This window comes from Artemia sp. Qi Xiang Cuo, chromosome 12 (genome assembly GCF_049724085.1).
Source record: "Artemia sp. Qi Xiang Cuo chromosome 12, ASM4972408v1, whole genome shotgun sequence".
Taxonomy (NCBI): domain Eukaryota; kingdom Metazoa; phylum Arthropoda; class Branchiopoda; order Anostraca; family Artemiidae; genus Artemia; species Artemia sp. Qi Xiang Cuo.
Window position 1 is genome coordinate 68026354 of NC_142805.1, and position 72089 is coordinate 68098442.

Here is a 72089-nt window from a genome sequence, read left to right on the forward strand (position 1 = left end):
AACGAAACCTATATGGAAAAGTGTTTTGAAAGATTTGTTGCCTCCCCCTCCTTACGAAAAAACCCTTGCTAGCTCACTTCGTGTGGAGGTGCAAGATCTCTTACTAAAAAAATTACACGGTAAAAAGTAGAGTTGTCAAAAGACTATTGTTCACAGCAATGGTATGAACAGTACTGCAAGTTTGAGTCAGAAATTGGACACATCACAGTGCCACAAACGGACATGGTCAGCGGAGGAACTAGCGTTAGAGTACAGATTAATTTCCCAGAAGCGTATCAAAGCACATCAAAGGTATATAAATTCTTCGTTGCACACACGTTAAGGAGGAGCCAAGGAGAAATACGCGACACGTGATATGCCCTGAACGTCTTCAGTTGAGATGACAGGAACGCAAATTACTGAATATATACCTTAAATGTGCTCTCGATCAAGAATCAAATGATTAAACTTAAAGCAACAGATTGAAAGCGAAAAAAAAACAGACTAAAATCAAAACAAGGATAAATCCTTCCGTTCTTGCAAAGTAAAAGCTAGTTTGTAGTTTCTTTTTAAATTGTGCATATTCCCAGTAATTACTATCACTTACAGTTCTCTAGGCAGGCTGTAACAACACAAAAAGGGAGGTGGGGCTTAATGCTTACAAATTCTGAAGTTGAAACGATTGCAATAAATTTCAACTATTTATGCTGAGTATGGCTAGATTTCGTGAAAAGAATTTTCAATTTAAATCTTTTCAAGATACCCATAAGATTGTTTGAGAAAACTTTAAAAGATTATTTGAAATCCTTCTGCTCTAAAGAAAATCCTGTGAATTTTCTTGAAAATTTTAAAGTAGAGATTATTTTTTAAGGAAAACCTTTTAGGATGCCCCTTGCGTCGGAACTTACCCTTCGCTAAAGAGATAATTAATTTGATGATAATATTCATCAGAGCAAATAAAAATATTGACATAATAGCTACTGAGATCTCGACCTCTCAACCTTTTATAGTCAGTTCGTAAGCGCTGACACTTTTTGGCAAAATCGAAGGGTTAACTATCCGATACCATCCAGGCATCAAGAACCTCCGTAAACTTTTCAAAGCGCACTTGCTAGGTGATCGATTGATTATTCAAATGATTATTACAGTAATTTTTTTTTGTATTACCTAATGTGAAAGAAATCCACATAGTGTTAATTACGTCTATGAAAATGCAAGCAAATTATAAATTTAGCTTTTTCGGTGATTTAGTGATTTTCTTAAACCATTAGTGATTTCACTTTTGATTGCAAATCTTATAGCTCTTTCATTGAAGAAAGGAAATAAAAAAAGTTATCTGATATTTTATTTGGGTGTGTTTTTGAATCAGTTGTTTACAATTACTGTTGAGATGCTTCTCATTTTATAAATGTTTAAGTATAATCTGATAATAGGCCATTCTTTGTTGGTGATAGTGCAACTTATGTCCTTTTCTGAATCTGGTAATGTATAAAAAAATTGTAGCCTAACTCTAGTTAGGCTAAATATTCAGCAATTCACATTAATGACCTACAAATAAAGTGAACATACCACACGATGACTTTTTACTGTATTTACAAATATAATAATGGCTTTACACATAAATTCAATTTTAATCTAACTGTTCTAACTATTCTAACAAATAAAGTAATTTAACTTACAAATAAAGAAAGGCAAATTTTCATCAGTTCATATTATTGACTCACAAATGAATTGAAAATTCTGTTCAAATCCTTTTTTAGGTCAATATATACCAAATCATATAATTTAGTTTCAAATAAAGTGAATACATCCTTCGATGCCTTTTTTTATGCTGATTACAAATATTATAAGCATTTCTATTAGAAATGAATTTCAGCCCCCCCCCCTCTATCGGCTATACCTAACCTAACCCTGAATTGGCATATATATGGGGGGGGCTGAAATTCATTTCTGATAGAAATGCTTATTATATTCATAATGAGCATAAAAAAAGGCATCAAATGGTGTATTCACTTTATTCCTAACTCAATAATATGATTTGGTATATATTGACCCTTTTTTATGCTCTTTACAAATATAATAATCATTTTTGTTGGAAATTAATTTTAGCCCCCACCCCTATATATACCAATCCAGGGTATATAATTACAAATTAGGGGGAGTAGGGGTAAAGGGTAAAATTCTACTTTAGCTGCATTTGGGTATCTTGGAAAGGGGGTTAAGTTAGGTTAAGAAAATGAAGCTTTCAGGAATGTATCTACAGGCTAAAGCATGAGTAAATTTTTACCAAATCATATTATTGATTTACAAATAAAGTGAATATACCACTTGATGCCTTTTTTTATGCTCTTTCCAAATATAGGCTAATAATCCTTTTTGTCAGAAATGAATTTTACCCCCACCCCTATATACCAATTCAGGGTATATATTTGCATATTAGGGGGGTAGAGGTAAAGTTTAAACTTACCTTCCATTTATATCAGAAATAAAATTTGCCCCCAACCCCCCTAATGTGCAAATATATACCCTGAATTGGTATACATAGGGGTGGGGGTAAAATTTATTTCCAACAAAAATGATTATTATATTTGGAAAGAGCATAAAAAAGGCATTGAGTGGTATTGTCACTTTATTTGTAAGTCAATAATATGATTTGGTAAAAATTTTCCAAAGTATGTCCTGGGAAGGTATTTTAAAATAGGCTACTGGTAAATTTGCAGGTGGCACAATACATTAGCTAGGATGAAAGTGTAAACATCACTTGATGCCCTTTTTTAGGCTCTTACACAATACAATAATTGCTTCTGTTGCAAATTGCATCTTGAGCCCTTAAAGGTATTTATTTTTGTAACCATACAAAGAAGTTATCAACAGTAGTTAAGTTATTGAAAAGTTGTTAAAAACATCTCTAGTTTATAAATAAGTTGTTCAAGAGTAATATATTCAGAAAATACTAATTTATTACAATTTAAACCTCATTCATTAGGCAAATCAATTCAAACTGTTTTCCTAATGTTTCAAGTTTTTCAAATGCCATAAACAAAAATTGCACTGAATTTTGTGATTCGAAACTTTGCCGTCGACAATCCAGGGTATATTCCAATTCAGGGTATATATTTGCACATTAGGGGGATGGGGTGGATAAATTTCATGGTAACTTTGCAGTGGACCATATAATTTAGCTAGGATGAAAGTGAAAACATCATTTGATGCTTTTTTATGCTCTTTCATAATCATAGGCAGCATGATAGTACTGCCTAAGTAAAGACCAATGTTGGCACAATGTATTTTTTTTTTTTTTTCTCTTGGTCTTAGACCAGGGCACTATCTATCAAAGGAGTTGTTGTAGAAACTTTGAAAAGGGCTCATTTGATTGGCAATTGGAGTGGCTAGTGCACTTGTCAATAGTCAAAAGTGTTTGGAGGGCAACTAGCCCCCCCCCCCCTCCATGCCCATCATTCCCCCAAACACATTCAATCAAAATTTTGAGATAGCCATTTTGTTCAGCATAGTTGATTTCCTGATAGAAAATATGTTTTTGAGGAGGTCACTCCCCCAAAACCCTCAAGGGCAAGGGTTTCAATTTATGCCCTGGGGACATTTAAGAATGATGTTACAGTAGTGTATAATTTACTATTTTTTCCTTTTGACCAGGGCACTTTGTATCAAAGAAGTTGTTGTAGAAACTTTGAAAAGGGCTCATTCAATTGGAAATTGGAGTGGCTTGTTCTCTTTTTAATAGTTGAAAGCGAACTAACGCCCCTTCCATGCCCACCATTTCCCAAAACACATCTAATCAAAATTTTGAGATAGCCATTTTTTCAGCATAGTTGATTTCCAGACAGAAAATGTGTTTTTGAGGAGGACACTCCCCCACAGCCCTAAGGACAAGGGTTGTAAGTTATGCCCTGGGGGCATAGTTGTTGTAGAAACTAACATCCCTTCCACACCCACCATTTCCCCAAAAAATCCAATCAAAATTTTGAGATAGCCATTTTGTTCAGCATAGTTGATTTTCAAATAGGAAATACGTTTTTGAGGTGGACAACCCCCCCCCCCCCCACACAGCCCTCAGGGCAAGGGTTGTAAGTTATGCTCTGGGGCATGTAAGGTTTTTATAGAATGTGTTGTTGTAGAAACTTCAAAAAGGGCTCATTCAATTGAAAATTGAAATGTCTAGTGCCCTTTTTAATAGCTGGAAGTGATTGGAAGACAGGTAACACTCCTTCCATGCCTACCATTTCCCCAAACTCATCCAATCAAAATTTTGAGATAACCTTTTTGTTCCATGCAGTTTAAAGTTCAGGAAATTGTACCTTTGAGCAGGACACTCCCCCACAGTCTTCAGGGCAAGGGTTATGAGCTATGCCCTGGGGGCATATAAGTTTTTATTAAAATCTTTGTTGTAGAAACTTCTAGAAGGGCTCATTTGATTGGAAGTTCAAAGGTCTAGTGCCCTTTTTAATAGTTTTTATATAGCCATTTTGTTCAGCATGAGGAGGACACTCCCCCACAGCCCTCAGGGCAAGGGTTGCATATAAGGGGCATATAAGGTTTTTATAGAAAGCATTGTCATAGAAACTTCAAAAAGGGTTCATTTGATTGGAAATTGAAATGACTAGTTCCCTTTTTAATAGTCGAAAGTGATTAGAAGGGAACTAACACCCATTCCACGCCCACCATGTCCCCAAACACATCCAATCAAAATTTTGAGATAGGCATTTTGTTCCACGCAGTTTAGAGTTCAGGAAATTTTACTTTTGATTAGAACACTCCCCCCACAGTCTTCAGGGCAAGGGTTAAAAGTTATGCCCTGGGGGCATATAAGGTTTTTTATAGAAAGTGTTGTCATAGAAAGTTCAAAAAAGGCTCATTTGATTGGAAATTCAAAGAGCTTGGGCCCTTTTCAATAGTTAAAAGTGATTGGAGGGCAACTAACCCCCCTTTCACACCCACCTTTTCCCCAAACACATCCAATCAAAATTCCAAGATAGCCATTTTGTTCAACATAGTTGAAAGTTCTGGAAATTAGGTCTGTGAGGATGACAACACCCCCCCCCCCTTAGCCCGCAGGACAAGGGTTGTAAGTTATGCCCGTGGGGTATATAAGGTTTTTATAGAAAGCATTGTCATAGAATCTTCAAAAAGGGTTCATTTGATTGGAAATTGAAATGGCTCGTGCCCTTTTTAATAGTCAAAAGTGATTGGAAGGCAACTAAGCCCCCTTCAACACCCACCATTTCTCCAAAAACATCCAATCAAAATTTTGAGATAGTCATTTTGTTCCACACAGTTTAAATTTCAGGAAATTATGCTTTTGATTAGAACTCTCCCCCCACAGTCTTCAGGGCAAGGGTTAAAAGTTAAGCCCTGGGGGCATATAAGTTTTTAATGAAATCTTTGTTGTAGAAACTTGAAAAAGTGCTCATTTGATTGGAAATTGAAGGGGCTAGTGCCCTTTTTAATAGTCCTGAAAGTGATTTAAGGGTAACTAACCTCCCTCTCACGCCCACCTTTTCCCCAAACACATTCAATCAAAACTTTTAGATAGCCAATTTATTCAACATAGTTGAAAGTTTTGGAATTTAGGTCTTTAAGGATGACAACCCCTCCACCCCTACAGCCCTCTGGGCAAGGGTTGTAAGTTATGACCTTGGGGCATATAAGGTTTTTATAGAATGCATTGTCATAGAAACTTCAAAAAGGCTCATTTGATTGGAAATTGAAATGGCTATTGCCCTTTTTAATAGGCAAAAGTGATTGGAAGGCAACTAACACCCCTTCCACTCCCACCATTTTGCCAAAAACATCCAATCAAAAATTTGAGATAGCCATTTTGTTCCATGCAGTTTAAAGTTCATGATATTATACCTTTGATTAGAACACTCCCCCCACAGTCTTCAGGGCAAGGGTTATAAGTGTTATAATTTGCATAACAGTTATAATATGCACTTTACTGAAAAAATACAAATGAATGTGCATTGTCAGTTTAATATACAAATACTGATAATTAGTAATCAAAATGTTAGTATTATTTGATTTATTAAAGTTATAAAGTAAAAACATTTATATTTTAAATCAGTCAAGTGCAAATTATGTTCTGGCCTTGGGAAGGCATAGGGAATTTGAGCCCAAATTATGTTAATTTCTGCTTGTTTTGAGTTTGACTTGGTTATTTATTGTAATTTCTGTTTGTTTTGGGTTTCATTTATATATTGACGCTGAGTTGTGGTATTTTCATGCTTGGTAGATTATTTGATTTTATTTTTGCTCATTTTTTGTTTACCTTACTTTTCTTTTGTGGAAAAATTTCTTTTGTGGAAAAAAGTTTTTTTTTAATTAATTTATATAAAATACATTTGGGGCCCTTTTAAGGGCTCAAGATGTAATTTGCAATAGAAGCAATTATTGAATTATGAAAGAGCATAAAAAAAGGCATCAAATGATGTATTCACTTTCATCCTAGCTAAAGTATTGTGCACCTGCAAATTTACCAAAGTGCCTACCTCCCCTCCTTCTTCCTCTAGAGGGTCCTGAAATTTGCCTACATGACAGGTTTATTTACCTGGCAAAATTTTGACCAAACAACATTTTACCTTAATTTTCAGTTATCAGTTTCTTTTCCTCAGGCTTTAGTTCTGAAAATGCAATTCCTGTTATTTGAGTAGAATTTTAAGCCATATCAATGTTTTTTTTTCAAAATTTAGGAAATGTATTTACATATCTTTCTTGCATTCTTGTATCAGTTTCCTAATTCAAGTGGTTCAGTTCCCCTGTCCCCTCTTTGCAGGTATTGTATTATGAATAATGAAACAATTGACCACTGCCTATTTGAATGTAATATGCTAACGTCTGCACAGCATACCTTGCATTTTAAACTGTCAAAGTGCTTCAAACACCACAAAATCTCACTATCAGCCAAGAGCCTATCCAACTATACCTACACACAGAGCATAGAAATCGATATCTATCATCTTATATTTGAACTCCTTGAGTTGAAAGATCTACTGAAAGATATCTGAGAATATCTAATAAATAAGAGACAACCAAGCCTGTAGCTCTGTAGCCCACAGAGTGAAGATAAAGGAAAAGGGCTATATAGTATCAACTGAAAAGCCTGCCTGCTGTGAAATAGAAGAAGAAGATATCTTTAAAACCTTATAAATTGGGATTGAGCAACGTTTTGAAGCTGAAAACAATTTTATTGTACTTTATTTAAGCAGAAGATTTATTTTGCCAGGTTTCACTTTTATAACACACAGATTTTAAAGGTCATCAAAGGTCAGGATCCTCTAGATGGAGAACAAGTAGAGGTCTGTAGATCCATCCCTGAAAATTTCATTTTCCTAACCTAGCCCCTTTCCAAGATAGCCAAAAGTAGCTAAAGTAGAATTTTACTGGGGCAAAGTTTAAACTTACCTCTCATTTGGATCAGAAATAAACTTTACCCCCCCCTAATGTGCAAATATGTACACTGAATTGGTATATATAGGGGTGGGGGTAAAATTCATTTCTGACAAAAATGATTGTTTTATTTGGAAAGAACTTAAAAAGAGGCATCAAGTTGTATGTTTACTTTATTTGTAAGTCAATAATATGAAATGCCAAAAATTTACCCTTTTTGGCTATCTCAGAAAGGGGTTAGGTTAGGAAAATGAAATTTTCAGGGATGGGCCTACATGCTAAAGTATGTCCCATCAAGGTATTTTGAAATTCCTAGCCTACCTCCACTCCTTCTCCCTCTAGAGGGTCCTGCAATTTGCCTACATGACAGGTCAACATTTGACAAAACAACATTTTACCTTAATTTTCAGCTATCAGTTTCTTTTTCTCTGGCTCTAGTTCTGAAAATAAAATTCCTGTTATTTAAGTAGAATTTTAAGCTATATCGATGTTTTTTTCAAAATTTATGAAATGTATTTGTATATTTTTAAAGCCTTATAAATTGGGATTGAGTAAAGTTGTAAAGCTGAAAACAATTTTGTTGTACTTCATTTAAACAGAAGATCTATGTTGCAAGGTTTCACTTTTATAACACACAGATTTTTAAAGGTCATCAATGGTCAGGACCTTCAGAGAGAGAAGGGGTGGAAGTAGGTACTTCAAAATACCTTCCTAGGACATACTTTAGCCTGTAGACCCATCTCTGAAAGTTTTATTTTCCCAACCTAACCCCTTTCCAAGATAGCCAAAGTAGCTAAAGTAGAATTTTACCTTATTACCTCCTTTTTACAGACCCTTTAAAGTACCAAGGACACCTAAAATGAAAACTAATTCATTAAATTGGTCAAGTGCAAACTTACAGAGCCATATATGTCTTAAATTAGTGTGAAAAACCGATAATTCATTTTTTTAAGGAGAAAGATCGCCCGTTTACATAATGTATTCCAATACACAAGTTCGTGGCCAATTTCAAAAATAAAGAACGTGTGCTTTTAAACAGTAGAAAATGACCAAAAAATAAATAAATCAGCGTATAGCCTTAGAAAGTGTTGTTTTCTTGTATGTTATGGTAAAACAGAAATCAGAACCTAGTTCAGCAAAGCTCTTTTCTTTGAAAAATACTTTTAAGGAATGCTTCTTGAAAAGAGCTTGGTTAGACTAGGCCTAGTCTTGGATTTTACTAGGATTTTTGGCATTCCAGGATCTTTTAACCATGAAGCAGTGTAAAGGTAAACATTAATGATTTTAAAAGAAAGTATCAATATATAGGCTACCCTATTGGTAGTTTTGCAGACCTAATGACTTCCACTGATAGCCTACCTTATGTAGGCAAAGACACCTAGTAGGCTGTGTGATTTGCTTGAATATTTTGATATAAATCTACCTCATAGTTACTATATAATAGTAGCATATACCATTTATGTTTTTTTTATATTAGAAATACAAATTACTTGGGTGAGCACTGTTTGACTAGGCCTATTAAAGTCATTGGTTCTTTATACTCTAAGCAACAAATATTGTCATTTACTCTTATATACAAAGCACTATAAAATCAAAACAATAGGCAATATTGTGTTTCCTTTAAACATGGAGAATGATATAAAGTCTTCTGTATGACTTTTTAATTATAGAGAAACTTTTTAATTATAATATAAAATAATTATAGAGAAACATGAATAAAGTTCTACAGAATGCTTTTTGGTTTTCTTATTTAATATATGATCCACTAAAATGTCATACAAAAGAAATTACATTACTCCACTGATACATAGAGAAAACAACAAAGTCATACAGATGGCTTTTCATAGTTTCAATTGCAGTTCAGGCAACTTGGTGGTCACATATCAATCCTAAAACTTAGTCAACCTACCTGAGAATTTATGTGGCCAGGAAAATTAGGCTTAGGATGCTTCTTCATCAGCAAGTTCCATAGACATTGTCTGTTGTGAGTCAGCCCAAAAATCTTAGTCATCTCTATTGTAATTCAAGTAGGCCTGTCCGCCTAGAGTCTAAGGCATTTTGACCAAGTTTTAGGATTAACATGACCACTAAGTCACCTGGACTTGCAGTCCTCAGTCAGAAAACCCAATCTATAAGCCAAGACAGTTACACTAAAACAGAATTAATAGAAAATTGGTTGACTGAAAATTTGCCTGGCCTTGTGTGCAAACAAGTGGCATATGGTCTACCTGCCTAAAGTCTTAGACAGGCAACCCAGTTTATAAGCTCAGACAGTTACACTAACACAAAATTCATTCAAAATTGGTTGACCCAACAAGTTGCCTAGATTTGCAGGTGAACAAATGACATAAGGTCTGCCTGCCTATAGTCTCAGGCAAGGGCAGCTGAGTTTTAGGACTAACATATGAACATCAAATTGCCTAGACTCACGGGCAAACCAGCAGCAATAATAATAATTGATTGAATTTTCAGAACATATATCCTCTAGGCCTTCCAAAAATTATAGATATTTATTAGTAAAAAGGATGTCATACTGTTATACTAAAGCAATGCAGGAAAAAGGGTACTGTTCTAATATCTGGGGAACATGCGAGAAGTTAAGTTTGGTTAATGCTAGTGAAATAAAACAAAATAGGATAAAAATATAATAGTTTAGAAACAAATTTTGGCTGTATATTTGCACATTAGGAGGGTGGGGGTAAAACATAGACCATACTAGATACATAAATTACATTCCACGTTGGACCTTTTTTCCTCCTAAACCCCAAAAAACCAAGGTTTAAACATAGTTCATGTACTAAGGAATCCCTTGTTTACAGACAATAATATAGAAAATTGATAGTCTGTGTTGTCTGTTCTCAATTTTCCTCAAGCTAAATTCATGCATGTTGCCCATATATTAGAACAGTACCAAAAAAAATCTAGTTGCACAAAACAGAATTATATTAAGAACAAAATTAGAGAGTCATGTCTTCTCTGAATGACAAAAATAATGTTGATTAAATAAAGCAATACTATTAGATCATTATCTGTCAACGTTATTATGTAATATATATTATTGTATTATGAATCATATACAATATATTATTGTATTGTTTGTACTTGCCATTGTACACTGTTTATTCTAATTCAACATTAGGCCACATAATTTTGGGGTGCCAATTATGTGAGGGGGGAGCAGTTGCCTCAGTTAGACTTTGAATAATACCTTCTTATTTCTATTTTGCTACTTTTTATTTTATCATGGCTTACTGGTTATTTTTGCCCCATTTACATTTTGAGAATTGGAATCACTGACATAATTACCAGATACAAATCATCAGCACAACTGGGTTATATTTTGTTTAGTGATGAGCCTGAATAAAAGACTTACTTAGTTACTTCATAATAAATAAATTATTATGGTTAATAGACTTTGAAGTTGATAGCACGAGCCTATGCTTTACTCCCCCCCCCCCTAATATGGAAATATATAGCCTGAGTCAGCTTCAATCATTAGTCAGCTACATATGACCTATTTTTCTCTTTAGCCAGTTATTTAAAGAAGCAAATTTTTGAGCATAGGGTTACTAGGTTTCTATGGGCTGTTCTGAGCCTTCTAGCCCCTTCAGGGCTCAAAATTAATAGTCCCTGTCAAGTGATAATTTAATTATAAGAGAGCATTAAAAATACTCATTATTTTGAATTGTGCTGAAACGCTAAATTTTATTGAAAAGTGCAGTCTAGGCTATGTACCAAAAATATGGTGTTGATTTATAATTCAGGGTATATTTTTCACCATTAGGGAAGTAGGGATGGGGGGAGTCTTGACAAATTTAGATATATATGGATTTGCCATGGAGTTCAGACTATATGTGTGTCTAATTCTTTGTGCCAGACGATCTTAGTATTCAATTAGGCTAATCATAAAACTTCGAATATAGCTTTGAACTTAGCAGCTTATTTTTTTTATAGTGCCCTTTGCCTATCACATTCAAAACAGTTGAAATGGGTGACTTTGATATTGATTGTTTTTTTTTTTGCTCTTTTGAATTCTTAAAAAGATATATTGTATTAAAAACAGGTTCTATCAAGGTACTATCACTTAAATATAACAGCTCCCTATGCCCCCCCCCCCCTCTGGATACTATCTTGATAGGATACCGTCTGTGCTTTAAATAACAAAAATATTTAAATTATTGGCACCCCTTCTTTAAAAACAAATCGAGGTATTATGATTTAAATATTATAGCTCACTACTCCCCCCCCCCTCTCTCTGGATACCACCTTGATAAAATACCGTCTCTGCTTTAAATTAGAAAAAAAAAACAAATTGGGGGTCCCTGCTTTCAATAAAAAAAAATTCGAGATATTATCATTTAAATGTAATACTTCCCTCCCCCCCCCTCTGGATACCAAATTGATAGGATACTGTCTCAGCTTTCATTAGAAAAATAAGTTACTTAATAATTAACTAGGTCACTATATGGTTCAAATAAACACGCAAAATAACGTTAAAAAGCTTAGTGTTCCTTGAAAAAAATTGAGGGTGTGAGTAAGGGGGTACAAAGACAACAACAAAAATGTCGAAATTACTCAGATATACCTCAAATTATTGGAAAACTGAGTCATAGATTTGCCGTGGCATTCAATAAGATCCAAAGAATACAATTAAAAGGGAGCACACACAAAATGCAAATTAGGCCAGTAGCCTATGAGAAATTGCAAAATACCCAAGACAATGAACAAGTCCTAATGGGGGGCCTTGGGTCTATCAAAATATTTCAATGGTTTCCTAGGGAATTTGATATCATTTTCTTCTGTCTCCATTTTAAATGAAAAAAATAATTAACCTTTTGGCATCCCTGCTTTCAATAAAAAAAAATGAGGTATTATCATTTTAAAATGATAGCCCCCTATCCCCCCTCCTATAGGCAATAATTTACAATTTATTTTTCAATCATATTTTTTAGGTAACTTCCAGTTCAATCTTTAATTCCCAAACCTTGTACAAGCCTATTATATAGCTAAATTTGTCACAATAGAAGGTTTTTTTTTGGGATTCAACTTGAAAATAAAATTCTTGACTACAAACGATGTAAGAAATAGCGATTGGGAAACTGCATTCGAAATGATTTGAACTCATTTCATAAAGACGATCCTGTTTTTTATCAACATATGAAGACCTGTGTATATTGCAATATTTGCAATTGCATCTGTCTCTTTTTTATGCAAAGTAACAAAAGAGACGAAAATTAATGAACAAGAGAGTAGTGAAGAAATATGGCATGCCAAGTAATATTTGGCAGGGAAAGTCACTGGTGATAATTTGCTAGGGGTGGCACCGTGATTGAGTGGTTTTCGGTGATTCGGGGAACCAAATTTTTTTTTCGGGGTGACGCATAGCTTTTCGGGGGAAAACCTGAAAATTCGAGAATGGTACAAGCCCTTCTTGATTTCTAATCCGTAAAATAAATAACACAAGAAGGAAAAGCTCCAAATTTGCGGTTCACGCACTAAGGACTTGCCGCAAAATTAATTTTAAATCGACCAAACGCCACCACCTCTGTTGGCGGCGGCGCGCCGGCGGCGTTACGACACTTCGGTGGCGCCAGGCCTCTCGTCAGCGGCGTTTGGTCGATAAGTCGGTGCGGCGTCGGGGTCTAGCTGGAAAAATATCCTAAAATGGTATCTTGCATACCATCTTGCACTTGGTCATCATCAAAATATTTTCTGACACATCAGAATAGTCACTTTCTTAACTTGAGGTCATATTTTTTCACAAAATGTATTTTCACTAATATATACATAGCAATCAACAGATTTTGTACTTTTGAATTTTCACAAATGAAAAACAGTGTTTTATGCTACTAATTTTATGCTAGTTCTTATGGTTTTGTTTGCGTTTCTGACCCTGACAATTCACCCCCAGCACCCGCCTCAGAAGGTCTCATATAGCTCTAGGCTATATAAAAAAGTAACCGAAAAAATGATGGATTTCTTACTTTATAATAGGCCTATGCAGCGAAGGTAAATATCTACCAAATCATATTATTGACTTGCGCATAAAGTGAATATACCACTCGATACCTTTTTTTTATGCTGATCACAAATATAATAATTATTTCTTTCGGAAATGAATTTCAGCCCCTCCCCTCTATATATGCCAATTCAGGGTATATATTTCTACATTAGGGCGGGGGGAGTAAAGTTTAAACTTACCTCCCATTTACATCGGAAACAAAATTTATGATTTATGATTCTTAGGAAATAGTTTTAGCTAATATTATTCAGCTCCGAAGTTTATCCTTGTTTATTATTGACAACACTGTTTTGCGAATTTATTCAAACTAAAAATGCTAATAGCAGCTAAACAAAAACTTGTAGGAAACCCGGATTTTAGGTATGAATAGACCTAAAATAGATTAAGAGGGCTAAATGTGTTTTCATTTTGGTGTCCTTGGTACTTTAAGTTTTTCTGTAAAAAGCTTAAAATTGAATTTGTAAGTACAGCAATTCTAGGTACTCCTGTATTAAGTGTACTCTTTTAGTATATTTACCTACTGCTAGTTTGGTTAATGCTAATGAAATAAAATAGGATGAATATACAATAGTTTAGAAACAAATTTGGGCTATATATTTGCACATTAGGGGGGGAGCATAGCAGATACTATTAGGTAACCTAACCTAGGTACCTTCCCCCCCTAAACCCCAAAAAACAGCAGTTTAAATATTGTAAATGCAATGAAAACCACACCTTGCATTGCATGACTCCATAGCTGTCTCTTGAATGGGCATGTTTCTTGTGACTGGTTTCCGTTGCAGTATATAAAAGAGTACGTTTAATGCTGGAGTACACAATTCTTCTTATCAGAAGGAACATAAAAAGGGCATCAAGTGGTATGTTCACTATTCATTAGTTTTTTAGCCTATGTGAACTGCTCAATATGTATCCCTCTTTACCCTATAGGCCTAGTTCTTGTGTTGGATAAGTGCAAGCCAGCATTCCAATCTCATCAGAAGTAACTAAAAAATACAAAAGAGTAATTTTTTGTTTAATCTGACATTTCATAGTAGCTGGAACAACAGAAAGGCAACTTCAATTAGTAAGTTTGCAGTTACAACATCAAACAGTTCATGGTAACAAACTGTAACTAAGGAGTAATATGACTCAATAGTAATCAAAAATCTAAAAGAATGGAATTGGAATATCAGTTACAACAAAAGATTTGGCTTATATTGTCTATTCCAAATATAGGCTATAAGATTCATAATGTTTAGTGTTACCCATCAAGGGTTACAAGTCTGAGACAATTTGCCTGGTTTTCTAAAAGGGGAAACACCCCCTAAAAGTAAAAAAAAAATATTAAGGAAAATTACATCATCAGGTTTAGTTTATCAGAGAACTCTCATGAGGTTTCATGCTCCTATCTGCAAAAATGTGAAATTTTGTATTTTTTGCCAGAAGAAAGTGGTATAAGTGCAGAAAACAATTCTTACTTTATAATATCCAGAATAATCCTATTTAACATATTCTGCAGGGTGAGAACCTTTATCTTCACCTCTTTCACCATTGTACAAGTTTTTAAACAAAATTCTGACCAGTTAACATGTATTTGACTGGATTTTCTATTTTCTGATAATCTATATTTGTATTTAAACACTATCAGCCCCATCTACAAAAAATATATTAATAGCCAAATCCTGATAAATTAGGTTATGTTAGATTAGTTAGATGGCACTTGGGTGTTTGTTATGATTTCTAAGACTTAGAGAATAGACACAAATATTTAAAAATGTGAATGAAAAACTGGAAATACAAGGAAAATATTGAAGATAAAGGTTCTCTCCCTGCAGAATATGCTAACTAGGATTATGCTGCATATTATGAAGTAAGAATTAACATGTTTCCTTATATAGTGAACTAACCATGCACTTACACTGAAAGATCATAGATACCTTTTTTTGTTTTATTTTTCCAAGGGTGATCTTATCAAACCAATGGTCCAAAAACATTAGGAGAGTCATTCAAATAGAAATTATATTTTCTAGTGCCCTTTTTAAGTAACCAAAAACATTGGAGGGCAACTAGCCCCCCTTTCATGTCTTCTTTTCCCCCAAAATTGTCCAGTAAAAATTATGACATAGCCATTTTGTTTAGCATAGTTGAGAAGTCCAACAACTATGCTTTCGGAGATAACATGACCCTCCCCCCACAGCCCCTGATGAAAGGTTTAAGATAAAAAATTGCCTATTTTGTGCATGTAGTATTATTTATTAGGAAGTGTGCTTACAGTTTTTGGGTAGAGTGGGTGAATTTTTCAGGGGAAATTTTACACTGTAGGAATTTGCCAGAAATCACATGCAAAATTCTTTTTATTTGTGGTATCATCTCTCTGCTGACTCAATTTTACATGGAGAGATGTTAAATGTAATTGTTCAGGGTAAATTCTCCCTGGAATTGAATTGTCTAGAGGATCTTTCCATGAGGAGGTTTTCTGTTGATGCAAGCTGGATTTTCCTGTATTATCTAAAAGACAAAACAAGTTTTTTAACAGAAAGAAAGGAGCAACATTAAAAATTATATATATATTATATATTATATTATATTATATATAATATAATATATATATTATTATAATATATATATTATAATAATATATATAATATATATATAATAATAATATATATAATAATAATAATATATAATATATATTATATATATAATATATAATAATAATATAATATATATATAATATAATATATTATTATATTATATATATTATATAATATATTATATATTATATATATTATATATTAAAAATTATAATAAACTGACAGAAATCACTATGCATATGATGGGGATTGCCCCTCCTCAATACCTTGCTCTTTATGCTAAAGTCTGAATTTTGTTCTGATTTTTTATAACAACTCCTGAAACAGAAGGGTCATTTATAAAACAATAAGTAGCTTTTTCGAAGGTACAAAAAAACTTAGCATTAAGAGCAAGATGTTGAGGAGGGAGTAACCCCCTTCATATATGTAGTAATTTCTGTCTGTTTGTTTAAGGTTTAAGGTTGCTCCTTCCTTTCTGTTGAAAAATTTGTTTTTTATTATTTATTAGCATAAAGAGTGGGAGGTTGAAGAGATGACAGCAACCCCCCTGGTATATAGAATAATTTCTATTTGTTTAAGGTTTTAATGTGACTCTTTATTTTCATTTGAGAAAACTGTTTTTTATTATTTAATAAATTTACTAGGATGAAAGTGAATACATTGCTTAATGCCTTTTTTTGTGCCATTTCATAGTTCAATAATCATTTCTTGGTCAAAATCCATTTTGAGCCCTTAATGAGACCCCAAAAGTTAAAATAGTCCATAGTCGCCAAAAGTTTAAAAATGTTTCTTAAAAAAACTGTCTAATGAGAAAAATTTCCGTTTGTTGCTGATTCAGAAATTGTAATTATTATTCTCCTTAGTTTTAATAGTAAAACGTTATCAAGAAAACAAATTTGCAGAATTTTTGCTAAAAATAGCCTGAAACTCCCCAAAAATAACAACAAAAGCACAAAGAACAATAGGGAAATCTTTTTGCAAGACAGTGGAGATAATTTGAATGAAAATTTCGGCCCTATGTCCAAGGGCCGTCCTCAGCAAGACAAAAATATGTAAAAGAAAAAAGACTCACAACAAAATGCGACCAATAAAACCAACAAATTAAAATTTTTCAAAGCAGTCCTAGCATCCTTACTTCAGCGATGTTCAACTAGGACTGATTGCTGTGTTGTGAATAACAACAGCAAAACTGACATCATTTTGGGTGGATTTTAGGTTCTTTTTAAAAAATTCTACAAATTTGTTTTCAAAATAACATCTTATTATTAAGACTAAGGAAAATAATAAATACTATTTCTGAATCAGCTACAAATGGCGATTTTTTTCTCACAAGCCAATTTTCTCTTAATAAACATACTTTTAAACTTTTGGGGATTATGGGCAGTTTCAAGTCCTCTTAGCCCTTTAAGAACTCAAAATAGAATTTGCCCTAGAAGCATTTATTGAATTTTGAAAGATCATAAAAAGGCATCAAGTAAAATATTCACTTTCATTCTAGCTAAATTATATTGTAAACTGCAAATTTGCCCTTTAATTTACGCTTTTAGTATCTTTTAATAAAGATAGTTAACAAGCATCTTTAGTGAAGTAACTGTCTATCATTATCATCATTGCTATTAATATCAGTTTGAAACATATTAAAGTATTATTTTTAATGAAAGAGTCGCGACTAAAGTTGAAACTTATTAAGATTATACCCTTACAAACCTTAAAAGCCACTTCACAGCCATTCCCAGTGGATTTTACTTCTGTAGTTAAAGTAAAGTTACTCTGGTTTGACCTAAGATATCTGTACAGCTCATTTCCATATCAAAAGTTAAATCACCCTAAAACCTCTATTATACTACCTAAAATTGGATTTTCAACATTGAATTTATCTAAATATTCTGAGACCTTAGCTAATAAGTAGGGTAAGATACCCAGTAATAGGACCACTTATCAGTTATCACTCAGCAGGTAAATTTTTCCCATTTTCCATTAATTAGTTAGGACAAAAGTGAACACATGTCTCAATGCCTTTTTTGTGTTCTTTCCAAATATAATAATTGCTTCAGGTCTGAATTCCATTTTGAGTCCTTAAAGGTGCCCTAAAAGGTAATTTATTACCTTGTCTAAAATTTCTTTACAATGATTTACAGTTAAAAAATTAGTTTAAAAATAACATACAAAATTATTAAATCAATTCCTTTAAATTAATGTATTCCAAAGGCATCTAATCCAATTCTATAAACATTTGAGTTTATGGTACAAGGGTCATTCAATAAGTAACAAGACAAATCACTGTAGCTCAGAAACAATTTAATTTATAATTTAAAAATTTTGTCTGCTTGTCAACACAGCCCTGAGTAACATTTATAAAGTTGTCCTGCGTTTGTTATAATTTGTGCATGCCTCTGGCATAAAATTCTTTAGATTGATTTGAAAGCCACTTTTGTACCTGATTTTTAATTGCATCCCGAGGTTGAAAATGTTGTGTGTATAGAGCCTCTTTAAGGGTATAACCAAATGAAGGGACAAGGTCAGGGCAGGGATTTAGAAGGATCGCCACCCAAGTTTTGAAATATTTCTGGATTTAGCAGTGACGTGTGTGGGTGCACATTTTCATGGAGAAGTCACGCCTCTTGTCAAGAGTTCACAACGTATCTTTTGAATGTTAAGGCTTACTTTTTTCTGAGCATATCACTGTTATTTATTGCCTTGTCTAAAATTTCTATACAATGATTTACAGTTAAAAAATTAGTTTAACAATAACATACAAAATTATTAAATCAATTCCTTTAAATTAATGTATTCCAAAGGCATCTAATCCAATTCAATAAACATTTGAATTTATGGTACAAGGGTCATTCAATAAGTAACAAGACAAAGCACTATAGCTCAGAAACAATTTAATTAATAATTTCAAAATACTGGCTCATTTATCTTCAGGACAGTCACAATAGGTAGGCTCTTATAAATTCCAGAATACTGCAAGTATGACTTAGAGCTTGCCATTTTAACAAATGTTGTGGACTCTTGACTAAAGGTTTGATTTGTCTTCACAACAATACACATCCACATTTGGCACTGCTAAACCAAGAAACTGTTTCAAACTGGAGTAGGAAAACCCTTTAAATACCTCTACTGCCCTAACCTTGCCTTTCAAACTTTCATTTTTTTTTACCCCTTAAAGAGACCCTTCCACAGAAAATATTTTTTATTGAATCAAGAAGTTAAAAATCAGGTGTAAAATTGGGCAGCCTATATTTATTCAATAAAAAAAAACCGCCAAATTGGCATACTAGTATAGCCCTAATCTCTTGTGTAAACAACTAAAAAGCATTTTAGAAGCAAAAGAATCCGACTGCTTTTCAGAAGATGTCAGGTTGAATACAAGTCAACTTTAGATGGAATTCATATTTTGGTAGACTTATCATTAATCTTGTTTTGACTTTTTCTTCCTCTTCTTGATAATGCTGCATTGTCATTAAGGGTATTAATTTTCTATTCCTGTAAAATTCTTTTACCAAATATTCCTCCTGTCAATTTCCCAAACTCTTTGATCCAACTTTTATTCCACCCTGTTATGGGGTATTTAGTAAAACCATTCTAGTCTTTGTTCATCCTGAGTGTATGTCCAAGGCATAGATGAACTCATATTTCATTCTTAGCAGGGAGACCAGAATATTTATGGTGGTACATAAAAGGTAAAATTAGGGAGATGTGGAGGCTTAAGGGAATTCCCACTGTTTCATCCCTGATTGGAGAATTGGTTCTAGCCACATAAGCCTCTCGTTCATCATGCACACAGTGGGTGCTATTAAACTACTTTGATGTGGTGCAAAATAATTCTTGTGCCGAATTATAAAAACTATGAACAAAGCTTGAGCCAAATCAAGCTCCCAACCCTGAAGGAAAGGAGGCATGAAATGCTGATGAAGTTTGGAGCTGACATCCGGAAGTCCTCAACACACCGAGATATCCTTCCTCCATTTACTTCCGAGATCCACGCACACAAAACAAGGTTGGCAACTCTGAAAGAGGGAAAAAAACTGTTGGAGTACACACTCGACGACAAAAATATCTGAAATCCTTTGTGCCCTACTGCGTCAGATGTTGTGACAATAGTGTCCTGAAGTAGAGGTGATGATTCAACATTTGTGTTTTTCTTGGTGTGTGTCTTTTTGGGATTTTTTTTTTGTGCTTAAATTGACAATACCCATGTTATTGCAGTGTGATAAAGGGAACGAATAAAGATTATTATTATTATGTATCTATAATTATAGGTATTGTCAATATTTCAGGCAAATTGACAATCTCTAATATTTATAATGTCATCAAGGAAAACAGCTGGTAGAAGAGGAACAACAAAAAAGAGGGCTCAAAGGGCAACCTCCAATGTATTTGCTACATTGTATATGATGTATCCATAATTATAGCAATTTTCGATATTTCAGGCAATTGACAATCTCTAGTATTTATAATGTCATCAAGGAAAACAGCTGGTAGAAGAGGAACAACAAAAAAGAGGGCTCAAAGGGCCACCTCCAATGTATTTGCTATGTTTGATCAAGCGCAAATTCAAGAGTTTAAAGAAGCTTTCAACATGATTGACCAAAATAGGGATGGATTTATTGATAAAGAAGATCTTCATGACATGCTTGCCTCCTTGGGTAACACCTTTTCTTTGTAAATTCAGTTGTCATTTTCTATGCAAAAATGGGTGAGGATTAGTATATGAAATAGGTAACATTTTGGGCCAGAATTTTTCTGTCTTTTCTGGAGGGGTATTTTATACCAATCTGAGGGCACAAATCTCTTCCCTCTGTTTATACATGAGTTTTCTTCTGTCTTTCTTTTGTTTTTGTCTAGTTAAACTTGGTAATGAAAACCTTTCAATAATTTTTTTCTCAATGAATTGGGAATTTAAAGCCCACCATGCACCCCAATTTTTAAGTAGGGGTGTGCTGTGAAATATTTTGTTTCACTTTTAGTTCAAGTATGTTTTTTTTTCTTTTTTTGGGGGGGGGGATGAGGAGTAAGCCTCGTCCCCTCTATCCAGGGTGCGTCTTTAAGATCCCACATGGTATATTTAGCTGTAATAATGTGAGACAAGGGGGTTGTTATGACAGTTTAATGAGCTAAGAAAGAATTGCTTGCAAAAATTTGTAAACTATTGAAAAAAAAGAAAAAAAATTAAAACATGTAATGTTTTTCAGGTCAAGCAATTTGCCTTACTTTTTAAGCAGTGACATTTTGTGAAACATTTAGTTATATCTTTGTCTAATTGTGTGTTTTTATGGAGGAATGGGGTTTGACCCATGGCTGGACCTTGAGATTAAGCACAGTTTGAATAGCTTAACGGTGTCAGATAAGGAATATACTATAATAAATTCCATGTAATAGGGGGGTATACCTGTTAGTACATGCAAGATGCTGTAATGCAAGAAAAACAAAAATGACAGATTTTGTTTCTTAGGTTATACTTGGTGATTGATGGTATTGCCACAATAATAAAAGAAGGTTTTTAAGCTAAACCTTTTACCCCTATCAAGAAGGGGGAGACTTGCTATGAGGTATTAAGTTGACTTAGCCTATTTTCCTGGAGGTGGTGGGATGTGGGTAAACTTAGACATTATCTGTCCTGGATGTACCTCTGGGATCGTGTACAGTTTTAGGACTGATATTTTTCGGGATAAACAGGGTACTTGGACAATTTTGTTTGATAAGGTGTGGCTTCCTAAAGCTTATGAAACCGGGGTATACAAAAGAAGAAAAAAAGGATCAAATCATATGTGACAGATCTTTTTTTTTTATTATTGATTTTAATGAGATGAGGACTAGAATAAGAATTGACACAATAAAGTATAGAATATTGGTAAAATATATAAAATATAAGATAATAAAATAACATTTAACTAATATTTTTTTTTTCAGGTAAAAATCCAACAGAAGATTATCTAGAGGGTATGATGAATGAAGCCCCAGGTCCAATTAATTTCACCATGTTTTTAACGCTCTTTGGCGAAAGACTTCAGGGCACTGATCCTGAGGAAGTTATTAAAAATGCATTTGGTTGTTTCGATGAAGAAAACAATGGTATTATTACTGAGGAGAGGCTCAGAGAACTTCTTACAACTATGGGAGATAGATTTACTGATGAAGAGGTAATTTTTTTCTTGTGTTATACATTTTATTTTATATTTTATTTGGTATTTATCAAGTCTTGTGAACTTTGTCTTGTTTTTTGTTAGAGGAAGATAATCAACTTAAAAGGTTTATGGTTTTTGATCTGTGTGTCTTGCTGGTTTTTCTCCCAATCATTAACTAATAGAAATAAACTATGAGTAATTACTGTAAGTTGGCTAATTGTTGTTTTTCTAACTTAGTATATTACTATATCATTGTCTTGGCCTAGTTTCTTCAGCTTACCTCTCCATATACCTAGTCAAGTGTAGGCTATATTCATGCATGTGGGACAATAAATGCTTGAACTTAAATTTAATATTTTTCTTAATTTTGTATACTTGAATTTAAAGTGAAGACATAGTTTTATCAATTTAAATTAACATATTAAGACAACAGCAACACTAAAAAAAAATAATGAAAATAAATGGTGAAAAAAGATCTGTGTATACCATAGAGAGGCAAGAATAAATAGAGGTTAGCCTCAATGTAACAGTTACTATAGAAATAATAGAACAATGATGCATAAAAATGTATGACAATGTAATGATCCCTACCCTACAGTGGGATAGGGGGCATCCATCCCCCCTGATAACAAATTAAAATCTCCTCCTTAAAAAATTTAGAATATATTCGGTTATTATCAACTTCGTCTGAATTAATGAACTTGGTTCAACCAATTAAACAAGTTTTCATAAAATTCTGATTGGTCAGCATGTTGGAGTTTCAATGGAAAATTAGGGTATTGTTTGTCTTCAGTTTTAAAATAAGGGTTAGAACCAAATCACTAGTATCACTTCATTCAGATTTTTTATTGGGTTCAATCCTGATGGAAGTCAAATTTCATGAAAATAGACCTCCATTTTTACCACAGTTTATATAATTATCCAGTATGATCTTTCCCTATCTCACCCATTATAAAAACCCGGACCGAGGTGTGAGTGCTCCAGAGAACGTTTTTGCAGATATAAACATAAGCGGCATTAGATTTTTTCACGGATAGACAAAGAATAATCACCTACGGAACAAGTACTGACAAAACCACTTGGCCGGCTCACCAATAAGTGGACAATAAGTGCAGAAATAAGTGGGAGGAGCTTTTTGTTCGCACCGAGAATGAAGAGCCAGAAATCATCTGCGGTAAACTTACTGGATAATTATATAAACTGTGATTTTTACTAATAGTTTTCGCTGTTAAAATCAGAGCTATTTAGCTTCATTAATATTTTGAATTTTGAAAGTATTACAAAGGATTTTTTCTGTTGGTTGATTTTTCCCCTAATTTTTTTTTTAATAGGGGTTATAGCTTAATAACTGAAGCAACTCGATCACATGAGTTCCCAAAATATTGTTGAATGAATCTGAACTGGACTAAAGATATAAAATATAATATATCATATATAAAAATCATAGAAATTCTGTGGTGTATATATGAGTTGTCTTTTGGGGGAGTTGGGTGGAATATATCAAAACAGGAGAAGATAGGCGGATCATTGAAATATTTCAATTATATAGAACCCAAATGCTTTTGCATTATATTTTTGTAAAAGAACCGATGAACCTTAGCAATATATTAAGTGAAATGGTTCTATTCGGGTTTTCCTGGGTATTCTCACTCTAACTAGACAATGAAGATGGGTAAACATTGAGGATGAATGACATATTCTTCTCTCCAAAGCATCTGCGTAGTTAATACAGTGGTTCCCAGCCGATTTTGAGCCATGTCCCACCTTGACATTTCTAAAATCTTGTGGTATTTAATTTTTTTATTTAAAATTTTGCGTGTAATCACTGATGGAAGCATACAAGGCCATTAACTCGGTATCGTTTTTCGAGTCGTCCTCTAGACATATTTTATACTAAGAGAAAAATATTATCTGAATACAACACTTTTCATACAACATGACATGAATGCAATAGTATCACGTATTTTTTTTGTTCTTTAAATGCATATGAATTTGATATCACTCACATAAAAAATGTTTTTTCTTTCTTTTCAAAATTGAGGCCCTAAAGTATAGTCAGCCATAGGGTATACGTCTTGCCAATAACTGATCCCTAGGAACTGATTGCATAAATTTCTAATTTCTTCTAAAACTGTCTTAGACCCTTCAGTGTGAAATTTATATCGATCAAATGAATTATCAATAATCGATATATAAACCAATCATCGCGATAAGGAATAATACCGAAATGCTTGTGTGGGACCGTTGTGATGTGGAATCAGACCAAAATTTTTGGGCTTAGCCCAAACAAGTCAGCCCAACTCGTGTCAAGTCCAAAAAAGTCAGCCCAACTAGGGGCAAGTCGAAACAAGTGCCCAAACTATCTTTTGATAGTTCATCTCTATCAAAGTGATAGATTGGTCATTTTTGAGTGTCAGGTACGATCTTTAGGCCGCGTAACGTCGACGACTTGGACTCCTCATATTTATTTATCAGATTTTGTCAATGAAGACAGTATGTTACTCTCGTTATCAATGTTAGAATAACTACCTCCAATGTTAGAATAAATGTTTTGCCCATTTCACACCCAGGGGCGTCCCGAGACTCGTTTTATTCGAGGGCGATCTTCGTAAATTTTACCGAATCGCTACATGATTTATGCCGAATTTTCTGCAGAAATCAAGAATTTTGCAAAATTTCGGGCGATTTCGCAAAAGTTCTGCCGAAAATTTCGCCTTCGGCGAACATTTTACCGAATACCAAAAAAGTTGGGGGGGGGGTCACGCACTCCCCTCGGGACGCCCCTGTTCAAACCCCTCTGCCCCTTCCCTGCTCAAAAATCCTTCAAACTCAATCCGACAAAACGGACTATACTTACCAAACTACATATAAAATTCGCCCCCTTTTAATTAAACCCTGATTGCATAAAATCTCTATAATGATATGTAGATTTTTACCTTTAGGCAAAAAAAAATTAACTATGCACTCTCCATTTGATCATTCAGAAACCAACTGACAAATATTATCTTCTTCACCCTCATAGGAAGCTGTTCTGTAACAGCTATGTAGCATTAGATGGTAGCTTCAGTTTAGCTGTTGGCTGCCTGATCTCACCAACACGGTCAGGTACATATTGTGCAGAGGCAAAATATAGTAAATAGGAAATTAGTGGTGTTTCTACTAGCGTCATGGCTGGTGCTAGATACCATATTAAAATTAAGTTAGATGCCATATTAATTTTTATTTACCATATCAATTACCAAATTATGTTAATTACCATATAGGTTAGATACCATATTAAATTTAATGTAACATTACAAGCTATGTTAACAAGAAAAGATAATCTTTAAAACAATGGATAGTTTTCCTTTTTCTTAATAACAATCTATTGATAATTTTATAGAAGCATAGAAAGCCTTCCTCTCTTGACACTTGTTCAGGCTCATTGTTAAAGTAGATCTAGAGTTAATAGTTTCAGTTTTATTTACGATAGAATTGGGATGAAAATCTGTATTTTATCTCAATTATTATTGTCTTTTTAAAGGTATTTCTTATTTCAACCACAATGATTCTAAGGGATTTTTATTTATCTTACTTCCGACCGCAAATAGTTTTTAATCTTCTTTTGTCATGCCAACTTTTCATATTTTAAAATATTTTGTCGCACTTTAACTGGAAAATATTATCAATTTGGCTCAATAAAGGGTATGAAATTTGACATGTTTAATCCACACAGCCAAGGCCGTACCCAGCATTTTTTCGGAGGGGTTTTACTCTCAGTTTTTTTTTCGGGGGGGGGGGGTTGCACAAAAACACCACAAAAAAGCATACGAAAATTGTTTATATCTATTTTTGTTAGGTATCTACGAGTCAGACGGCGGGTACGGCATTGCACACTGCCCATATTGGCGGTATCTGGAATCAGAAAACCAGAAATTTTGTTTCAAGAACCGCCATCTGGAAATATAGTATGGAAAGCTTATTTTCTGAATTAACGCTACTTCGTTCAACTAGGTTGGCCTCTGGTGGCTTTGTCCTGGAATAAGTTGCCGAAGTTCAAGCTTTTTTATTGCTGCTATTTTTCACTCTATTATGAAAAAAAAAACAAAGAAAAAAAATGGATTTATAATTTGCGAATGTTGTATATAAGAAACATATTTTCCTTTGGTTTTAAAGGAATGTAGTTTGGTATAGTTAGGTAGCTTTTGTCAAATTTTTAGCCTTGTTTGTTATTTCAGAACCCAAAACCTATAGCTTTGTAAATTTAGAGTTCAACCACAAAATAGTTTTTCAAGTATGTTCAAATCACTAGAGACCAGCCAAAACCTACTTTTTTTCTGTTTTGTAGTCTCTGCTTATGCGCATGATAAAGTACATTTTAAGAAGAAATTGGGGAATCCTCAAATTATAATGTAAAACAAAAATTGTCGCGATATGATAGGATCCTTCCTCCTCAGCTGGGTGGTTGCCCTTTAAGAAAGATTCTTAACTTTGGCCATAGTGACAATATTTTAACCTCAATGACCTTTGTAAAATTCTTGAAATTATTTTCAATACTTTCAAAATGTTTTTGATAAGAAGCACAGCTGTCAGAAGGAGCGTGTGACCAGATGGAAAGATCACTTCCAAACACAACTTAACCCATCCCCATCATGAACTGCTGGTGGTTACCCCCTAGTTTTAAAAAAGAACCTTATAATGTCGAGCTAGCCGCCCCAACAAGAACAGAAATACTCAAAGCGATTAAGGCCCTGAAAAACAACAAAGCCCCAGTCCAAGGTTGTCTCCCCCCCAGAAATATACACAGTGCCCTGAGATCACTGTGGAACAGCTCCATGGTATCCTTGAAGAAGTATGGAGGACCAACACTTTCCCAAAGGGTTGAAAGACATGAGTTATTCCCCCATTCTACAAGAAAGCTGCAAAATTGAGTGCAAAAATTACCGGGAAATAAGTCTAATTGACATGGCGGTTCAAAATTTTAGGATTATTCTTCTTGACCGCTTCAAGCGGGCAACGGAAAAAGAACCCTTGAAAACCACGTCGGTTTTCGTCCTGGTGGAGGTTGCGCTGGAAATATTTTTGCACTCCGCCTTATTATCCAGCAGTTTGAAAGGTATAATTTGCCCCCATTCTGATATTTCCCCACTTCGTTGCTGCCTTCGACTCGTTTACTCGTTAAAAACCTTGGAAAATTTGGGGAAAATCACGGAATGCCCCTGGAATTTATCGAACTGCATAAAACATGCTACAAGGGGCCAGTGAGCCGACTTTGAGTTTATGTAGAAGAGACTCAAGAACTCCTGGTTGAGTTTGGAGCGGGCTGCATAATGTCCCCGACTCTGTTTAACTACAGTATTGTTTGGGTGCTGGAGAATGCACTATCTTCTCCTTTCTAGGTGTTTACCCTCCTGGAAAATACCCCCCCTGCTGAAAATAGGGTTTTCCAAATTTGAAAATTTTATTCTTGCTGTGTTTTTTTTAGTTTCGTTCAGCAGTGCTATGGAAAGTGAAAAACAAGAATTTACACACCATAAGTATCTTAAAAACTTATCCTAATAACCATTTTGTTGAAAAGACCTCCAAATGAACTTTTGCAATTTTTGGCAGTAGCGGGGGCTAAAATAAAAAAATGTTTAAATAAAAAGGCGCAAAATCATCAAAATTAAGCTAAAAACATATGGTACCAATTACCAATAAGTAAAAAATAAGTTTTTTCAACTGAAAGTAAGGAGCAAAATCTAAATTTTAAACGAACAGAAATCATTACGTATATGAAAGGGGGAAATTGATGTATAATCCCGAGGCCGTAACCAGATTTTTTTTTTTTTGGGGGGGGGTGGGGGTATTTTCTTTCGGGGGGGGGAGAGGAAGGAACTTTAAAAAACGCATCATAAATGTGAAATTGATATCTACCCTCTTATGATTTCTGGGAGTATTTCTGGTCTATGCTGTTATTATGAAAGTAAAGAGTAACTTTAAACATGGAACATAGAAATGCCTGTTTCTTGCCAGAAGTACAAGTACAATGAACGGTCTTGATCAGCTCTTATCCCACAAAAACTCGTGATCTTCCTAAAGATTTAAATATATTTATTTCTGTAATTTTCTCTATTCTGAAAAGTATGCTTTCTTACTCTTTTGACTATCACAAGCAAATATTTTTCGTTAGAATTTAACAAAATTTAACTTATTTCATTTTCCTCTTCTTTAATACCTAGTTTGTTACTATACTTATTTAGTATTGATGAGTGATACAAGCTGGCTAATATTGTTTTTTTTTTTTGCTTTGAGAATTCTAGCTCCAATCTACCCTCTTGTTTAAATTGTTTTTGCTTTTAATTAAACTGATCCATAAGCTATAGATTTAACTGGAATTTTTTTTTTAGCATCAATCACTTTTAGAGCAAACAGAATTTTACATCAGTACCCAAGTACCCAGTAGGCTATGTTTGATAAGCTCAACTGAACCCAATTAAATTATACTGGGTTTATTAGGCCATTGAACCTACAGTATTGGGGGCTGATATACAGTCGACTTAGCCTTGGGTTTTCTAAATACATTTTTTGGTTTTTAGCTTTTTTCCCTTTATCTTGAGCCACAGTGGCGTCAATTCATGAAAATTTAGGAGTGACGGGCAAGATGTATTTTCCAATATCTAGGAATGGAGACTGTCGCTTTTTCAACATGCAATCAAAAAAGGGCAGTTTTAAATGAAAATATCCCTAGAATTTTACAAAATCTAGGGGAGGAAGACCCCTCTACCTCCTTCACATCACCAAATAAAAGCCACTAGTGGGCGATCATTATAGTCGGTGCATGTTCTGTTATCAACAAGTTCTTTCGTTTTTTGGCTTGATTATACTGGTTGGATAGTCTTTATCATTTCTGATATTCTAGTATTTTGTAAAAGACAAGAACTGTTTTACAAATATATTGCCAGTATATTATTTGCTACTGCTTTGTAAGAAACTTAATTTTAATGAAATTGAAGAAGGATATGTATTAAGTTGTAATTTTTGTCTTGTTTGTGAATATAGTTATGATTTTCTTCTTGATTTTATAATAAATCAAGTCCCAACGCCTAAGTGCGATTCAGGAAAGGTAAAACTCATACGTGCCCAAGGATCTTGGGCATATGTTAACCTTATATTCACGTAGAAAATGATTCTAATAATTTTAATAAAGTAAGAAAACTCTCTTAAAACAACAAAGAATCTTTTCGTTAAGACAAAACACGAAGCGAAAACCCTACCCCGATGTTACCAATTGGGAAAGAGTAGGGTAGTGTGTTTAGGACAATTTGAGGTAAGTGAGGTAGTGTATTAAGGATGAAGTGAGGTAGTGTGTTAAGGAAGAAGTGAGAGAAATGAGACAGTGTATTAAGGTGAGAGAAGTAAGGTAGTGTGTTAGGAAAGCCGTGGGCTACTACTATCAACTAAGCATCGGCACTTTTTCTGTTTTCACTTCTATTTCTGTTTTTGTCCAACCGTTTTCTGTTCCCCCCCCCCCCCCCCAAAAAAAAAACAGAACAGAAAGGAGAATCAGGTTACCTGTTTCGAAGGGACCTGTTTCTTTTCTGTTTTTTATCTGTTTTTTTGCTACTGTTTTACTTCTGTTTCTGTTGTTTGCTAAACTGTTTCTGTTTTCCAAAAAAAAAATGAACAGAAAGGAGAATCAGGTTACCTGTTTCTGTTCTTTTTTCTGTTTTTTTTGCTACTGTTTTACTTCTGTTTCTATTCTTTGCTAATCTGTTTTCTGTTTTTCCAAAAAAAAAAAAAATAGAACAGAAAGGAGTTTTGTTTTCTGTTCATTTTTTTCCGTTTCTATTTTTCTGAAAAGCAGAAACAGTGCCGAGGCTTGCTATCCACTATTGGTAGCAGAGTATGCATGATGTAGATTAGATGTTGATTCAAATTTGCTTTGCAGGTCGATGAAATGTATAGAGAAGCGCCAATTAGAAATGGAATGTTTGACTACATTGAATTTACTCGGATTCTGAAGCACGGAGCCGTTGATAAAGATGAACAGTGAACACAAAGTTGAATTTGTTGCTAATTTAAGTGGTGAAATGTGAAGTTACTCGTGTTCTTTTTATCTCCACTCTCTAGACTTTCATTTGCTCTTTGACTCTGATTTAATTTTGCTTGTATGACATTGCTTCTGCGTTTGGCAAAACCAAAGGTTCGATAAGGTTTGCGGTCAATTCTGCTTTTGAGCTTGTATTGCTAAACTTTATGGTTTAACTTAACTTTTTTAACATCTTCTTTAAATCTGAAAAAAATCCAATTTTTAGCAGATTTGACTTAGCTTTTTTCACATATTTTAAAAATCTAAAAATTTAAAAATTCGAATTTTTTTTTGCAATATGTGAAGATTCTACCCTTTTTTTCATTAAAAAATTTTCAAGCTTCCCAAATTAGTTCACATTTAGCCCCCACTCCTGTTCTTTCTCTCTTTTATTCCCTAAATTGGCTTTGTTTGACATTTCACAATTAGTAACTATCAATTATGAAGAATAATTTTGCTGATAGCTCTTTGTATTGTTATCCAAAAAGGAGATCCCTCCCCTTCTTGCTGGAGTTTCAGTTCAAATAAGACCATACTCATGTTAAGAGACTGTCAAAATTTTAATTCCTAAGTCTCTACTGAAGAGCTACCAAAGTTTGATATCCAATGCTTTCGGATTCTAAACTAGTAACTTTCTAAAATTTATTTTCTTTATGATTTTGTTTGTACTTTTGCGCCATTTGTTTTAAATGTTATCGAGAGTGCCTAGTTATAAATTGTACTTAGAGTACTAACCCTTTTATTTATTTATTGGGTTTTGGTTCACTAGAGTACATTCCAATTGCTTATTAACCAACATTTTTTGAATTTTTGTAGGCACAGGATTTTGTCATATTATATTGGATATATTATGAATGTTCACTGGTTTTTCGAGTTTGTTACAAAATGAACTTGTCGTCGTTTAGGGACTTACTTGTGAATGCTTAATTGGCATTTTTGCCGTAACATTAATGTACTCTATCAGATAACATATTTTAATGACATTAGATTTTATCATTAACCAGTCTACCCATTGGGTGTTGATGCGATCTTAAAAGAAAAAAGTTTTGGGGAAATTCTCCCTGTACATCTCTTCCTCCATGGAAAGCACCCATCTTTGCAAAAACTGCCTCTCCCTTTCCCCGTGAAAAATTTCCCCTCGCGTATTAATGACATCCGCACCTTTAAATTTAAAAATGTTTGACCCCCCCCCCCCCGAAAATTCGTTCCGAGGACCATTCTGCTCCCAAAAATTCCCTCATCCCCTCTGCTGAAAATGTTATTCAGTGTCAATAGTATTAAGAGAGCGTTGGGGGGGGGGGGTATTTTACACCTAAAATCTTTGCAAGAGTATACTCAACATTTTCTTTAAGTTTCTTGGCGATCAGATGAATGGTGTAGTAATGCATTATGGAGATAAACCGTTCATCCTAGGTTAGGGATTAGCCCGAAGCCAGTGTCTTAATTTCGTTGAAATCCTGGGGGGGGGGGCAAAATTGAGCAAATTTTTTCGATTCAAGTGAAAGAGACATCGAAAGATGAACCACATAGTACCATAAAGGCAAAGATATACTAAAGAAAACTGACCCGTTTCTGTAGATCCTTGAATTTTGCAGGCTTATCTCAGTTTTGACAAGGTTTTAAAGAAACTAAATTTCATCGGGGGGGGTATTGGGGTCTGGCAGGATAGTTCTCTCCCCCCCCGTCCTCATAGCAAATTACGCCCCTGCTCAAAGGGTCCTCAAAACTCATTATGTTTCTCTGGTTCTCATTTAATTCACCTATTTCTTCATTTATATGCCCCCCCAACTCCCTCAAAAAAAAAATATCTATCCATGTCTAAGATAAGATATTTATTTCAAAAAATGACTATCACAAGCCCCGAAGGGTCGAATTCGTATTTCGGGGTCATATAATAAAAAAAGACATAGAAATAGCACAACAACTAAAAAACTGGTTAAACAATGCCAAAAACAACAATATCAGAAAGGCAAAGCCATTCATTAGTCTAAAAAACAAAAAGTGTCAAATGTAAGAAAGTTAAAAAGGCACAAATTAAAACAAAACCCCCCAAAAAATTGAGATAAAAATAATGTTAAAAAGGTTTAAAAGAGAGTATATAAAAAGGGGAGGGAATGGAAGAGCCAAACGGACACCAGCATGGGTATCACCATATTCAAGATGCGGGCGGACAAAGGAAGTATAAATCCTTAAAGAATGGGATGGGGGGATGTCAAATTTATTCAAGAGCTTAAGGAGAGACATGGACGCATTAGCTCTACGGACAATATCTTTCACGTGGATATCCCACTTTAAATTAGAGGAAATTGTAACCCCAAGTAATTTAAAGGAAGACACAGAAATATCTGGGGGGATAGGGTCAAGGAAGGCGGGAATAGATTTCAAGAAATGTATCGTCATTATATTTGATTTAGGGGAATTTACTTTCATATTTAGGTTCTTAGCTTCATCCGAAATGTGGGATAGAATTTCAAGGGGGTCACTTTTAATATTCCTGTGACATACTTCGAGGATCGTCAAGTCATCCACGTATTTCCACCTTTGGGGGAAGTCCTTACCAATATCGTTAATCATGACTAGAAATAAAAGTGGTCCCAATAAGTTTCCTTGAGGAATTCCACAATATATAGGGAGGGGGTTAGAGAAAATATTTTTGTATTTAACAACCTGGGATCTATTTGAAAGAAACGATATAACAATATTTACTAACAGAGGATCAAGTTTAAAGTTAACCAGTAGTGAACGAATTAGGGCGGTGTGGTCAACCAGGTCAAAAGCTTATTGGAAATCAACTAAGACAAGGTTCAGTCAGACATTTGGTTTATCAAGGTTACTTACGATGGTATGCATTAAGTGCACAAGGTAATGGGTGGTGGAAGTTTTCTTTAAGTTACCAAACTGCCGGGTGTCAATACGCGGACAAATTTTATTCTTAAGCCAGTCACAAAGGAAACCTTCATAAAGTTTGGAAAAAACAGAAGTGAACGTAATGGGGCGAATGTTGGCGAAAGTCAGACTGGCGCATTTTTTAGGGACAGGTGTTATAAAACCTTGTTTCCAGCAACTTGGGAATTTACCAAATTTTGTGATTTGGTTGAAAATATTTGATAAAGGCTCATCAATTTTGTCTGAAAAGGCTTTAATTAAGTCGAGTGGGATGTCCAGTGGATAAAGACTTGATTTTATAAGCTTTATAATTTTAATTATAACATTAGAGGGCGAAACAAAGGGAAGGGAGTTATTGGGGGAAACAGCTGGACTTGAGCCAGTGAAAGGGGGGAAACTTTGCACGATGGAAGCAAGGTACAAGTTCAAATCGGTGGCATTCTGATTAGGGGGTTCAATGAGATTAAAATCAACTTCGGAAGGACCTTTTCCGCATATTTCTTTAATTTTTCTGTATCATTGCTTGGGCTTGTTAGAATATAGATCTTTGACTTTACTATTATAATAATTAGAAGCTGCTTTTCTTAATTTTTTCTTTAGGAACTTCCTTAGACTATTAGCCTCAGTAATGGGACCTGCTTTGAAAAAATTGATTTTTTTTCTTATAAGTTTTTTAAAAGACTCAGTAACATAAGGCTTATCTGTAGAAAACGTTTTAAATTTTTTCTCAGGGAAGCGGAATTCATAATTACTCCTCAATAGATTTTGGAGGGACAAAGCCATGTAGTCTACGTCATTTATTTGATACACTGAGGACCAATTCTCATTAGTAATTCAGGAGCATAAATTGAAAAGTCCCGAGTCGGTGAGAGGTCCATATGCGTTTTCACTTATAGAAAACGACTGTTTAACTTTAGCCAGAAGAGATCTGAAAAGGCTAAAGTGGTAATGACCCCCTAGAGGGGGCAGAGTGGAGACGGGTCTCTTGTGATTTAGCTGGTAGAACAATAGCAATAAAAAAAATATAGATTGTCCTATGTGACAAGTGTTTTAAGATTTACGTTCTCAGTGAAATAGGTAAATTGTGACAAGCCTACAGCTATAATTTGAACTAAGATGACAAGGTACTTATGTCATTTCATTCATTAGTTTTAGATCTTTATATTCACCTAGCCAAAATTTTTGGCAATGATTTAAATTGTTTGTAAAAAATGTACCTTTTTTCGCATTTTTTCATCATTTTATTTCAACCTTCAAAATGCAGCGGAAATTTCCAAATATAATTTGGTAAATTGATAAAACTGAGTCCTAGAAATCGAGTGATATCAAAAATGCCATCTTGCGGTGAAATATTAATACTGTTTCACGGCAGAAAAAACTATACATAAAACTTACAAAGAAAACATAAGCATTAGCTTATTTGAATGCTATGTATCTCAACTGAATAATGCATAGATTAAAAGAACAGTAGCCTAGATATTTTAATATCTAGTAGCCTTGTTAAAACATAATAGTCTAGATAAAAGCACAGTTGTCTCGATTATTTAGATAATCAACATTTATCAACCTGTTTTTTGCTGATGAACATGTGTTTTGTATAAACATATCCTGATAAATTAATTATTTAGTTATTTTATTTTGTTATTCTGCAACTAAAAACAGTTAGACTTATGAAAGGGAGATCCAGCTACCTTTTACGCAGTACCAGATAAAAGAAAGAATTTTTGACGTCTATGAGGCTATAGTCTATGTAAAATAGATCCTAAATAGTCCATGAGACAATAAAAATAAATTGTAAGAAGTTTATGAAAATAATTACTAGAAGCAAGGCCACATTGTATCCAGGGGGGGGGTGACGATTCTAATGTATATTTCAACCTTTCATAGAAAAACATTGAATCAACTTTTCTCTGTTGTTTAAATATAGCAAATATTACTTCCCTAGACTGGATAATAAAATTTGCATGTAGCAACACAACTTAATTAGCCACAATAATATGCAACAGGCATGTTGAATAATCAGGAAATGATCACAGCTGCTTGACAATACTTGTTTGAATTTTTTTTTTTCTTTATTGAGCTTCACTCAAGAACGTTGAATTGCATCTCAAACATTTCATGTTCCCGTATTTTAATATAGGTTGAATTAAATAAACTTTTGATTCTTAATTAGTTTTTTTGTTTCATATAAATAACATTTGATTAAGAAATTAAATTTAACTTAAAATATGATATATCCTTAATCCAAACTTGAAGGGATATTTACCATTTATTATGCTGGATTTTGGAGTGACTTTTCCCCTTAACTTAGTTGGGAAAACCCTCTCTCCTGGATCCATCATTGAAGCTGTAGAATAAAATAGAACGTTTTTATTTACTACAGTAGCTTCCAGCTAGTATGAGCATGTCCTTATTGAAAAAAATAAATTAAATAATGCAAGGAAATTAAAAACAGCAATGGCGAAAATCAAATACTATCTCAAGGTCAACAATAAGGGTACATTGGGTAAATTACAAAAGTGGCAACTGGCGCTAATGTCGACAAAAGAGAACCATAAACGCTATCTAGATTTTGGTGACATGGCATTTCAGTGTAATAATAAGAATAATTAAATTAATTTGTATAGTTGGTAAAATTAGTATAGTAATAAGTGTCCAATATCCTTTGCTGACAAAAAAACGATTACAAAGCTTGAGAAAATACCAAGTGTCGCCAAATAGGGTACTAGATGGCGTTAATTTTTTTTTTTTTTTTTTTCGACACCATTGCCAGTTTCCACTCTTGTGTATTAGCCATACTCTTTGGTCAACACAATAATGTCTAAGGAAAACGCCAAGCAATAAAATTGTCACTTAAAATGATTACATAAAAAAGCAAACAAGTTTTTTAACTGAAAGTAAGGAGCGACATTAAAACTTAAAACGAACAGAAACTATTCCGTATATGAAAGAGGCTGTCCCCTCCTCAAAGGCTCGCTCTTTACGCTAAAGTTTTTATTGTCTAAAAAAATAGAGTTGTGAGAAAGAGTCTAACTTTAGCGTAAAGAGCGAGGCGTTGAGGAGGGAACAGCCCCTTTCATATACGTAATAATTTCTGTTCGTTTTAAGTTTTAATGTCGCTCCTTACTTTCAGTTAAAAAAACTTGTTTTTTGTTTAATTTCTGAACGTTTTTGAATTAATGCAGGTTTTGATTTCGGCTCACCGTACATTAATAATTATTAACTTGGGGGCGAACCCAATCATATGCGTAATGATTTCTGTTTGTTTTAAGTTTTGATGTTATTCCTTATTTTCAATTGAAAAACTTAGTTTTTATTCAATTTCTGATCGTTTTTTAAATAATGCTGGGAAATCCGGCGCCCCCTTCATAGCAATGTCCCATCCCCCTTGAAAACTTTCTCCATGGAAAGATCCTCCCACCTAAACCCCGACCACCCCCCCCCCCCGCCTCCACTATCAGAAAAAATCCCCCCGGAAAACATCTGTATACTTCCCAATAACCAATACTATATGTAAACATTGGGTTCATAACTTGCAGCCCTTCCCCCGGGGACTTTGGGGGATTAAGTCATTCTCAAAGACATAGTTATTATATTTTCGACCATGCTGAACAAAATGACTATCTCAAAATTTTGATTGGGTGACTTTTGGGGAAAAATGAGCTTGGGAGGGGGCCTAGTTGCCCTCCATTTTTTGGTCACTTAAAAAGGGCATTAGAACTTTTAATTTCTGTTTGAATGAGCCCTCCCGCGATATTCTAGGACCACTGGGTCGATACGGTCACCCCTGGGAAAAAACAAAACAAAAAACAAATAAACACGCATCCGTGACCTTTCTTCCGGCAAAAAAGTACGAAATTCCACATTTTTGCAGATGGTAGCTTGGAACTTCTACAATAGGGTTTTCAGATACGCTGAATCTGAAGGCGTTAATTTCATTAGGGTTCTATAACCTTTAGAGGCTGTTTTGCCCTTTTTTCGTAAATCAGGCAAATTTTCTCAGGTGCGTAATTTTTGATGGGTAAGACTAATTTTGATGAAACTTATATGTTTGAAATCAGCATAAAAATCTGTTTCTTTTGATATATCTATTGGTATCAATTTTCGTTTTTTAGAGTTTCGGTTACTATTGAACCGGGTCGCTCCTTACTTACAGTTCGTTACCACAAACTGTTTGAAAAGGTGTGCTTTTCGCTTGAAAATAAGTAGATGGTTCTTAGTATTGGATCCATCTACCGAAAACAGTTTTGAGTGAGGAGATGCATTTGAAATCCAATAGATCTCCGCAAAAATCAGCATTAGTAGGAATACCAAGGCTAACCAATGAACTATGCTGGTACCCACTCTATAACGTACGTCCCCTCAATCCCCGCTCTTAATGCTAAATTTTGTTCTACTTTCTATTAAAGAAATCCACTTTCGATCAATAGTATATTCTATCAAGTTAGTCGAGTATAGGCCCATTCGTAATGAGATTTTACCTGTACCGAGAGTTAGTTAGTGCTAATTTGAGCCTATCAAATTTGTCAAAAAATTATCTGATTGGCTGACCAATTCAAATGAGGAAGAATTTAACAGTGGAAGTCAGACAGCAGGTATTTCAGTCCAAAATCCATGGTAAGTTTATACCGTCGTATTTCCGAGGAAGTCAGATGAAGCTGATTCCATCTTGATAAGATGTCTAGAGAAAGATGAGAATAATACTAAGAATAATAATAATAAAGAAGCCTTTTTTTTGAGTACTCTCATTTGTAGATGTCAAGTGAGGGTTGAACATGGTACAATTAATAGCTCGCAAACAAGTCATTGGATATTTTGTTTATTAAGCTGAAAAACTGGAAAAAATATTCATTAAGTTAACCAATTATAATACTGGCGACCAAAAACGAATAGGAATTAATTAAAAAAGATAACTTTCCAAAAAACAAGTTTCAACGAAAAGTAAAGAGCCATATTAAAATTAAGACGAGCAGAAATGAAGTTCCATAATAATCCAAGTTTAAAACGACTAGAAATTACTATTAAAGAATAAATAAAACTTAAAACAAACAGAAATTAAAACCAACAATCAAATATAAAATAACATACTGATACAGATGAATAAATAAAGCTAAAACGAGTGAAATTTAAATTGAATACTCAAGTCAAAATAAAAAAGAATACTTCCCTAACCGTAAAAGTTCTAAAGCCTATTGCATCATTTGTGCTGTGCTGAAAATAAGATGTACGACAAAAAATTTTATATTTATAATATTGAGAAAAAAATTACAGCTGAATAAAATTGTGGTTTGCAGAGATTTCCAGTAAGTAGCACCATTCTATATTAAATATTCAGTTCATTTTCAGTAGTTTTTTTTAGTCATCTTCATCAATGCTGTGATTTATTTTCTATTTCTGTCCGTATTTTGAAAACTAAGATACCCTGTCCAAAATGCATATAATTTTCATTGAAACGAAGAAGCAATAGGCCCTAGAACTTTTACGATTAGGGGAGGAAAAGGAAGCGAGTAGCCAAACTCCTGTCTGGAGTAATTTTTGTTCGTTTCAAGTCTGAATTGAGTGCTCGATTTCGTTTTTACTCGTTTTAGAATAATTTATCAATCTCTGTCAGCATACTTTATATTCATTATGATTATTTATTGGTAGCGCAATAATGCTGCCTAAGTAAAGAGCAATGTGGGAACAATGCTTTTTTTTGCTTTGTTTTAGACCAGAGCACTTCGTATCAAAGGAGTTGTCCTAGAAACTTCGAAAAGGCCTCATTCAAACAGAAATTGAAAGGGCTATTGCCCTTTTACTGTCGAAGATACAAGGAGGGCAACTAACCCTCTACCCATTCCCACCATATTTGATCAGCGTAGTTAAAAAGTCCAGAAACTGCCTTTGAGAATGACAACCCCATCTCCCCAGAGCGTTCAGGACACGGGTTTTAAGTCATGGCCTGGGGGCATATAAGGTTTTTATAGAGAGGGAGGTCGTGTAGACTTTGGAGTAGGCTCATTGGATTGGTAATCAGAAGTTCTAGTAACCATTTAGGATTCAAAGTGATCGGAAGGCTGATAACCCCTCGCCCCCCCCCACACCTCTTTTTTTCGAAATACATCTGATAGAAATTTTTAGATGGCCATTTGTTGTTGAAGACATTTCAAAAAAAGGCTTCTTATATTGGAAATTGAAAGGGCCTTTTCAATAGTCGAAAGTGATTGGAGGGCAACAAGCCCACCCCATTCCCATCCCGAGCCCACCAGCTCCCAAAACATATCTAATACAATTTTTGAAATAGCAATTTTGTTCAGCGTAATCGAAAGGTCTTTGAGGAAGACACCCCCCCCCCCCCAAGACCTCAGTGCAAGGGTTGTAAGTTATGCCCCGAGGGTATCTCAGGTTTTTATGGAAACGGTGGTTGTATAAACTCCGGAGAGGGCTCATTTGAATGGAAATCCGATATTCTAGTTCCCTCTTTAAGATTCAAAGCGATCGAGGGCAGCTGCCCCTCCCCCCCCGCCTTCTCCGTCGCATTTTCCACAAATGCATCTAATAGAAATTTTAAGCCAGCCCGTAGTTCAAAAATAATCCAATGATCATATAATAAGTACTTTGAGAAGGAAAGCATCCCCCAGAGTCTGGGGGTAAGGGTTGTAAGTTATACTCCAGGAGCTTATAAGGTACTTATGGAAGGGTACTTATGGAAGCTTATGGAAGGCTCATTTGATTTGAAGTCAAAGTTTAAGTGCCCCTTTTACGAGTTAAAAGTGACTAGACGGCAATCAGCCCCCCACCCCCCAAGCTTATCATTCCCCAAAATAAATCTGATTGAAATTTTAAGACAGCTATTTTGTTCAGCATTGTTGAAAGGTCCAGTAATTATGTATTTGGGGATGTGAACCTCCCCACAGTCATCAAACAGTTCGTGGTAACAAACTGTAAGTAAGGAGCGACAGGGCTCAATAGTAACCGAAACTCTTAAAAATGGAATTTTGATACCAATAGATATATCAAAAGAATCAGATTTTTATGCTGATTTCAAATGTATAAGTTTCATCAAGTTTAGTCTTACACATCAAAAGTGAGAAAATTTGCCTTATTTTTTGAAATAGGGGGACACCCCCTAAAATTCATATAACTTCAATAAAAATTCCACCATCAGATTCAGCGTATCAGAGAACTCAACTGTAGAAGTTTCAAGCTCCTATCTGCAAAAATGTGGAATTTTGTATTTTTTGCCAGAAGAAAGATCACGGATGCGTGTTTTTGTTGCGTTTTTTTTCCCAGGGGTGATCGTATCGATGCAGTTGCCCTAGAATATTGCAGGAGGGCTCATTCGAATGGAAATTAAAAGTTTTAGTGCTGTTTTAAGAGAAAAAAATGGAGGGCAACTAGGCCCCCTCCCACGCTCATTGTTTCCTCAAAGTCACCCGATCGAAATTTTGAGATAGCCATTTTGTTCAGCATGGTCAAAAATACAATAAGTATATCTCTTTGAGGATGACTTAATCCCCCATTGTCCCCGGGGGAAGGTATCTTTACATACAGTATTGGTTATTGGGAAGTATACAGAAGTTTTCAGGGGGGATTTTTCTGGTAGTTTGGGGGGGGGGTCTGGGAATACGTGGGAGGATATATCCATGGAGGAAGTTTTCACCGGGGAAAGGACATAGCTGTGAAGAGGGTGCCGGATTTCCCAGCATTATTTAAAAAAATGATAAGAAATTAAATACAAGAAAAAATTTGTTTAACTGAAAGTAAAGAGCAACATCAAAACTTAAAACGAACAGGAATTATTATGTATATGGTTAAATTCACCCCCTAGTCAATGCCTCGCTCTTTACGCTAAAGTTTGTTTGGTACTTTCATCAGAGCTTTTTATTGTAATTAACGACCTTTGTGATTAAGGGGTCATTCTTAAAGAATTAGAAAAAATTCAAACCTTAGCATAAAGAGCGAGGTATTGACTTAGGGGCGAACCCCCTGATATACGTAATAAAAATATACGAATATAGGAGTTCGTTACGTAAGTTAATTCGTAAGTTATATATATTTATCACTAATTAAAACGTTCGTATGTAAAATTAAACAAATTTTGAGAAAACCATTTAGCAAAAAAAGTAAAATTAATATGCAAATTTTGTTTTAATTATTCATGTACGGTGGGACAAAATCAAAACCTGCATTGATAAAAAAACGTTCAGAAATTAAATAAAAAAACAAGTTTTTTTAATTGAAAGTAAGGAGCGACATTAAAACTTAAAACGAACAAAAATTATTCCGTATATGAAAGGGGATGTCCCCTCCTCAACGCCTTGCTCTTTACGCTAAAATTTGACTTTTTCTTACAACTCTATTTAAAAAAAATCAAAAACTTTAGCGTAAAGAGCGAGACGTTGAGGAGGGGACATCCCTTTTCATATACGGAATAATTTCTGTTCGTTTTAAGTTTTAATGTCGCTCCAGACTTTCAGTTAAAAAAACTTTTTGTTTTGTATAGTCTTTAGAAGGCGTGGGTGTTATCAGCCCTACTCACGTTAATCTTTGCTCTTTCTGAGTTTGACTCAGCTATCTATTGTAATTAATTTAGAAAACTTCTTTAGATTTTCAAAGAAAAGTAAAGAGCTCCATTAGGCCAAGAATGAGCAGAAACAAAGTCAAATAATCCTCTAAGCGTAAAGCTACTAAAAATTGATATCAATAAATAAATGAAACTCAAGACGAACAGAAATCAAATAATTATTCAAGTCAAATTCAAAACGAGCAAAATTTAACGTGATAAGAGCTGATAATCCCCATGCCTTCTCAAGACCAGAACATAATTTGCGCTCTACTGAAAAATAACAAAAACAAATGACCGTGGATTGCCAGTTTAATTGACATATACTGATGTTTATTCCTTAAGGTTTAGATAATTTTTCATTTATGAATGTAAGAAAAGTTAAAACATTTAAAACGTATTTTGTTTTCAGTAAAGAGAAAATTATGTTTTGGTCTTCAGAAGGTATATTGAGAGCAAAATTTAGTTTAGTGGGCCAATTAGATAATTGTTGGGGGTTGACATGCCTAATATCCATAAAGACATAGCTGCTGTGCTGAAAAAAGTGGCTGTCTCATAGTTTTGATTAGATGGGTTCGAAAACCAATAAGCTTGAGAAAAAGGCTGCTTGCCCTCCATTCTCTTTTTGATCTTAGAAAGGGAACCAGAACTTTTAATTTTGAACTGAAATAACCCCTTTAAAAGTTTCAGTCTTAGTTCTTAGTTTGCTTAGTCATAGTTCCAGCTGTCAGCCAGGAAATGAAAGCCAGCCATAGAAACTTGTTCTTATCTGGGTTTTGGTTTGTACTAGTTTCGTGGGTTACTTTTGTCTATTCTAAGACAATTTAAAAAAAAAACGTAAAATCGAAGCTCTTCTTCAAAATGCCAAGTAGTTTTTTAAACACTTTGGCATATTTAACGGTTTAGCGGTGACACTTAATTTATCCTCGTTATCATATTCCATGATCCAATACCGGCATGTTGATTTCAGTGTATTAAACTGTTTGAAAGCACGGTTGCATAGTAAAGAAAACAACTTCATGGTTGCTGCCTCTTCTGTAGTGAATTTTCTTATAAGATGTTCTAGGAATAATAAATATTCATCTTTGTTTTCGCTTGGATGATAAATTGCTTTGTTTACTAGAAGAAATTCAGCTATGGCAAAGTTTCTCTTGGACAAAGCTAATATTAAGGCTGTCTTTATATCTGAATCTAAACAATTTATTTCTACACCACAGTTAACTAGTAGATGACAAATATCTAGGTTGCCTAGCCCAGCAGCAATTTGTAGAGGTGTTCTCCGCCTACAATTAGCTTTCCTCAAATTGACGTTAGCTCCTTTTTCAATGAGATATTTCGTCACTGAGATATCTTTTCGACCTAAAGCATAATGAAAAAACGTGGTCCCCTTCTGATCAAAAGCATTTATTGTTGCACCACTTGAAACTAGTAAGATAACAATTTCTCTGTTTACATTTTTCTGTTTTCTCGGTTCGATAAGGGCACACCTTGAAAGCAGTAACTTATCAATTTCCACTTTATCTCCCATCATAGCATAGTGTAAGGACGTTCTCCCGCATTTATCTTTAGAATCTACTGATGCACCACAGGATAGCAGTAACTTAACAATTTCTACTTTGTCATATTCGATAGCACGAGGTTAAGGTGTGCACCCATACCAACTTTTAGTATCTACAGGTGCACCATTTGAGAGTAGTAACTTAATAATTTCTACTCCATATACCTTATTAACAATAGCCAAATGTCCTCTTAAATAGGTCATTTCTATAGCATAATGTAAAGGTGTGGGTCCGTCCTCATTCTTAGCATCTACAGATGCACCAATGGATAGCAGCAACTTAACAATTTCTACTTTATCATATTGGGTAGCATAAAATAAAGGCGTGCAGCCCATCTCGTCTTCAAGATCTACAGATGCACCACTTGAAAGAAATAACTTAACAATTTTTGCTTTTGGAGGCAGTTTAGGTCTTTTGGTAGCATAATGTAAAGGCGTGGACCCGTCCTCATTCTTAGCATCTACAGGTGCACCACTTGAAAGTAGTAACTTAACAATTTCTACTTTTAAAGGTCGTGTAGGTCCGTTGGTAGCATAATATGAAGGTGTGGACCCGTCATCTTCCTTAGCATCGACAAATGCATCTTTGGATAGCGGTAACTTAACAATTTCTACTTTTTCATATTTTGTTGCATAATGTAAAGGTGTGCACCCGACCTCGTCTTTAGCATCTATAGATGCACCACTTTAGAATAGTAACTTAATAATTTCTACTTTATCTCTTCTGGTAGCATAATGTAAAGGTGTGCACCCGACCTTGTCTTTAGCATCTACAGGGGTACCACTTGAAAGTAGTAACTTAATAATTTCTAGTTTATATTCTGGGTACTTCGAATCTTTTAACAGCATAATGGAAAGGCGTATCCCCGTATCGATTAATGGCATCAATAAGGGCACACCTAGAAAGCAGTAACTTAACAATTTCCAGTTTACCTCCATCCATAGCATAGTGTAAGGACAAGCTCCCGTCCTTATCTTAAGCATATACAGGTGCACCACTTGAAAGTAGTAACTTAACAATTTCTACTTTTAAAGGTTGTGTAGGTCCTTTGGTAGCATAATGTGAAGGTGTGGACCCGTCATTATCCTTAGCATCGACAGATGCAGCTTTGGGTAGCAGTAACTTAACAATTTCTACTTTTTCATATTTTGTAGCATAATGTAAAGGTGTGCACCCGACCTCGTCTTTAGCATCTATAGCTGCACCACTTTAAAGTAGTAACTTAATAATTTCTACTTTATCTCTTTTGGTAGCATAATGTAAGGGTGTGCATCCGACCTCGTCTTTAGCATCTACAGGTGCACCACTTGAAAGTAATAATTTAACAATTTGTAGTTTACCTCGCAAACGGCTCGCAAACGTCCTTATCTTTAGCATCTAAAGGTGCACCTCTGGAAAGCAGTAACTTACTCCACATTATCAATTATTTTGACAATAAGTAAAATCATCTATCGATATGTTCAAAGCGAACAAAAAACAAAAGATTTTTTGGCTCAACTCTTTAAGTGTGTATTTTTTAACCGTTGGCTTATATTTCCATAGAAAAAATCAATTTTTTTTAATTATAGTTTTCAGTTCAGAATTGCTAAGGTCATTATACGAACTACAAGAATATTTATGATGGCTGAGCAATAATGTGTATTTTTTTTATTCAAATTAGAAAAATACCTGAAATTTTTTTAATTGGTTTTGTTTTTTGTTCGCTTTAAACATATCGATAGATGATTTTACTTATTGTTAAAATAATTGATAATGTGGAGTAAGTTACTGCTTTCCAGAGGTGCACCTTTAGATGCTAAAGATGAGGACGTTTGCGAGCCTTTACACAGAGGCGCCATTTCAGCCAAACCTCAGGGTGGGCAAGCAATCGACATGGGCCCCAAAGCAGGCTTGTATAAAAAAAAAAAAATGCCTCTAGCTTTATCCGAAAAAAAAACTGCCTTCCATGGGAGTTACCATAAAAATTAAGGAAATTGTCTCAATTGCTTTGCCTTTCCTTCTTTCGCTCTTATGCCATAGGTTTGGAAAAGGCCAGATATCTGAAGAAAGTGGAAACGGTAAGTGCAATGTTAAAAAAACAGCCGTTTGGGAATCTTCCACTTTTCCGAACCTATATCTTGACGAAAGCCGAACCTCTGTAGAAACTCACGCTTTGACTAAAGTATATTCTGTAGCCGAATTCTTCAGCTCACTGCTTACATTAATTACTTTAGTCCAAGTCGGAGTCACGCTCCGGCTATGACGATGCAAAACTTTTCTCGATGAAGTATATTTACAAAATCAAAAAATACAACAAAATTTTGAAACAGATCAGTGAACACTCAAGGCAACAAGGGGAACCGTCGTGGTTTCATCTTCGCAAAGTCGTCAACAAGCTGGTCGAAATCCAAGTTTTAACTAAATCCTTCTCTGCAAAGATCAAAAGCAGGTGACTAAGACGATCGTCTCCTGTGGTCGAGCGCAGATAGTTCTTCACTATTTCCAGCCCAGAAAACAAGCATTCATTGCTGGCAGTCGTGACAGGAAGTGTGGCAGCAATATGAAGAACTTTGATAATTTCTGAAAAGGCCACTGGAAGTGTCTGGATATTATCAATGACGTCCATGAAGTTCTTCGGCTTTGCCTCCTCCTCGAGCAAAAATCTCTTGGAAATACTAGCTTGGGTCTCGAGAAGGATCTGGTCAATGTCAATTTCAGAATAAAGTTCAGAGAATTGCTTGAGGAGCCCTGCATCCATGAACTTGGTAGAGCTGGGGTCCAGAGCTTCAAGTGTACTGAGCACTGGAAGGTTATCTGTAAACCCTCTGTCGAATTCTGCAATCAGACGATCTACAGTCTCCAGGTATTCTCTTTTCAGTTCTTCCGCTAGAGTTGGAGCTCTATTGTCGGATTCAACAAGGTTTTTTCCTAACGTCGAAGTGGTCATGAATTCTTTCAGGTGTTTGATAATTTTTTGGGTTCTTCTAGGTCGTCCCTTCTGACCCGCAGAGGAGGATCTGGTCGCGGGTCCATTCATGCCAGGTACTTCAATTTCAAGGCCCTCAGCAAACACTTTTGCCTTCTCCAAAAGCGATGCAAATGAAGTGTCAGAGCGTAGTTCAGCTATTGCCGTCCTTGTTGCTTGAAGCAAGGTGGGGGACCTAGATATAACCAGATCAACTACCTGAAGCTGCTCAGACAGGGAGTTTGTCGTTTTCAAGATTGTTTCAATATAGAGCAACTGAATATAACTGTGAAAGATTCCATTTTTCTCTGGAGCCCAGCTGCTTCTGCTCGAGCTTCACTATCAGCTCCCTCGCTGACTGCAGACAGTACAGCCAGAACACATTCATATCGGAGTCTTATCTTCGATATTGATCGATACTAGTATGACCATCTTGTTGTAGCACTCCTTTCTAATTCCAGGACTGGCAGTTGAGTAGCCTTTTGGGACTCGACAAAAAGCTGATGTCTGGTGTTGCTGTTGGAAATGAACGTGTATAGATTTTGGACTAACGCAAAAAATGACCCAACAGTCCCAACACCTTCAAAGCAGTTTGCAATGACCAAATGTAGTCTATGCGCATGGCAATGAATGTATATTGCTTGTGGCGCTTTCGCTCTCAGTCACACTTGAACACCAGAGAAGGGCCCGTTCATCACACTTGCTCCGTCGTAGCACTGAGCAACACAATAGTTCCAGTCGAGACCAAGTTTCGCCACTGTGTCGTGAATGAAGCTGGCTCAACTCTCAGCATCCAGGCTTTTCATATGGTAGCATCCTATTGGTCTTTCTCGTACTTTTCCCTCGTCGAAGTACCTCAGAAGAATGACGAGCTGTTCTTTCTTCGAATTATCCTTTGTCTCGTCGAGAAGAACAGCAAAGTATTTGGCACGCTTAACTTCTTGCACAATTGTAGACCGAAGCCTAGATCCGACAACTGAAATTAGATCGTTCTGGTATTCGTGGGACGTATAGTGGCCGTATCGTCTTTGTAGCTTGTTGAAAAGCGTGGGAGAATATTGCAACTCGGCGAGAAGACTGCAAGTTTCAACGAAATGTCTTTTGTTTGCCGAAGATTCAGTCTCATCGTGGCCGCGAAAGGCTGTACCCAGTCGCCCCAGTAGGGCCGTTACTTTCAGTAAAGCCTTTACGTGTTCCGTGTTTTCATTCATCTCCTTATTCCTGTCCGTTGACAAAACAGATAAGATGGGTTGCATCTCCTTGGCTTGTATAGCTTTGAACTTCGTCCACGAAACTGCACTGTCCCTGTGGCGGTCACTTTTCACATGCTCTTCTAGAAAGCTTGAGATGTCATTCCATCTTCTAAAGCCGGTCTCAATGAAAGGCCTCGCCCCGTATCTCTGTCCGCGAAGGGTTGACGTGCCGCCAAAGTGTCTGCAGCAGAAACAGAAAACCGAATGTTCCTTAACTGAGTACTCAAGCCAAGGATGCTTTCCATAATACGAAATATTAAATGACCGTCTTAGCTTGCCGTTTGCTGAAACCTGTGCAGGGTACCGTAGCAGCTGTGGTTGACATGGATGGTCGTGGGAGGATGAAGAAATATCAGTAGGACCACTTGAACGATGGTGCTCTTCATCTCGATTCGTATCTCGTCTAGGTTGTGCCTCTTGAGCAGTGACAGGCACAGTGTCTCTTTGAGTCGTATTGTTTTCTACGAGCTCGATCTGACCGACCACCACGTCCTTCGAAGGACCCACAGCGATGGGAATGGATTGTTCGGGTGCTGATTCAGGCACCTGAAAGATATACCAAAATGTTAAAAGCCACTCTTGTACCTTTGAGCGCTATTGAACTCATTTTCAACATTTAAACAGTTGCTTTTTTTTAGTATGTTAAGTCCAAACTGCGTAGCAGTTTCCGCTTTCGGCACAGCAGTTCGGGAAAAATAGTGCTAGAACTCCTCTATGGCGTGACAGTCTACTAAAGTATATCGAACTTCGGAAAAAAACAGAAAATTTCAGCAAAGCCAAAGACGGCGTTTTTCGGATGATTATACATGCGTTGATCATTATCTACCCATACAGACAAAAATAGAAACTTTGGGCTTAATGCAATAGCAATCCAAATCGCAAAAGCCTTTGCAGTAGTCCTTGAATGAATCATTCCGGTGTCATGACAGATCGCAAATAAGCTAAAGGCGCGTTCGATTTGCTGTAGTTTCAGTTGCGTCCTTCTCCGTTGTGGGCTTATTTGCATTTTTTCTGCAACGTTCTCCCATTTAACCTGAAGAACTACTGATAATGTGACCGCCAAACAGGTTCATAATTTTGGACCAAATGGCGAAAAGTGAAGCGTGACTACAGCAAATCGAATGCGGCTTCATATCACCAGTTGGCATTGTAGCAAATCGAATGCTATAAGCACTGCCAAACTGTGTGGTTCCATCAATAAAAAAAAGAAAGAAAACAAAAAAAACGACAATCTTTGGCTTATGCCCCTCAACCCATGTAGCATTGCTACCCATAAAATTACCAGCACTGCCAAACTGTGTGGTTCAATAAATAAAAAAAAACACGGTAAAGAAAAAAAAAACGACAATCTTTGGCTTATCCCCCTCAACCCATGTAGCATTGTTATCCATAAAATTAACAGTGCTTTGCAGAAGAAAAAAGAACAAAACAAAACAACATAGAGGTAATCTTAATCAAACAGTTCGTGGTAACGTGGGAACTGTAAGTTAGGAGCGACCCGGCTCCGAAACTCTAGAAAACGCGTTTTTGATACCAATAGATACATCAAAAGAATCAGATGCTACCCATCAAAAGTTTAGTGCTACCCATCAAAAGTTACGTGCCTGAGAAAATTTGGCTGATTTTCAAAAAAGGGGGAAAGACCCCCTCAAAAGTTATAGAACCTTAATGAAAATGACACTATCATATTCAGCGTATCAGAGAAGCCTACTGTAGAGGTTTCAAGCTCCTATCTTTAAAAATGTGGAATTTTGCATTTTTTGCCAGAAGAAAGATCACAGACGCGTGTTTATTTGTTGTTTTTTTTTTGTTTTTTTCCCAGGGGTGATTGTATCGACCCAGTGGTCCTAGAATATAGTGGGAGGGCTCATTGGAACGGAAATTAAAAGTTTTAGTGCCCTTTTTAAGTGACCAAAAAAAATGGAGGGCAACTAGGCGCCCTCCCACGCTCATGTTTTTCCCAAAGTCACCCGCTCAAAATTTTGAGATAGCAATTTTGTTCAGCATGGTCGAAAATATGATAATTATGTCTTTTAGGATGACTTAATCCCCCGAAGTCCCCGGGGCGAGGGCTATAAGTTATGAACTTTACCCTATGTTAACATATAGTATTGATTATTGGGAAGTATACAGAAGTTTTCAGGAGGTTTTTTTCTGGTAGTGGGGGGGGGGGTCGGGGGTTATTTTGGAGGATCTGTCCATGAAGGAAATTTTCATGGGGGAAAGGAAATTGCCATGAAGGGGGCGCCAGACTTGCCAGCATTAACTATTAGTTATTGGGAAGCATACAGACATTTTCAGGAAGGATTTTTTTCTGGAGGGGGGGGGGGGGGCAGGAGGAGGGGTTTACTTGGGAGAATCTTTCCGTCGAGGATGTTTCTTTGGGGTAAGGGACATTTCTATGAAGGGGGCGCCGGATTTCCAAGCATTTTTAAAAAACGATCAGAAATTAAATTTAAAAAAAACAAGTTTTTTCAACTGAAAGTAAGAAGCAACATTAGAACTTAAAATGAACAGAAATTATAACGTATATGAGGGGGTTCTCCCCTAAGTCAATACCTCGCTCTTTACGCTACAGTTGTGTTTTGTGGTTTCAAAAGAGCTATCTATTCTAATTAAACGGCCTTTGTGATTCAGGGGTTTGTGAATAAAATTTTTTTTTAACTTTTAACGTAAAGAGCGTGGTATTGACTAAGGGGAGAACCCCCTCATATACGTAATAACATATACGTAATAAAAAACAACAATAAAAAAAACAAGCGATACGGCTCAATAGTAATCGAAACTTTTAAAAACAGAATTTTGATGTCAATAAATGTATCAAAAGAATGGGTTTATAATGCTGATTCTAAATGTATAAATTATTTAAGTTTAGTATTACTCATCAGAGGCTACGAGCCTGAGAAAATTTACCCGATGTTTTAAAGAGGGGGGAAACATCCCCTACAAGTGAAAGAATTTTAATGAAAATCACACCGTTAGATTCAGCGTATCAGAAAACCCTATTACATAGGTTTCAAGCTCATATCTACAAAAATCTGCAACTTTGTATTTTTTGCCAGAAGAAAAATATACGAATATAGAAGTTAGTTACGTAAGTTAATTTGTAAATTGAGTCATAACCAAATTTAGAGACATCGATTTAGCAAAAGAAAAGTAAATTTTTATGCAAATTTTGTTTGCTTATTCAATGACGGTGAGCCAAAATAAAAGCTGCATTAACTAAAAAACGATCAGAAATTAAATAAAAACACAATTTTTTTAAACTGAAAGTAAGGAGCGACATTAAAACTTAAAACGAACAGAAATTATTCCGTATATAAAAGGAGCTGTTCCCTCCTCAACGCCTCGCTCTTTACGCTAAAGTTTGACTCTGTCTCACAACTTTATTTTTTAAAATAATAAAAAACTTTAGCGTAAAGAGCGAAGCGCTGAGGAGGGAACAGCTCCTTTTATATACGGAATAATTTCTGTTCGTTTTAAATTTTAATGTCGCTCCTTACTTTTAGTTTAAAAAACTTGTTTTTTTTAGTTAATTTATTTGAAACCAGGTCTACTGCATATCCCGTATTATTTTGTATTTATTATTTTTCAGTAAAAGGCTAGTTAATTTTAAAGATAACTATACTGCATTGGTTGAGGGGCTATAATTTTTCTTTTATTAAAGAATAATTAAATGACAGAAAAAGAAAGGAAAGATCTAAGAAGAAAACTAGAAAGTAAAAGAGGCTACCTAACTTCTGAATTAGCTTTTTTACAACAGTAAAAAAGAATTAGCTTTTTTAGCGCCATAGGGAGTTCCCAAAGGGACCAAGCTGGTCAACTGATAATCCCTTTGAGGTGATTTTCGGCATTTTCCTAGCAGGTATGCTGGAACATTTTGAGGGACTGTCCTTTCCTGAATTTCAAGACGAAAAGTTACTCCAATTAATAGAAAAAATGAAAGATAGGCTTTCCGATGATATATGTTTCATTAAAACTGAACTTCTCTATCTCCGGGACAAACTGCGAGAAGTTATATGGTTTTTCTAAGATTTCCGGGAAAGTAGGAGTCGGCTTTTAATTTTGTGTCAATTATTCGAATCTCTTATCCAAGCTCTACAAGCCAGGGCAAGACTGCTCAATCAATTCTAAATAGTTTGGCCAGACAAACAAAAAAAGTCTATAATGAGCGAGATAGGGTGAACATTTAAGGTACCGCATCCCCTTAACACCATATAAACTACCCTGCGCGTTTCAGAATAGTAACTTTGGTCCACTAGAGCGAGAAAAAAAGAAACGACTTTGTAAAACACAAATACTGTAGGATACTTACTTGCCGAGCCGGTTCACTTGGCTTTTACTTCTTAATCCATCTGTTCAGAGAAACTTTCTTTTCTGCTTCTTTCTCCTTCTTCAATGCCACCAATTTATGTTTTTGAGCTCTTGACTAACTCATTAATTCTCAATGGCTGTTCAGCTACTGATATTAGATAGTAAAATGGTGAACTTGGCGAATAATACATGGGTTATATATGGATGGTCTTACAGTTTTAAACAAATTCATTCATTTAAACTGATCTTTATAATTTCCCGAATTTCCTTTTTGCTGCTCCCGACAAAGATTCCACTCCCGACAAAGATTCCGCTCCCGACAAAGATGCCGCTTCTAAAAACAATTGCACCCTTCCATTCTATGAGACATTAGTTGCTGTGCAACTAAGCATGTAAGTTCAATAAATCTATTGTCTTTTTTATCTGTGTTTGTTTCATTTTATATGTCTGAATCTAGCTTAATAATAGATAATTAGTTCGTAAGTCTCCAAGGTAAACGCTCCTAGAAGGAATCGGATCTCCAGATAGCTCAAGAAAGAAGAGGCCACGCTTTTTCATCCCTACAAACACCAAAAGTCGTTACCGCCACAGCTTAGAAAAAGTTTCTAACCCCTGTTAGCCTATAAGAATTAGTATCTCTTAAGTCAGATCTGATCGTGCTGTGGAAACAAAGCTCTGAGACGTCAGAATTTCTAGTTCAATAATTCTTAATTCCTCATAACTTTTGATGGATTAAATTAAATGAAATAATTCAAGAATAATCAAAATCAGCATTAAAATACAATTCGATTAATATGTATATTAGAGAAATTACAGCATCCGGTTCAAAGGTAAGAAATAACAGTAGGGAAATAAACCTATGCCATTCATATCTGATTTATTGAGAAAGTCAGGTTTTGTTTTTGATTAATAAGAATACGTTTGATTCAAATACTAATTTTTCTACCACCACCAATACCAAAAAATCCTTCAATGGTACAAATGGCACGAGTCGGAAATTGGAGGAAAACTGCGAAAAGTAAGGCTATTTAAACTTTGTAATTCAAATTTAATTGTTGGAGAGATACAGACATAAAAGTAAATTAATTAGGCCTATTGCCACTAAGCTAAGACAGGAAAACCATTAAATCTCCTAGGAGATAATAGCCTCCCCCAAAATAGATTAAGAAAAAATAAATTTATTTCCAATTAATTAAAAAAAAAATGGAAGAACTCAGTGAGTTATTAATAGTGCAAAAGTTAGTCGCAAAAAATATAGAGATAGCAAAATCTATACCAGAGTACAATGGTCAGTCAGATATTGACGAATTTAATATCCAATTGACCCAGTTTGTACAACTAACAAAAACAGACGTTGGAGCATTAAAAGACATGCTCCTACTACGATTAAAAAGCCAGGCCTTAACTTTTCTAAAACAGATCGAACAGACTATAGGCAATAACGCCAACTTGCCAATAAATACGGTTGATGACTTGTTAAAAGCATTAAAAGACAGATTCATAGACACCAGTTCTATAAATAAAATAAAACACGGAGTAGTGAACTTTGATTTTTCACAGAATATACGAGAATACCTGGACAATATACGCATTTCTGTAGAAGCAAAATACGGAAGTGGTTCGGGGCAACTGTATGAAAAAGTCATACTAAATACCTTTTTGCAAGGGCTACCCCCAAAACCATATAGGGTAGTAATATACAAAAATATTCAGACACTGGATCTCGCAGTTCAGGAGGTAGAACAAATAATCGAAGTTGATAAAATGGTTGCTAATCATAGTAAAGCAAAAATAAATAGCCTAGGCGACTCAAACGCGAACCTAATTTTCAAGGGCGATCAGGCATCACCCAATTTCTTTTCAAGGGATAACTCCCCAGTGACAAAAAGAAACAAAACGCCAGAACCCGCTAGGCAGAAAACAGTACGTTTTCAGCCCATTAACCCTAGAATAATAAAGTGTTATAATTGCAATCGTGTTGGCCCCATAGCGAGACAGTGCCACTATTTCCCCAATCCCATACCAAGAATTGTTGTCCGTAATACGCAAAGTTACGGCAACCATTTGTTCGGAAGAACAAATTTTAGCACCGGTCGTGCAATAGGCTATAGCCAGGGGGGATTCCGCCAATCAGTACCTTATAATGCGTACCAACAAAATTTGTATAACCCTCTCCCCAACAGACAAATTAATTACCGATTTGAAAACCCAAATACTCGTCAAGGCCAATATAATGCAAAAATGCCATATAGAAATCACGAAATTTTACCGACAAGAAATAAAAATTTTGTATACCAACGGTATTTGCAATCAGCGCCAGCAAACGGCACTGAAACGAGGCATCCACGTTACCATAATAATACATGGAGAAGACAGACAGACGTAAATCATTTAAATATGCCTACAGAACCCAATACGTCCGAATGTCTATTACAGGCACCTACACATGAAACAAATCCTCAGGGAAAAATGTCGGGCCCCTCAGAAACATAAATTGGACCCAGAGGGTGCCAGGAATATTTAAGAGGTCCAAGACAATATTAGTGCCTTCTTGTAGTGATATTAATAACAAGTTACCTATATTTAATGATTTTTGTGTAGAAAACGTATACTTTACGGCCTTAGTGGACAGAGGAGCTACTGTAAATATAATAAACTCAGGCGTATTTAATATCTTGCCTCCACACATTAAACGACAGAGGAACCCTAATAATCCCAATTTAACAAGCGTGACAGGTCATAAATTAAATGCAAAAGGGTCAATTTGCCTAAACTTAAAAAGAGACAATAGAACCTTTATGACAAATTTTATTATATGTGATAATTTTCCTTATGAAGCTATTATAGGGGCAAATTTTATAAGGTCTAATAAAACACTATTAGACGTAGTCAACGAGAAGTTTGTCTACCCAGCTAAGGTAGGGGAAGAAATTTCTACCTTGAGAAATCGTAACAAATATTACGAAGACAACGTAGCAGTAAACAAAATTTCTGGTGGTATAATGTCGAAGTATTTTGAACCTCCTGTCTCACAAAGACACATAATTGGAAATTTGTTCAATTACCCTGAGAGATATTGCAGAAATGAATTAAATTTAAATAATAAAAGTATTGAACCTGCGAAAATAAAAATAGGAGATATGCGACAGTATAGGTCAAACGAAATTAAGAAAATAGCGGAATTATGGAAGAACATAGTAAAACCCAACGTGACGCCACAAGATGCCGCAATGGCGCAGCATAGCGCCAGTATGAATCTAATAAATAACGAAAATAAAGAAAAATATTACGGATTCGCGATAAGGAAAACAAAAGTTCCTCCCAAAACGATGCAAAAAATTAAGATATCACAGATGATCGAGCCCGTAAGTAACAATTAAGAAATATGGTTTGCGACACTGTCTGGAATACCCGGAAATCTGTTATACGAGGAACATATTATATTATATGAAAAAGGGGAAGGCTTTATTTGGGTAACCAATAACCATGAAAATGATACAATTACAATTAAAAAGGGGACGTGTCTAGTTCAAATCCAGGTTTTAACGGAAAATGATTTAAATAGATGGGAAAATTCTAAAAGAAACCTAGTTAACGGTATCAAAACTTCAAACAACTAGTACCCCTTGACTAAATCCCAATTTTAAAACAAATTTAATATGGATCATATTACGTATATGGAACTCAAGAAAACATTGTGCGAATTATTATGGGATTTTAGGGATGTTTTTTCTGCATCTGAAAATGACGTAGGGCTAATACCATTTTATGAATATTCAATTTTAACGACTGGTAATCCCGTAGCAAAACGGCCATATCGTGTGCCATATAAGCACAAAGAGTGGTTAAAAAATAAAATCCAAGAATTAGAAAAAAACGAAATTATACGCCCAAGTATAAGTCCGTATAGTGCACCAGTGATCTTAGTACCAAAAAAGAATGGAGATCTTAGACTCGTAGTAGATTATAGGGCTCTCAACAAACAAGTAGTTAGCGATGAATTTCCTCTACCAAGAATAGATGAAATTCTTGACTCAATATCAAGCAAAAACAAAATTTTTACTTCTTTGGACCTTACCCAAGGCTACCACCAAGTAAAAATAGCCGAAAAGGATGTCCATAAAACTGCATTTTCAGCATCCGAATATGGTTCTTATGAATACTTAAGGGTACCATTTGGGCTTAAAACAAGTTCAAGCGCGCTATGTAGACCCCTGTTGCACCTGTTAAGAGGATTAAAGAATATAATTCACTTTGTTGATGATATTATATGCGTGGGGGAAAACACTGAACAACACTTAGTAACTTTAGCTAAGGTGTTCGAGAAGTTCAGACAAGGCAATTTAAAATGCCGGCCTGAGAAAGTAAATTTATTTCAACCTAAAATTAAATTTTTAGGAGTAGTAGTAACCCAGGGAGAGATATCCCCAGACCCTGATAAAATAAAATGTGTTGAAAACCTCAAGCCCCCCAGAACTATGAAAGAATTAAGGGGAGTTTCAGGCCTTACTGGCTACTTTAGAAAATTCGTACGCAATTACGCCCAAATTGCGAAACCCCTCACGGAACTAACTAAAGGGAACTCCCATAATGTTACCTGGTCCCAGGAAGCTCAAACTTCCCTAGACCGACTCAAAAAGGCGCTCACTTCTGAACCAATTTTATCACTCCCTGATTTCGAAAACGGAAAATTCATCGTTACCACAGATGCTAGCTCAAAGGGCATAGGTGCTATCCTTTCGCAAATAATCCCGGTAGAAAACGCTAATCCTCCACAGGGAACGCCTAAACAAATAGAAAAAGTTATACGCTATTCAAGTAAAACTTTATCAAAAGGCGAAAGCAGTTATTCCGCCACAAATTTAGAATTATTATCTATTATCTACCACTTGGACAAATTTAGACATTATTTATTTGGTAGAAAATTTATCCTACGATCAGACCATAAAAGCTTGCAGTACCTGCGCACATTCAAAAAACCCACGGGCATTCTAGCTAGATGGATTATGAAAATCCAAGACCTAGATTATGAATTTGAACATTTAAAAGACAAACAAAACGCAGCTTGTCACTTTTTGAGCAGATACCCAGAAAATAGTCCGTCGGAAACTGAAGAAAATGAAATTAATGCTATTAATGCTAAAAGCAAACACAAATGTAAGAAAAACAAAGTCAAAGACACAGTAAAAGAAAGTAAGATTAACTATTGTCCTTTGTCCTTGGAAAATGTAAAAAGAAAGCAAAAAAAAGACGAAATGTGTGTAGCACTAATTGATTATTTTGTGAATGATGATGCGTTACCGGACAAATTCAAAACTCTTAGAAAAGAGATAGATAATTTTTACTACGACCTTGATGAAGAAATACTGTGTAGAATCGTGACTTCTGAGACAAATAGAAACCAAACCTCGATAATACCTGTATTACCAAAAAATTTGATAGGGCCTGCATTTGAATATTTTCATTCAGAGACAGGTGGACATTTAGGGGTAATGAAAACGTTCCATAAATTGAAACAATATTTTTACGCACAATCTGCACTGACAAAACTTAAAGAATTGGTAAGTACATGCGAAGCATGTAACTTGAGAAAAATCCCCCCAGCTTATCCAAATCCTCCAATGGGAAGGGTCCCGGTAGTAAAGTACCCCTTCGATATTATCTCATTTGACCTATACGGTACAAGTGGAGGCTTGCCTGTTTCTAGCAGAGGTAATACTTGTATTCTTTCGGTTATAGATCATTTTGCCGGATTTACTTTTGCAAAAGCATTAAAAAATCAAGGTGCTTATGCCACAAGTAAGGCATTAGCAAAATTATTTTTACAATTTGGCATTCCTAATAAAATTTTGAGTGACAACGGGAGCAATTTCGTTTCGAATGTAACAAAAGATTTAATGAGTTTTCTTAATATAGATAAAATGGTGACAGCACCTTACCATCCACAAGCTAATGTAAAAATAGAAAACAGGCATAAAATATTTTCGAACTTTCTAATTATTTATACGAAATAAAAAAGTAGCGACTGGGATAAATTCTTACCTTATTTAACCAACGTAATCAACACTGCTTATTCCGAAACAACCAGAGAAAATCCATTTTATTTACTTTTTGGTCGAGATTTTAGAATCCCGTATGATGAGATTATTGAATCTCGGCAGTATTATAATAGCTCAGAAGATTATAAACAAGAATTCATAAATAGAATGAGGAAAACTTATAAAATAGTTAGGCAAGAGTTGGAAAAATGTAAAATAAACCAAGAGCTTAGAAACCAACCCAAAGTTAAAGGGAATATAAATTTCAAAGGAGACTTCGTTTACCTAAAGAACGAGGCAAAAACGGAAGGAAAAAAACTTTCAAACAAATAGTCTGGGCCGTATAGAATAGTCAGAAAGTACGATAATGAATATACCTTCAAAATGGAAAACTCCAAGAGCGGATGAACTTATAATGTGCATGTTAGCTGAATAAAAAGAGCCAAATTTCCAGAGAGATGGGTATCACATCCCTCTTCCACTGATTCGTCAGATTCGGAAAATGAGCCCCCTAGGTCAAGATTGGCAGAGCTAAAACCCTTTAATTTCAAGCAAGACTATTTCGAGAATGACAGTGATCTGGAAAATTTTGAAGAATTTTCAGCTATGGAAAATCTAGTTGCTCCTAAGAAAAAATCCCTAATACCAGGATTTTTTCCTGAAATAAAAACGCCAAAAAGTCCAAAAATTTATTCATCGGCAAGCGCAGGAGATTTAGATTATACAATATCTAAAAAAACCCAGTTTTTCCCCGATAGAATTTCGACCCCATGTCCCCCCAAAAGATTTCCAGACGATATGGTTTCCCCTGCAAAACCGATAGAAAGGCCCCTATCTTTACAGGAAGAATTAAACAGAGCCGCAGAAACCCCCGGTATTGCTGTAAAGAAAACCCCTCCCAAAGATTTAACTAAAACAAACTTGCGAGAAGCTATGGATTTCATAAATTTTCCCATAAAAACGAGTCAAAGTACATTGCCCGGGAATAAAACTCCCAAGGATGACCAGCAAGGTCAATATCATGATATAACTGTGTCCAAGGTCAAACCTAAACAGTGGACTTCATGGAGGGAAACCCTAGTGCAAAAAATGCCCCATCCCCCTGAGGACATGGCATTCAAACAATGGAGGAACCCCGCAAAAACTCTTGATTCCTCCCAAAGCTCTCAAGAATCTTTCAAATCCCCCGAGTTGAGAACTCAAGGCGAGGATCTAGGGAATAAACCTTCTACTTCCAGAGGAGTAGAAATTTACGAAGGAAGGGCAGGTGACACCTCAAAAAGTGCCACCTCTAAAAGTTCTAATCCGGATTCGTCGGAAACCAGTTCAGAAGAGTCTGACGGCGAATCAGACCATATAGTAGCTAAAGAAATAGGAAAATCAAGACTGACCTCAGCAGCCACACACGGGAAACAAACGAAATTAAAAGGGCAAGAATTGTTAAAAAAAAACAATACGAAAAGTTTAACCTTATTTCGCTAGAAAAACCGAAAAAGAAAAAACCACAAGAAACAGAGGAGAAAATAACGACACAGTCAGGTAGAACGGTTAAAAAACCTGACAGATGGAAATATCCCTAATTAATGTAAAGACAAATTTCAAAGATAATAAATTTAACACCATAATAAATTTAACAGAGTGCAAGTAAAGTTAACCAAGTAAATATTATTGAAAAAAAAATAATACGAGTAATGTCAAAACACTGATGATCAGAGAGAAAGGTTGGAACAGAAAATAACCGAAGGTTGGAAGCTAGTGGTCTACTGAATACGACAACTGGCGTTGGACCACGTCTTGTGGGAAGCCCGGGGAGGAACTCAAGGCCCATGATTGTTTTTTGTAGTTTTTTTTGTGTGTAAACGACCGTAGGAAGGGATATTTCTCAGTCCTTCAAGTGTAAGAAATTAGCATTTTTATGCCAATCAGGGCCATTCAAGACAATAATTAAAGTTTTAATAGAAAATTCTGTGAGTTAATTTTTCGTTTGTTTCTCATAATGATTTTAAAGATAAACATATAATTTACTTTCTTATAGCTGCGAGGCGAAAAAAAAAGAAAAAAAAGAGAAAAGCTCTTTAATTTAATTACTTTAAATATGCTCTCATACGGCTCTGTGTTAAACATTACTTCCAAAGAGAAACAGAGACATTAATGTATTTAGCTCCTTGGCGAAAAATTTAATTTCATTAGTTTATATCTATGACGTATACAATAACAGAGAGATCACTGTTCTATAGTTTTGTGACAAAAACATCCTTTAATTTCATTGGTTTATCTATGACATATCTTGTACTCTAATTTTTGTGACATATTTTCGCAAGTCAGTCACGTTATATCTTACCTATACTAACTCAGGTCTACCTTGGATTTTCCATGAAAAATCGACTCATGTCCTAACCAAGATGGATATTATACAAAGCAAAAAATTACCAGTACAGAAGCGTCTAATTATATGAAATATTTTATCTTAGTGCAGATTATAATTATTTTAGGCGTACACATAGCTCATTCATGTGTTTCTTACTGGAAAAATATATGTACCTATAGTTGGCTATTGGTACGTTTATATGGAGAATTTCACGGCAGTTGTGGAGTTATATCTCAATAATAATATGTAAAATTTTAAAACCATTTGATCAGTTAAGATACATTGGATTGAAACCCTGTGTATGTCCAATGGCGACTAAGTAAAACCCACAAGGAATTCCCCATTAATGTGAAGGTGTTTCTCGCTTAAAAGATTCTAATAAGACTTTAATATCATATTTATTTATTTAGTGCAAACAATAGCCTTCTAAAAAGATATTGATGTCAGTTCTTCATTACGCTTATATTCCTTGCCAAGCATCAACTGGAATCTACGCGGGCAAGCTCGGAATCCTACATCTAATGACCTTATTCGAACGGCGAATATGAGACACAAATGTTTACTTTTATTTACGGAAAATCCAAGAGAAGAACAGGGGGAAACAAATAATAACACCTCTGCATTTCAACTGAGATTCAACCCGGAGCCCCATGAGAACGTCTAAGCCAAGAAATAGGGAAGACATTAAAAAACGAGTGGGTATAGAGGTCTCCATTTGTCCTTGTTATGTCTTGTTCCCTCATTGTAGTATCGTTTACGTAAAACCGTGTGGTTATGACGCTGCACATGCGTTTCTTAAACAGCACGGACGTGCGTGAACAATGCAGGCATGAAATATGTTGTAAAATTAGAGCTCTAACTTAATAATGTGGGGTAAATTATGTTTATTTAATAAGTATTGAAGAAGTATATAAGCCCTTTAACGATGTTTCCATTCTCAAAACAAATTTGAAGACATCTCTGTTTTAAATTTTTAGATTTTCGTTGAGAGTACTAATATTAGTGTATTTATTTAATTCTGTCTCATAGCTAAGAAATTAATGTACCCAATCAACACGTGAATTATTGTATGATTATTTACTTCAAAGAACTTGTGATTCTGCCGCGTTGTTTTTATTACAGGAAGTAAATGGACACATTGGTCATTGAGCATTACAATGAGGTGCCCAGTACAGATACAACCCAGCAGCATCTATTTTCATCATATCTCAACCAACGAAGAGTACTCACAATAGACTCCAGGCAATTTTCATCCCAGCTTCGTCTACGAAAACAACAGTTACCTTCGATCGTCGTTTCTTCGACCATGAACCATATTACCTATCAGGTAACACTATATTTGAACCTCAGTATCAAGTGCTTTAACGAACTATATAATCACATAAATGCTGATAACCCCATCGATCAATACAAGATAAACGATATTTAACGATATTTGAAGTTAAATTATACTTAAAGACGTTTGAAGATATTTGAAGCTGAAGTTAGAGACAATTTGAAGTTTAATTCTGAGAACCCCATCGATCAATACAAGATAAACGATATTTAACGACATTTGAAGTTGAACGATATTTGAAGATGTTTGAAGTTGAACTTAAAGACAATATATTAAAAGAGTCACCATAGTATGATGACAACCCGTTTCAAAAGGCGCAAATGAACAATTTTAGGCGAGAATAAATCCTCTATGTGCCTCAAAAAATCCTAAAAATGATATGCTGAGAAGAAAAACACCAACACCTGTAGTGGGAAGCATCATTTCCCAGTTGACTATTAGGACGATATTTAACGGTCATTTCCCAATTGACTATTAGGGAAAACTTGTCGTGTAAAGACAACTAGGCTCGAACTGTCCCATAAAGAAACCATAACGTAAATGCTTCAAAATTTTTGCCAAGACAAAAAGAGTGAAGGACAATAATTTACAACAGGAGGGTGTAGTACACTAAGGACTCGAAGGTGATGAATAGATGTAAATCTACATATGTTACTTCCTAAAAACTTGGACAATTCAAAAATCCCAATAGTGAAAGTATTTTAATGTTACCAGTGAATATGATGATCCCAATATTGTATGTTATAAATCATTCATGTATGTACCACAAGTAGAATTAGGTGTAATATTATCATATTATTCATTTAACGTAGTGTAGATAGAATGTTGTACGTCATATAGACAGCAAAATAAAAAAAAACTAATGTAAAAGTAGAATAGCCCCAACCTTGTTGGAAATGTAAAAGTAATCAGTGTTAGATATAGAAAAAAAATCTTTAGTATAGTAGCTAACCTAGAACCATAAATAATCTTAGTCCGGTAGATGAATTTTAGATAGGGATGTAAAGTAAAATAAGAAAAATAATAGAGAAAATTTTTAGCACTCCTAATGAGCAGTTACTAATGACGGGGACGTCATTAATTAATGGGAAGGGTGATGCGTACCGATATATTTAAAATACAGGATTCTTTCCTTCTAAAGATGATTCGGGCATAAATTAAACGTCCCCTAATTGAGTTCAAATACCGCTTCCAAGAGTCTAAATTCTTAATCAGCAAAAAGAGAAATTACATTCTAGCTTCAGTCAAACAACAACACTTGTCGTTCAAATTTCGCTAAGATAATTAGTAGCAAAAAAAATGCTACGTACGATATTTCTAAGGAAGTTTAAATGGCAAAAAACCGTGTGAACGCCTGAATCATCTGAAATATTCAAAGGAAATTATTGGAGGAAAGATTTACATCCTTGGTCCTCTTGGGCCAATGGCGAGTCAGTCGTAATGGCGCAGGACTGAAAACCTATGTTTTGATAGTGGGGGTAGATGTGCTTTTTGAGATTAATCGTAAGTCAGATTTGATACGATTAGAAAGTCAGACATGGAGATATTCAGACTAAATTAGTATATTTTTATAACCGTTATTGTCATTAAAGTGACCTGTTACTGTGCAACTAAGTATGTAATTTAAATAAGTCTATTGTATTTTTTATCTGTGTTTATTTATTTTTATACGTTTGAACCTAGCCTAATGATAGATAATTAGCTCGTAAGTCTCCAAGGTAAATGCTCCCAAAGGAATCTGATCTCCAGATAGCTCAAGAAAGAAGAGGCCACGCTTTTTCATCCCTACAAACACCAAAAGTCGTTACCGCCACAGCTTAGAAAAAGTTTCTAACCCCTGTTAGCCTATAAGAATTAGTATCTCTTAAATCAGATCTGATCGTGCTGTGGAAACAAAGCTCTGAGACATCAGAACTTCTAGTTCAATAATTCTTAATTCCTCATAACTTTTGATGGATTAAATTAAATGAAGTAATTCAAGGATATTCAAAATCAGCATTAAAATACAATTCGATTAATATGTATATTAGAGAAATTACATTATCCGGTTCAAAGGTAAGAAATAACAGTAGGGAAATAAACCTATGCCATTCATATCTGATTTATTGAGAGTCAGGTTTTGTTTTTGATTAATAAGAATACGTTTGATTCAAATACTAATTTTTCTATCACCACCAATATCAAAAAATCCTTCAATGGTACAATTTTTGGTCTACTCTTAAGATAAATTTTTTTCCTAAGTAAAAATTGTCGAAAATATTCTGTAAATACTATAACTGCTAAACACTCACTTTCAACTGTCGAGTATTTTTTTTTCTGCTTTCGTCAGTGACCTACTGGCGTATTGAGCTATTGATTCTACTCCTTCAGCATTTATGTTTAATAATATGGCCCTGATACCGTAACCCGAAGCATCTGCTTGCAAACAGAAGTCTTGTGACAAATCTGGCAGTTTTCGTGTTGGTGCCAGTAATAGTTGCCTTTTTCTTTCGGTTAGCGCTTGTTTTGCGTCCTCTGGACATTCGAATTTACCTGATTTCTTTAAAAGGTTCGTCAAAGGTTGTGCTATTGTGGCATAATTTTTAATATATCGTCTAAAATAGCTTAACAACCCACAAACTGATCTGCAGCTTTTTTAATCTTTAGGAGGCTGTAAATTTTCTATGACCGTAAAAATTTCTGGATTTGGTGAAATAGTACCTTGGTTTATCAGGTGTCCAAGAAATATTAATTTTGGTACAACTATCTTTAACTTTTCTGGTTTTAATTTTAACCCAGCTTTTTCAAACTTTTCCAGTATTTTTTTAAGTCCGACCAAGTGGTCTTCCAAGTTTTCATTAAACGGAATTACATCATCTAAATAAGCCAAGGTATCTTTTTTCCTTCCTGGTTCGATATTTCTTAACACCAAATTCATTAGGCGACTAAAACAATTTGGACTAAATGATAAGCCAAATGGCATACGTTCAAACGTGAAAGTTCTCCCATCGTCTAAGATTACTGTAGCCTTATGCTTAGTTTCTGCATCTATAGTGATTTTCCAATATCCTGCTATTAAATCAAAACTAGTGTAATATTTTGAACCCCCTAAGGCATCTAAAATCGAATCAATTCTTGGTAGCTTCATTACGTCTTTAACTGTGACGGCATTTAGTGATCTAAAGTCTATACATAGTCTCCAGGTGTTATCTTTTTTTCTGACCATTACTAATGGAAAGCACCAATCAATAGTACCTTCTATAATTATTCCCTGATCTTCAATTTCTTTTATTCGGTTATCTAGCCATGGCTTTAAATGATAAGGTTTTTTATACGTTTACTTTTTGATTGGAGGGCCCTCTGTTGAAATCTTGTGCGTGATTAAGTGAGTTAATCCGTAATCCGCTTTGTGTCTTGCAAAAGTCCATTTGAAATCCCAAAGAATATTTTCCACCCTAGTTTTAACGTTTTCCGGTAAATGTTTTGAATCAAATTGATGCAAAAAATCCGTTTTCGACATTCTATACTTTTCTTGTGGTTGCGGTTTTAATGAGGATAAATGTTCCTGGCTAGTGAAGTTTACGCTTAATTCTGGACTGTTTATAGATTTTATTTCTGAATTTGAAATCTTTTCTACTGAACCAAGTTCTACCTGGTTCAGTTTTATTTTATCATTACTTAGATTTTATAGTTTTAAGTATTTTATACCATTTTCAATTTTTATAACTTGATTTTCCACAAAAATCACTGGATATTCTCTTATTGTGTACCCCCTATCACGGCATCCGTTGTTTTAACCTTTCCTTCTTTTTCATTTAATTTAGCTAGAACTTGAGTTGTCGTTCCCCCTTCTATTGTAATTTTCCGCTTATTTTTAGGTTAAAATTCGAATCTTCACTTTTTTTTATTTGTTGTTACGCAAATTTGCCTATTATTTTCATTTGCCTGGTTTATTGTGATTGTATTGGATATGGGTTCCCATACAATCCCATATTTTCTGATGGCATCTACTCCTAGAATACAAGGAAATAGTAGCTGCTTGAATATTATTACTGTTACTGTTATTTCTTTATCCCCTGCACTAAATTTTAGTGGACATTCTCCGAAAATTGTCAGCTTGTGCCCTGTCACTGATGTCAGAGTATTCTGGCATCTGCTTACTCGATTTTTGACACTAGGAGGAAATCTATTTAAACTTCCTCTCGAATTAATGATTTAGATGCGCCTGTATCTAGTAAACATGGTAAATTTGGAAACCACTCAATTTTAAAACAACGCAGAATTGGTTGATTGTTATTATTTGAATTTGTATCACAACATTCTAAACTATATAAGAGTCTTTTTAAGGAAACAGCTCTGTCGACCCTTACAGGTTGGTTTCTCCGTTTAAATGCCCACTGTTTGGCCAAAAGTTTCTGGGATTATCCCAGTTTTCTTCAGCGCTGCTACTTTAGGCCTTCTAGGCCTAAATTCAGGAATATTATTAGGTGTTTGCCAAGTATTATTTGTTCCCTGTCTTCCTAAATTTCTGTCCCCCTGCGTTCTGAATTGGTGTCTTGTCTTGTACGTCTGGCCTTCTTTGAGTAATCTATGCCAGCAATCCGTTGCATACTGGTTTGGTAAAATAAGAGCAATAAAATTTTCTTTTAAATTGTCTATTTGTTTCCTGGTTATTTATGAATATATTCGATCTGTCCTTTTTGGTTCCCCTAATATTTGTCTTTGGTGGGGGAGGGTACCCGTATTTTCTTTAGTTATTAGCCGCTAATCTCTCAAGGTCGTCGAATCTGTCAGCTCTCTCCTTAGACGGCGACCCTCGGCCTCCGTCACACCTTTTGGTTCACGATTTGGCTCTTCAAAGTTCACCCTTTTCTGTCCTTTTTCATATTTTATATTTTCTTGGGCTCCTGTGTTATTTATTGACATTTGGTCAAACTTTTTCATAGCCTCCTCAATTTTTACCTCTATTTCAATTAGTCTTATAGCCTGATCTAAATTTTTATGTGTTCGCGAGAATATTAGTCTTATAAACTTTTTTGGCAACCCTTGGGTAAAAGTATATAGTTGTACTCTCTGTAATGTCTTGTCATTTCCGTCTTTTTTTCTCTGTAAACACACGGATCTACAAATTTCGTCGGCATATTTCCTGATCATAGTTGAGGTATTGACTGTGACTGCCTCTGTTCTTAACCTCGCGGAGATGCTTGCCTCAATGATTCTTGTTTTAAAAGATTCAATTAGAGTACTGATGTGCTTGGGCTCTTTTTCCTTAATTGCTTCGAAATATTTAAGGGTGCTTCCCTTTAATCTGGCTGCAACGCATTGCTCTTTGACCTTATCTTCAAATGATTCAGTTAGTTAGTCGAAAATTTTTAATTTTTCGATAAACCCATCTGCGTCTGAATTTCCCGCGTATTCTGGTATAATTTTTGCAATTTCAAGTACTGTTGATAGGGAAGTCATTTTTTCCTCTGGTAAAACCATTTTATTTCAGTCTACTATTTTTATATAGCCTTCTTTACCCAGTTTTTCTAGCAACCACTAGTTGTTGTGAAGTTGTTGTGAAGTTGTTGTGAAGTTGTTGTGAAGTGTTATGTATGGTATTTGGGGGTTGTAGTCGTAGGTGCCTTTATTCTCCCTTTATAGGGGAGATAAACTCTGGCCCTAAGGTAATTAATCTTTGGTAGCGTGCCTTAGGCTATGACCGAACTAATGAGGCATACCGACTGAGTATGTTCGAGAGGCTAAAAATAGATCGTAGAGAGGTTGTCTAAAATACAATACTTTTATTCATTTACCATATAAGATAATCAGATATGATCTGTCTACTGGGATTGGCTGTCCCAAGTAGCCCACAAGTCTCAATAAAACAACAATAAAATATAAATAAGATACTTAGACACTTACAGTGATAAGACAAAGTCCCAAAGTATTTCTAAAACAACGGACCAGAGGTCAGTCCGACATATAGTTAGTATAAGAGATCTTCCTTCCGATAAAATGTATCTTTTATTCATTTCTATCAACCACACCTTCCCACGTAAATGCTAGGAAGTGGTAATTTCTCAGTTTCCCGTTAAACAGAGCTTATCAGGATATGTTTCTTATCTTAATAAAAAAGTGGTATTTCAAAACTTCATATTTGCTTCTTATATATTTTTACTAAATTAATAATTAACTAAATTAGAAAGCTTTACCACAAATGTCTGCTGAAACCAAAAATTTTTTGGCTTAACTCTTAAACTGTGTATTTCTTAACCGTTGTCTTATATTTCCATAGAAAAAATTCAATTTTTTTTTATATTTTACTTACTGTTAAAATACTTGATAATATGGAGTAGGTTACTGCTTTCCAGAGGTGCACCTTTAGATGCTAAAGATAAGAACGTTTTCGAGCCATTACATTATGCCACCGAAGGAGGTAAACTACATATTCTTAAGTTACTACTTTAAAGTGGTGCACCTGTAGATGCTAAAGATGAGGATGGGTGCACACCTTTACATTATGCTACAAAAGGAGATAAAGAAGAAATTGTTAAGTTACTACTTTCAAGTGGTGCACCTTTAGATGCTAAGGACGAGGTCGGGTGCACACCTTTACATTATGCTACAAAAGGTGATAAAGCAGAAATTTTCAAAGTGCTGCTTTCCAGTGATGCATCTGTAGATTCTAAAGATAAGGACGAGAGCACGTCCTTACGCTATGCTATGCATGGAGGTAAAGTGGAAATTGTTAAGTTACTGCTTTCAAGGTGTGCCCTTATTGATGCCATTAATTGATACGGGGATACGCCTTTACATTATGCTGTTAAAAAATTCGAAGATAAATAACCAGAAGATAAACTAGAAATTATTAAGTTACTATTTTCAAGTGGTGCACCTGTAGATGCTAAAGACGAGGACGGGTCCACGCCTTTACATTTCACTACCAAAAGACACGACCCTCAAAAGTAGAAACTGTTAAGATATTACTTTCAAGTGGTGCATTTGTAGATCCTGAAGACGAGATGGGGTGCACGCCTTTATTTTATGCTACCCCATATGATAAAGTAGAAATTGTTAAGTTACTACTAACCAGTGGTGCATCTGTAGATGCTAAGCATGAGGAGGAACCTACACCTTTACATTATGCTATAGAAATATCCTATTTAAGAGGACATTTGGCTATTGTTAATAAGATATATGGAGTAGAAATTATTAAGTTACTACTTTCAAATGGTGCACCTGTAGATGCTAAAACCTGGTTCGGGTTTACACCTTTACATCGTGCTGTCGAATATAACAAAGTAAAAATTGTTAAATTACTGATATCACGGAGTGTATCAGTAGATTCTAAAAATAAATTCGGGAAAACGTCCTTGCACTCTGCTATGATGGGAGATAAAGTGAAAATGTTAAGTTACCACTTTCAAGGGGTGCCCTTATTGATGCCATGAATGGATATGGGGAAACTCCTTTACACTTGGCTGTTACAGAATTCAAACTTTAAAGAGCATAAGATCAACCAGAAGATAAACTAGAAATTATTAGGTTACTACTTTCAAGTGGTGCACCTGTAGATGCTACAAATAAGACCGGGAACACACCTTTACATTTGATGTTTATGAATCCGATTACTGGTTTCCTGAGGGGTAATAATTGTCCAATTCATACCCATCGAACAATAGAAACTTGTTACAAAATTGTAAACAGGGAAATTGTTAGCTTCTAGTTTCAAGGGGTGCACCTGGGGATGCAAAAAATGAGGATGGGTGCACACCTTTACATTATGCTATCCAAGGAGATAAAGTAGAAATGGTTAATTTACTGCTATCCAGTGGTGCATCAGTAGATGCTAAAGATAAATGAGGGAGGACCTCCTTAAACAATGCTTTGAACATTCTATTAACTTAAGCTGCGTAAGGTTAGTCCTTAAGTCACAAAAGACAAGGCTCATAGTGTTAAGTGTCAATCTCTTCTACAAAAAAAAACACAGCCAAATAGCTGCTGTGCCAAAATCCAACCTTTTTTTATTGATAAAATCATCCCTCACTGTGAAATCTAAACCATAAAAAGTTTTTTTGAAAGGCATTTTTCAACTCATCTGAACCAAGGAATTGTTAACTTCTTGCCAGCTACTGCACATCCTGGTGCACCAACTTCTCTTCCTAACGCCACCAAACGCGATAGAGTACCAACAAGTGTGGCTCAAGTAGAAAACGGGGTACCAGCCCTGTACGAACACCGTGCTGCCATCTACAATATATTCTAACGCTGACGGGACATAATTTATTCAAGGACTATCGATCGAGTCTAATGGGGTCAAGGTCAATTGATTTTTTGTTGTTTGTCTATGTGTAATGACACTGGGGTGAAGCTTGCACATCCGCATTGACGGTGGGGAGAGATATATTGATCTAGGACTCAAGGGGGAGGTGAATTTCCGAGAACCTGATTTACATAATCGATGAGGGAGAGAATTTCCGAGAAATTGATTGCGTAATCGACTAGGACAAGTGAATTTCCGAGAAATTGATTACATAATCGGTGGGGGAATTTATTGATCCGATAACGGGAAACAGGATCACGTAGAGAATATAAGGAAAGGATTTTTGCTATAGTTTTTATTAGTGTGTGAATAGAATTCAAAGGAGCGAGAACAGTTTGACTTTACTCATTTGGATATATTTGTGCTGATGATGAGTGAAATGTTTACCCTATAAGAAGTTGATAGTGGAGTTGGTAGCAATAATACAAGAGCACCAAACATTGCGGTGGAAATCACGAGAGGTTAACGGCTTTGTCTGGAATGGGATGAAGTATATGCAAGATATGTGATATCCTTGAGCAAATTTAAAATGGAGGATCAATTATGTTTCACTGCAAAAGTTGATATAGCGCATGTGAATAGACTTCAATGTGCTTTAAGTGCATTAGTGAAACATATAGAAGACAATAAACTGTATCGCTAATTGTACATGCCTATTATTATTGTTGTAATTATCCAATAAAATTGTTTCGAAATCGAAAGTTTTCCCTTTCTTTTTGTTAGAATGTTAGGCTAACGATTCATGGTCAGTCTAGAGTCAACAGTCAGAGTGATAGGATTGAAAAATGAATAAATTTGAGAAATAGAGAATTAGATCGAATCTTGTGTTTATGGAAAAACATTCAATTTTGGATGAGGATTTTCTTGAGTTATCTCTTCAACGCAGGATATTCTCTCGGGGAACACTTGACAATATAATGGGGACTGGTTCTCCCCCATTGGACTATTGTATGAAGCTTTGTCGATGTGACTCAAATGCTTATACTCAATTTATTGATATATTAATTGGAACAAAGCAGAATAGTATTGTGGATACACTTTTGAAAAATTGCCATAGATTCATTGTAGATGACTCCCCCGTCGAAAGAGGTGACGTCACAGAGTTACTCCTCTCCAAGACCTCCACTCTGAATTTATCAAATCAGGACGATAAGTTTCGTGTTAGCTGTGAGTGAGTTGACATTGGAAACCCAAAAAATGTTCTATACATGTCCACTATGCATGTACACTCTTGGCAGTTGGACACAATGTGAGAATTGTACATTTAGTGATGACTATAATGAAAAGTGCAAATTATGTAATCCTTGTAAATTACATAGAGGCTATGCAGCACAGATTAAAGGATGTAATTCATGTCTTGAAGAGATTTGTGACTCTCACCCTAGAGGACATCTGTGCTCCAATTGTCACTATGACAAATGTGGACAGTGGGAGAATACTTACCCCAGTATGATTGGAAAGAATCCCAAACGTGATTTGAGTTTATTTCTACGACATTGGTATCGTCGTGGATTTAAATTATTCTGGGAGGAAGAATCTAGATTACGATTCAACTATTGGGGTAACATGACAACCTGGTCTCAATTTAATCGTTGCTACAAGACTGCTTGTTATGGCTATAAACCTAGAGAATTTTTTTTGGCAGTTACCAATTGCGATTCACCATTTGAAAACACTGCATGTGATATTACTTCAAATAGACAGATTGAAACTCGTGAATTTCATAATATGAATGTAAATAGTATCATTGACCATACAAAGAGATATGACAAGAGTGAAGTTACATTATACTGTAGAAAATGTGACCCTGACTTTGTAGTCAATCAAGATCAATATACAGTGAATCCAAATGATTTACAAGCATTAGCGGTTCACGACAGTTGCCTATACACCGAAGAAGAAATCTAAAGTGAAGATTTAAAGACATTTTTGTATTTATACATTTTATTAATAAACAAATTCACATACGTTTTTTAAGCACTTTACTCTTAGGGCACCGAAATTAATATTATACAGGTCAGAGAGGATATTTTCTACTAGAAAGTCGTTCACACGTGGATTGTCTACATAAATGTTGAGAAACTACTTGTAAGTATAGCCGTGACATCGGAACACAAAATATAGAAATGCATGGAAGCCACAGCTTTTAGTCGTCAGATCCTGCACTCTCCTCCGATTTTGAATAATAGTTTTCCCACTGCTCTCAATATAGTTGCTGATGTGGGGTGTGTAGAATGTATAGAGTAGACCAAGAGGATCAAAAAATTCAATCGTCTTCATTGTTTGAAAGATGCACCGCCAATGACCCGTCAGCACAGTCGACGGACTGCTATTAACAATAATTAAGGTATTGTTTCCACTCTGAATTTTTCCATGAAAGTCCGAGGGCAGGCAATAGGA

General features: G+C 35.2%; 1 protein-coding gene across 2 annotated transcripts; it reads left to right on the forward strand.

The window, feature by feature from the left end:
• The first annotated feature begins 1233 nt into the window (after positions 1–1233).
• Positions 1234–31016, forward strand: sqh (Myosin regulatory light chain sqh). Of its 2 annotated transcripts, none has more exons than XM_089098459.1 (4): positions 1234–1331; positions 20415–20630; positions 21895–22124; positions 30019–31016. In XM_089098459.1, the coding sequence occupies exons 2-4, from the start codon at positions 20441–20443 to the stop codon at positions 30121–30123; spliced, it is 525 nt and encodes a 174-aa protein (XP_088954585.1). In that variant the 5' UTR covers positions 1234–1331; positions 20415–20440; the 3' UTR covers positions 30124–31016. The 2 variants fall into 2 exon arrangements, with proteins under 2 accessions (XP_088954585.1, XP_088954584.1); XM_089098458.1 differs by having other exon boundaries at positions 1330–1460.
• The last annotated feature ends 41073 nt before the right edge of the window (positions 31017–72089 follow it).

Bases quoted from the DNA above. Each gene is read 5' to 3' on its own strand.
- sqh (XM_089098459.1), top strand. From the start codon at position 20,441: ATGTCATCAAGGAAAACAGCTGGTAGAAGAGGAACAACAAAAAAGAGG. The intron at 20,631-21,894 runs GTAACACCTTTT...TTTTTTTTTCAG, and splicing joins TGACATGCTTGCCTCCTTGG to GTAAAAATCCAACAGAAGAT. The intron at 22,125-30,018 runs GTAATTTTTTTC...TTTGCTTTGCAG, and splicing joins ATAGATTTACTGATGAAGAG to GTCGATGAAATGTATAGAGA.